Here is a 70,931-nt window from a genome sequence, read left to right on the forward strand (position 1 = left end):
CTGACCTGCTTGCCCTGTGCTCAGATGGGGGATATCTGGTCTGCCTGGTGATAAGTAATCACTGGGACAAGTGAGCATGGCACAGTGGTGGACATGGTGATGTGTGTACCTTCCAACCTCATCTAAAAGCACTGCAGTTCAGGGAGAGCCTTCCCTGCCAGTCAGTAGCACTGCCTGGTAGCACTGGGATGGAAAGAACCAAACGCTTCTCCCCAAAGCCTGCAAGCAGCAAAGCACTGCTACTCATTGCCCTGAAACCCAACAGGGAACAGAGGGAGGGCACAGCAGCACCAAAGGTTTCTAGAGAAGCAAAAAAAAAATAAATAAATAAATAAAAAAAAATATATATATATATGTATGTATGTATATATTTGAGTAAAAATATGAAAAACATCCTTTTTAAGAGCTGCACTGTATACATCTCCATAATGCAACAATGTTTGGTGAGAGCATTGCAAAAGCAGAAGAGGTTCAGTTTGTACCCTGCAAACGGCTCCTAAATGCAACAGGTGGTTCTTTCTGGGTGCTTCTAAAGGGCAGCAGGAAGGCTCTGCAGAGCTATTGCTTGGCTATAGCTGTGCCTGACAGCAGCAGGCAGGCACTGAGGGCATCGCTATGGGGGATGCTGGGGTGACAAAGCCCCCAGATGTTGGCTGGGGGCTGCCTGCACCTCCCGAGCACACACGGCCGGGGACAGAGTGCCCTCTGCTGCGCATCTGCTGCCAGCGTGGGGCTCAGCTCGGTGCTCTAAGAAACGCAGCCCTTCCGTGGGGAGAAAGGAAAGCCTCTCTGTGTCCCAAAGTAATGCCTCTTGTTTTACGTGGGTCACTCCCAAAGTAATGACTCCTGCTTAATTCCGTGGAAGTTGCTCATACAGAGAGTGTTATGAAGCTTCTTTACAGACAGAGTGGATCCTTGGCTACAAAGCACTGTCTTCCAACGCAGACACTGCCATTAGCTCTGCATTTTCACCAGCAATGAGCAAGACCTTGCATGGCCTGTACGTACAGATCTGCACCAGCAGATGTGGCCACTGTTCCATGGCTGCTGTGTCGTTGCTAGGAAGACGATGCCCACATTGCCCACATCCAGACTATGCAGTAGGAGTGGTTGGACAGTCCAACCAGGACAGGCAAGACTCTTCACATGAGCTGTTATGACCTTAATCATTTTGGTGCAGGATTAGCAGCTGCAGAAGAGGCTGGACAGTATTTAGAGGAGGAAAGACAGCCAGCCATCTCACTTGCCCTCAGCCTATTTTTCAGACCCTCTTTCTCCAGGCATTCCTCAGTCACACAGCCAGCAGCTCTGCTTAATGCACTGCTCCACTTTTACTTTCCCTGACCATAAAGCCAATGCTACCCAATGCCATCCCTGTGCCAGGGGTGCTCCAATTGGCAATGCCATTATCTCAGCCCATGGTGCTCCTTTCTGGCTGGCATCTGCCACAGCCACAAACTCAACACCGGAGATGTGATGGACTGCACAACTCAATTCTTATTTTATTTTCCCTCTTAAAGTCAGGCCGGACAGACACCCAGACCAGAAACATCTGTTTCTCAATGTCAGACACGCCAATAAGGAGCATCTGCGATGTTTTGGTTTCACACACACGTTTTTTTGCCTTTCCCTTGAGGACGGAGTTCAGTGTGGCTGTGACCCTCTGCCAGGCACAGGGCAGTCTGTTTGCAGGGCCGTGGAGAAGTGCCTGCATTGCAGGAGGCACAATCCACCCCATGCAGCTCCTGCAGGACAAGGGCTGGGTGCTGCATCCCACTGCCATCCATTGCGCCCCAGCTGGGATGCACCACACATAGCAGTAAACTAACGTTCATTGCCACGGTGGGGAGCCAGCATCCTTCACAAGGGCTGCCTGCCTGCCTGCCCTGCAACTCCTTTTTCTTTTCTTTGTTTCTTGAAAGAGAGGACGAGGAATATATGACAGCTTTATCTGGGCAGCGGGGCTGGCTCACCTTCTTTTCCCAAAGAACGTTGTTAATGAGACAAGCTGTGGCCCCGAGAATGCAGAAAACATGCATTTTTCTTGTAAACACAGCAGCACAGTGGTTAGCTGGAATTCAGAGAGCAAGCCTCAGGTTCAGAGGTCATGCTATAAGCAGATACTTTTGTACAGTTTACATTTCAAACCTACAAACACACAGTAACAAGTCAGATTTTCCTGTGTCTACTGAAGCAAACCACAGCTGAGGTCCTTGCAGACCCCAGACCTGGGTTTGGGATCTCTGGTGTTGCCTCACCCAGCCCATACTCTGCATTTTCCTCCTTGTAAAGCCATTCTGAATCGCACAATCATAGAATCCTTATTTAAGGTTGGAAAAGACCATTGAAGATCATTCATTCCAACTGCCTGTCCGTCACCCATCATCTGGGCATGGGATGGAGCCACGGTGGCTTTGTGCAGGGCAGGTCGCTGGGGGGAAGGTGCAAAGGGAGCTCTGGTGAGACTGGAAGGGTGGGGAGTGCTTTGGGGTACCCCCAGCTGTGAGGCTCAGTGTTGATAATGGACATGAGGAAGCACAGATTTGCTGTTAGGCAGCTGAAGCAAGATGTAAGAGAGGCTCAGCCACAGGAATACAGGAACACTGCACCAGATAGAGATGCTATCCTTAGGGCAAGCTTTGTCCAATATATAAATAATGTGGAATAAGGAAAATGTCACATGGATTGGGACTTTTGGAGAAGGAAAAGGGCTTTTCTCTGAGGATGCTGCAGGGATATTAGAGGGAGGAGGCAGTGCCGTGCACATCGCGGAGCTGCTGACCTCCTACTCAGGCAAAACGCTGCTCCTCTCTGAGGTCAGAAGTTGTATTTGCTTTTTCAGCAATGCCTCAGAGCTGCAGCCTCTGTTATCCAAAAGCAGCAAGCCTGTGCTTATGGGGGAGGAGAGGAGCAAGGGCAGCTGCAGGCAGAGCTGGAGCACAAAACTTAGAGGTTTTGTGACAACAGATGATACAGATCAAAGGATCAAACACTACTGACACTGGGACAGACAGGACATTAAGGACAGCCTTGGCATCAGGGGCAGCCATGGCATTAGGGACAGACTCTCAGCAGGAGCTGCTGTCACTTGGATGCCTGCTGCTCTGGGCACAGACCCTGGGCTGCGATACTGAGCCCCAGGTTGGGCCTTGAGCACCCTATAAATAGGGCAGACCCTGAGACTGGGAAAGTTGCTAGAGCTTCCTGGTAGAAAGGAGGAGAAGATCTCAACTCAACCTGCAGGACAAGCTCAGCTTAGCTCTAGACTCCTGAGCAGTTTCAGGCTTGCCTGGCTGTTTTTCCCCATGTTCCTTTACATGGAAGCTGAATGGAATTAGTTGTGGGTAAGATACACAATAGCCAGTTTGGCAATGATATTTGAATTCAGTTAGCTGTGAGCTTTGTTGACAAGACAGGAGACACATCAAGCAGCTGAAAGACGAAAGGCATTTCTGAATATGTCCACAGCCAGAGAGCAGAGACGAGAAGCAGATGTTGGAGGCAACTGTGTCAAGAAAATACTGAGTGGGCCAGAAAAGAGATCGTAATGAAATAACAGCACTTCTGCTGATGGCAATTGGGTTTCAGGGCTGGGGATACCACCATCATGGGGCTGCCTGTAGCCATGCACAGGGCACAGAGCAGGTAATGCTCTGGGGATGGCTCTATGTGAGTTTTATTGTGTGCAAACCTCACCATCCACTCTGCACTCATCCACGGGGATGGGAGAGAGGAGATGCACAACCCCACCCCACAATGCCCTGCAGGCTCTGCGTGACAGCATCACCCCAGGGCAGGACTGAAAGCTGTGGGTGGAAGGAAATGAAAATGAATATACTCAGTTCGGTTGAGCACAGCTTCATCTGCTTTCCAGCTTTGTTCACACAGAAGGATGTCTTCTTTGGGGCAAATAAGAGCTCAGGGTGAGACAAACAACACAGCAGTCATTTGGATGTCTTTGGAGAGTGGGGGAAAGTGTCACAGACAGAGAGCTTCATTGGGTTGTTCTGCTATGAAATTCCAGAAACATACCACCAAATGGCGCAGACAACTCTTTGGAAGGGTAGATAATAGCAGGACAAAGGGAAATGGCTTCAAGTTGAAGCAGGGAAGATTTGACAGTGGTGAGGTGCTGGAACAGCTGCCCAGAGAGGCTGCAGGTGCCCCGTCCATCCCTGGAGGTGTTGAAGGCCAGGTTGGATTGGGAACCAGGCAGCCTGGGCTGGTATTCAGTGTAGAGGATGGCAGCCCTGAATGCAGCAGTGGGGTTTGGAGCTTCATGATCCTTGAGGTCCCTTCCAACTCAAGCTATTCCGTGATTCTATGAGTCTATGATATGGCAAGGTGGGGGCCTGTTCAGATGCTCAATCCAAACCACCAAGCTGCCAACCAATCCTGCTGTGGGCTCCACTCTGCCATGAGTGGCAGTTCCTTACAGAGCCCCTAAATGACACCTCTGCAGCACTGCAGCCAGAGTTCTGGCAGTCAAATGCACCATGAAACTCTTTGTCCCACTCAAGGCAATATAAAACTCAAGCCAAGGTCCCAAGTTACACAACTGCTTGCCACAGGGGGGTCCTCCCTGACACAAATGTAGAAGAAGCCACATTTCATTGTCTGCAATAATTCTCCAAGGAGAGAAACGCCAGCAATGAAAATACTTTGGCATCTGACCAACTATTCCAAATATTCAACAGTGACCTTGAGAATTAGAGGAGGATCCATTTAAAGTTTAAGGGGGAAAAAAAAGCAAAGCAAAGAAAAGCAACGCACCAAAACACAAAGGACAAAAAGACGTTTCCTGGCAGAATGTGGTGCTGCGCGTGTTTACCGTGAAATGCTTTATCTCAGATCAGCTCTGCACACAATGAGAACGGGTGTAAAATGTAAAAGAAGGGGAAACAAGTTTGACTCTTTGCCTTAAAATCATTTTGTGACACTGCACATGTGTGACGATTAATTAAATTCACCAATTACTTCATTCCAAAGCACTGAGCTGCTGCTCGGAGCAAGAAGAGCACCCAGGTCCTGAGCTGCTGCTGGGGTGGACTTTGAATTCATGGGATGCAAAGCTTGCGTGCATAGATGTGCTGCTGCAGCACTGCAGCTCCCCTCCCTGGAACCTCCAGGTGTTGTGCTGTGTCTCAAGTACAGGTTTTGTGGTCCAACAGACAGGAAGAGGTGCTTTCTGGTAGAGAGACCCTATTTGTCCCTACAGCCCCAGCGGGTGCCCTGGGATGCTGAGACACCCCATGCCTCCATTTTCCCATACATTGGGGTCTGCCCATTGCCTCATGTTTCCCACACAGCAGCTGCAAGGAAGTGGCACACAAATGTGCTTTGGGTCAAACTGCAGAGAAATGAGGTTTCTGCAAGAGCTCAGAGCAGGGGGAGATGACAGACACCAGCCCATGGCACGCATGGTCAGAGATAACAGGGCCCTGTGTGCTTTAACCTCTGTTAGAGCTTATCTGCTTTTTTATGGCCTATGAACTGATTACTCATGTCCTAGAAGCATGGACATTAGAAATACAGCCACAAGCATCCTGGCTTTGCCAGCACAGGGCTGCTCAGCTCAGCCTATGCGTGCAGCCCTGGCCATGGCTTTTCCCATTCAACAGACCTTCCCTGGTTCCCAAGAGGGGCTCCTTCCCCAGTTATCAGAGGCATTTAGGAAATGCCAAAACACTTCCAGATTCCCTTTCCCAAGCCACAAAGATAGACCAAGTAGCTCAAATTGTGGTACATCTTCCACTACCTGTCCTCATACACCAGGGCATTTCTGCTCCATTTGCAGGAGCTCCAGCAGGATCAGTATTATCCTCACTGCTACTGCAGCACAGCATCACCCTTCTTTTATGGACTGCATAAACTTGCTTTTATTTCTCCCCCTCCCCCAAACTGTAAGGAAAATTACCCCAGGCATGAAGCAGAGAGTGGCTCATCCACAACCTCTATAACCAGCCAAGCTGTAAATCTCAATGCTCATTTCTCTGCAATACTTGTGCTTTTTTTTTAACTCGTTGGGTGTGGTACATGGATCACATTGTCAGTAACGTGCCTTCAAAACAAACTCTTGGGCTCCCTTGGGAACTGCTTCCCAGCTGGAGCAAAAGGGGCACCAAGACCCAACAAGTTATTAAATGGTTAGTAAGTATATTCTGAGTTTTTAGTTGATTTTTCCCTTTAACTCCAGTTTTGGCATCTGGCATCACTCCATCCAGACAAGGGCAAGAATGAGGGGGACAGAAGAATGGGATGGAGACAAGACCTGCCCAGGCAGCCCACAGCTGCCCAGGGAAGTGAGGACTGAAACCACAAAGCAAAGGCAAAGCAAACACCTACCTCGAAAATGTAATGATTAAATTTAAAAGGCATTCGTGTTCAGAATAAACTAAGTCATCCCCTTTGGTTCTGGGGAGCACAGGGGGCTGCCATAGAGGTGCCATAGGGGCTGCACAGCATCCCAGTGTGATGGCAGAGCTGCTCTGTAAGAAGTGCCAAACGCATTTACTCAGTGCCCAGAAGATAAAGCACATGTTGAGGATTGCACAAACACTAGGGAAGTCACACGAGGTTATGTTAATCTCTTACATGTGCCTATTATTAGCTGAAAAAGCTGAAAGGAAGGGAGAGACTGAACAAGGCCAGGTTTCATTTTGTGCTTTTCAACAAAACGAGCAAAGATATTCTTTAAATTCCAACATCAGCACGTGATCAGTGCCAACCTGCTGATGGGGGAATGGGAGAAGGATGTTGTTCCCTCTCCAGGCTTGGGTTCTCCTTCCCTTCCCTGCACCAGCAGTGGACCTGCTCCCATCTGCAGTGAGACTGCACGGCTGGGCTGTGTGTCCCAGGGCTGCGGATGGGGCGAGGGCAGCCCTCAGGAAGCCTGCAGGAAGACCTCGAGTGCTGCACCCAGAGCTGCCCATTGTCCCATCGAACCTTCAGGGCTCCGGTGTGGCTCCAGCCGCACTCATACAGAGCAACCCTGCAGTGCCATCACTGAGATGAGGACCAAGGGCATATCCCTGCCATTGAGCACATCCCTCCCAGTGCCAGCACAGGGATGTTTGTGGTGTCCTGACATCACACCAACACTGAGCACAACACTGCTCCCCCAGCACCCAGCACCCAGCTCTGCACCAGCCGTGGCCAGGGCTGTGCTCACACAGAGTTATCCCGGCAACTTAGCCCTTACAAAAAATCCATCACCCAGAAAGCAAACAGCATTTGGCATGAACTGCAGCTGCGTGGTCGGCTGTGGGAAGCATTTTCCAGGTCTGCCCAAACATTTGTGTTTCTGCTCTCTTGCACGTTTCCATCTGCCTTCCAGTCACCCTGTGAAAATATGAATTCCTCTTCTAAGCAGATAATTAACTAACCCCGAGCAGCTGCAAGGAATCAAGCATGGAACAGACACCCAACCCAGCAGTGCTTACAGCCAGATGAATAACATTACTGCTTCCTACCAAAGCCTTTCCTCAACATTAAGCTAAAAAAAATACCAGGCAAACGAAATGAATCACGTAGTGTCCCTTTGCTTTTTTCCTATATGGTTTTACTGTGCAGTGTAACTTGACAGAGCAAAGCCAGGTGATGGCCGAGGCCTTTGAGGGAGCCCAATTTGATGCCAAGGATCTGTTCAATGGGGTTTGGACTTCACCTCATGTTCCATCAGGACTTTATTCTGTGTTGCTGCTGTGTGCACCATCCTGTGTGTGCCCTACAGCCAGGGCCCAAAAATGAGCAGAGAGGTCCAGGTGAGCTCCTTTGCTCTAGCTGCATCTCTCCTCTTCTGACATGCTGAGGCAGTGGACAGGCAGCCAGGCAGCAGGCAGTGCACAGATTAATTATTAGCAGTATGGAAACCTACATGTCAGAGATGAGTCTGAGCCACCCACAGGCACTGCTGTGCCTAGTGCTGTGCTGAAGCTCCAGCCTGTGCCTCACACCTTGCTGTTGCCCCTCTTTGCAGCTCCAGCTGCAGGTCCATATGAGATAGAGGCAGCCTGGGGATGCTTGCACTGTTCTACAGTCATCTGAGGGTAATAAAACAGAACTGAGTGTCCTCCGAGCTTACAATATCACAAACCATGTTCAGGCTATGTCTCTAATTCTTATTATTTCTACCTGCCCGCTCTTGGCTCCAGCTCCAGGTGCCTTTCCAGAAGCCCAGTTTGCTCAGCTTTAGGAAAAGTCTCTCTCAGCTTTCCACTAGGTTCACAGAGAGGCAGAAGCTCAGCCTGACAGCCAGCAGCTTAATTGGCTCCCCTGGAAAATGGAAAACGTTGACATCATAGTCCTGACCTAATAGAGTGCCTGCCCAGTAGTTAGAACCTCCCTAAGAAACTGCTCAGACACAGAAGCAGTACTGCTGCCTTCCTGGCAGAGCTGACCATTCCAGTGCTGAGCTATGGGTGCTGGGGTGCTGGAGAACCCAATGGGATGAGAAGTGCCCTGCAGCTCTCATGCCAGATTGCTGCTTTGCACAAAACCCCCCTTATGAATGACACCTCCCTGCTGTCCGTGGCAGAGAGGCTGCCCCTATGGCACACTGCAGCTGTGGGTTATTTCCCCCCAATGACCCGCAGAGCTGCTGAGGGCCGACATGCTGATGGGAGGCTGTAGGGCTGTGCCAAACTGTCTGCTTTTTCTGATATGGAGAGCCAGCAAAAAAATTTTTAAAAAAAAGCTGTTGAGAAGGGCTGAGTGTACCTGAAAATCCAGCCCAGCGAGTTCTCCTCTTCCCCCCTGTGTGCTCCCTAATGGAACAAGTTTGAATCTGGAGGTATCAAATTCACAGCAGCTTCCACATTCAATGGGAACCGAGGAAGCAGAGCCTGAACAAGATCTCATTGATGACACAGTCCCAGTGCCTGTGTGAACGGCACGTCTGCATCCACAAGCAGCACATTCATGGTGGCACTGGCCACCAGGTCCCCATGCCCCACTGCAATGCTTTGCGGATGTGCTGTGGGCTCCTTTCATCCCTGGAGTCGGGGCTATTTTGGTGCCTGGGAGCTGACACGGGGCTCACTGTGCACACGTGTTTGCTGAGGCACCTCAGTGCTGTGGCTCACAGAGAGCTCAGAATAGATGCAACTCAGAAAATCCTCCTGGGTACATTAGCAACAAGAAATCCCAAACAAATCAGAGTGATGCTGAGTGCCCCGTGGACCTAACAAAACCCTCAGGACGTGGCAGGCGGAGCCAGATTCCTGCCTGTCCCTGGCTGAACAAAGCTCACACGCAGGTCGCAGCCCAGGGAGCTGTGCTGAGCAGATTTCACTGTCTCTGTGTCCCTTTGATGATGGATTTTTTGTATTATTTGTGCTGGTGTGGGGCAGCACTGCTGTTGGAGAGCCGGATGGTGATCCCTGCAGCAATCCCCGCTGCACTCGCACGGTTTCCTCCTGCTCCTTCCCTGCAAGCTGTTCCCTGAGGCAGGAGGGAGCAGACACTTTCCTTCCTTCCTGACCTCACACCTCCCTGCAGAGGGGGGATGCAGACTGAGCACAGAGCTGCCTGCAGCCAGGAGAGCAGCATCCCACTGCCTGCACCACTCAGAGAGCTGTGCTTTGCTCTCTGGATGCATTTCTGCTGAGCTCCAGCCCTGGCAGGCTCTGTGCCATGCTCTGAGCCTGCTGCTGTTCCACCTGTGGCTCTGGAAGCAAAGGATGGCTGTGTGCAGGCCCTGCCGGGAGCACAGGTGGAGGTCTCTTTTGTTCCGTGCTATAAAGGCACATTATGATTGATAGCTTCCAGATCCCATATTAATATTTTCTCACCAACCATACCCAGGAATCTGCCTGGCATGGAGGAATCCTTTGAAAGCAGGCAATGAGAAAAGCCCCTGAGGTAGATAAACTCTTTGTAAAGACTTAAGAAAGTTATTCAAGCCTTGCAACTTGCTGCTTATCTTTCTATGTGCTACACTCAGCAGCACCTTATGGGGAAAGTCCTGTTCTTCCTGATGCAAAAATGGTGCAGACAACCAAAATAGTGCATTTCCTCACTCCCTGTGCAGTCTGAATTGACTCTACAGTGGTCTAAACCTGCCTGTGTTTAAACCACAAGATAAGAGGTAAATCCTAAGTGCCATAGAGTGCAAAATGAAATTTCTTTGCAAAAGCAGCTTGTGCAAACCAACAAAATAGTCCCAAAACTGTGCCTGTGCCCGTGCTGCCATGGCAGCTCTATGAAACAAGCAGTTTTAAAGGGAAACTTTTCTTCATTGCTTACTGAGGAGCTCCTGTCGTACCTGATACTCTTTCTGCAGGGACCTGATGATGGAAATTGCAATAGCAATGGCTCTTTGTGCTTTGCAGGGCTCCCAGGTCCCCTTCCAGTGATGGCTCAGCGCTGCCATGTGGGTGTGCTCAGCAAAAACATCCACAAATGTTGGAGACGTGCAGCTGGCTAATCTATACGTAGGAAAACAAATAACCCCGAGCTCCGATTGTTCAAGTTCACAGCAGAGATTACTTACCTTGGCAGATACATATTCAAGACATACGGCTTGTAATTCCTCAGCTAGTGCTAAGCAGAACCATGTGTTCAGCTAAAATAAGGGGAAAGTTTAACTCTGATACTGCAAAGACAGAGTAACTGTCATACATGTGCTCGTGGCACAGCTAAACTGAGGAGGGTCGCCAAGAGGAGAGCAAAGCTTTTGCAGTGGTGAGAAGCTGCAGCGCTTCCCATGGCTCCATGTTCTCCAGTGTCCCCCAAATGCAGCCAGTGCCATTTGGGCTCCTTTGCCCTTCCCTCTACAGGAGGTGAGCTGCAGGGGCTGCATACCTCCGTCCTGCACACTCTGCAGCACACAGCCAATGCACTGAGAGCCCTGCTGCCCCTGAGGGCTCAAAGGATGAGGAAATCAGAACCTTAAAGCTCTCACTCAACCCCCGTGCAACCCAACCCAATCCCAGTGCTTACCCCATGCACTGGGTAAGTTTTCTCCTCTCATCAGAAGGAGAATCCTTCTCTCCCTCTCCAAACAAATGACCATTACTGGAAATAGTTGTAGAGCTGCTGCAGCCACTGCTCACCACTCAGAAAGGCCTCTCTTCTGGCTCATTTCCCATGCATGGTACTTTTTTGATGCTGCAGAAAGCTTGGATTGAATGGCCATTTGCCAGCACTGTCCTCATTGTAAGACAGCATAGTCAAACAAACAAACAAACAAAAAAAAATTAAAATCACATTAGAAAGAAAGAGAAAAGCAGCCTGCTTAACTCTGGGCTGGGCTCACTCAGCTGGGGCTGCTGCAAAGCGCTCCTAGGCTCAGAGGTGCATCCATCAGCATGACGAATTAGCAGGAGCTGAGTTTAAGTGCGAAGGACCAATGTGATGGACTCAAAAGAAAGAAAAGAAGCAATGGTTTTCCATCCCTCACATTGCAAACAGATGTCCCAGCAGTGCTGGAGCAGGGCACCCTAGCCAAAAAGGTGAGGTCATGCTTCTCAAGGGATGGCTGGAAATCAGGCATTGATCTGAGGTGAGGCAGCAAGGGCAGCTTGCACCAACAGGCTGCAATGAGAATGGAAGCGATGAGCAACTTGTAGGCAGCTCAGAAGGATCTGGAAGATGGGAGGAGGTGGTTTGGGAAGGGTAGAGAAAACAAATGGAGAGGGGAAATGTTTACAGAAGAGGTTTAGCAAGGACTCAACAGAAAGGGAGAGACTCTGGCAATGATTTCTGCTCAGAACAATGTTGGTGGGATCAAAGCGGCGCTCCAGGAGGCTCTGCTCCTTTTCAAACGGCTCTGGAAGAGCTGCATTCAGTGAAAGTGATGGTGGTGAGCCCTCCAAATGGGGAACTTGGAGTGTAACCTCTGCTATTCAAAGACGTGTCAGCACCAGGATAAATATAGCACCCCCTGGTCACCGTGTGAGAAGTCACTGTGAATTCCCATGAGAATGCTTTGTCACAAGGCTACCAGAGCCCTGATGTGGCACACAGCAATTCACAGCAGCACTCAGCACTGGGGGATGCTCAGTCCCACTCTGCTCACCCTCCCAGGATGGGGCCTCTCCAAAGTGTGCCATGCATGGCTGTCAGTGTGCTGCATGAGATGGGATGACAGCCTCAAGGTCAGCTTTCCTCTGGGCATGCTTGTTGCTGCTTCCTGTCGTGAATCACAGCACAGTGCAGGCACAGAGCTGGGAGATGCTGTCTGCATTGTGAATAGATCCTGCAGAAGGGCTCCTGGTCCTGACTTGCCCCAGTGCTCCATGCAGCCCAGCTCGCTGATTCCAACTGAAAGCAATTCTCCTGCAAGCAGGGAGATCACATCACCAACCTCCTGCAAAGGGAGCAACCCTTGGCAGTGCAGCACAGAGTCAGGCCCTGCAGTGGAGTTTGGAAGCTGGGCAGTTTGGAATCATGAGGTCAATAAACGCCATTTACAAGGAGTACTAAAAGAGCTCAATCCAAGCAAGCTAGTGGGCTGTGAGTGCAACATTTGCTACCTGGATTCCATGAAAATTACCATGTCTTTCTTTTTGCTGAACACAACACCTGCAGCCCTGACCAAAGCAGTGTACCAGGAGCTGACTGAACACGGAGAGCACCCACAGAGGTGGGTGAAGGAGCAGAGAAGGCTCATCCTGAATGGCCATCAATGGTGTCAGCGAGTCAACAGAGAACAAGTTAAAGAAAAAAGTCATTGCTCTGTTGATGCTGCTTTCCTCTGGAAAAACAATGCTTTTTTCAAGTGTTTCTTTCCCTCTGATAACAAAAGGAAATGTTACACATGGATTTCCATCCTTATCAAGGTGCTCCTTGGCAGGGTGGCCATTCCCTGCTATGGCCAGCTGCTTCTCACACTCCTCCTCCCATCAGCAGCACACACACTGTAGGATAAGCAGCATTTTTTCAGTCTGTTCTCCTAATTTATCTATTTTTTTATCTTGGTGCTCTTTCTTCAAACCAACAGCACCACAGGAACACCCATATCCTCCAAAGGACTGCTGTTCCTCAATCACTGATGAGCTGCAAATTATCATAGAAAGTCATCACCCATGGCACGATGTTAAAGTGCCTCATGGCAGCCATCTTTCCAAGGGCTGAACATCCATCACCACTGAATGTGCACCCCATGCAGCGCTGTGCCCTCCAACCCTGCTCATGGCACAGTGACACCTGTGCTCCCCATCCCATGACACATTGGTAGCAGCAGAGCAGTGCCCAGGTGTCACACACAGCAAACCCACACCTCAAGCACCCCAAGGAAGCCCACCAAAACCATCTGCTATTATCTGCTGGCAGCACCTGGCTTTGTTCTGAACCACAGCACTGGTTATGAAGTTTGGCATGTAGACCACACTGAGATGTGTGCCCCCAGCTCCCCATATCTGCAGGAAATGGCAGTTCAGAGCTCTGTCCTTTGGATTGGTCTGTACTGCTGAGCCCCCCGAGTTGCACGCTGTGTCCTGTACCAGTGACAGGCTGTTAGGACACAGTGATGTGCCCCTGGGAACCAGGTGTGTGCACTGCCTCCTTACTGTGAAGCAGGCGCTGGGCAGTGGGAGCAATGCTTGGCTCATTCACTGCCTTTCTCCATGAAAAGTTGCCTGGATTCCCCTCCTGGTGACACGCAGCTCATCCTTCATTCATTCCATTTCATCACTATTAGTGTGCGTGTGAACATCGGGTTGTGAGCTAAAGCCACTGGGACTTGGTCATAATTTCAGGCTAAATTTCCACTGGCTGCCAGTGCTGGAGGAGGGACCTCTCCTTGCGTCAGGGAAACCCCCAGATTCTCTTGCACTGAATTACCATGAGATACTTCTAGATTAAGAAGAAAGGAAGTTGTCTGGTGCTTATTGGGTCAAACCTAACCTTACTTTTACATTGTTTCAGCACGGATGCACAGAGCAGTTCGCGGAATTACAAGATGTAAAGATGGGCAAAAACTGAGAGATATAAGAGTGGTAGAAAGCCTGGAAAGAGCAATGGCTGCATTTCGGGGGCAGTTGGTGTTCAGAGGTTCCCTGGTCTCCCTGCTGTTGCTGCAGGCAGCGCAGCATGGAGGGCTTCTGCATTCTGGGAGCTGATGTAGGACTAGGCAATAGGAGATCTGCCTAATTCAACACACCCATCTTCAGCTGGAAATGCAGTTATTTCCAAAGCGAATCCCAGGCTTTGCTTCATTTTCACATTGGTATATAGGCAAGCCAGACCTTGATATCTATATCAGGATCTCTCAGTTTTCCTGCTCCTCTGCACACAACCCTACTTGCATCAGGAACACATAGCTGCTGTTCGGAGTCTCTGGTAAAAGAAACCCCGAGAACACCTTCTGCTGGTTAGAAAAAGGCTGCCAGAAAACAGTGCCCTACTGCAGGGCATTAAAGACATCATTTTCTCCCCTCAGAAACCACTTTTCAATCAGATAAACAAACACAGCGGCACCAAAATAGCTTCCATGAGTCACAAAAATTATCAAAACTATCAAACAAGGGCATTACCACTACAGCTTGTGGCATATCCCCTGTGATACCCATTGTGCAGTGCCTTTCAGAGCACAAACAATTAAAACCCGAACGGCCAGCCTTGAAGGCTGCTTTGTTAAGAGCTTAATTGCAATCAGATTGACGCCATGCCAAAGGGCTACCAACAATGGGCTGGTGGAGAGCAGGAGGTAAGTGCTGGTGCAACACGGATAATGCTGCTTTGGTTTGCATGACACTGTTGGACTGTGTGTGCAGCAGCAAAGCAGCCGGCTTGCTGCAATTAACTCTGTTAATACACTTTGCTGGCAGTGCTTGGGGCTGAAGCACATTGCAGCAGCACTTCTCACTCAGCATCCCCTGTGCTGAGATACCCCAAAGGGTCCTCCGCTGTGAGGGCTATGAGGGGTGTGACCAGCTACACCAGTTGCAAGGTATCACCAATGAAAAGTGGAAATATTTTATTTCCCATCTGTTCCAGCATATTTCCAGCCATCCCTCTGATAGAAGCCATGCTGCTGTGTGCTGTGATGTTGCACGCAGCTCTCCAGACCTCCATGGCTTGTACCCACAGAGCTCTGCTTCTGCTCTCTGTGGATGATGCAGCTGTGCAGGTGGCATTTCCCAGATCCTGGGTCAGGTGGATCCTGATGGGGCTGCGAGCAGTGGGACACCCAGTTCTCCTCTTTGCAGCACAGCCCAAACTGTACCAGCACCAAAGTCCCTTTGCACGCAGAGTGGGATCCCAAACATGTGATGGGAGGTCGCTGTGACACGGGATTACGAGGGAAGCAGCCGCCCTCTAGAGGGAGCAGGACCAGTCTTGATAGAGACTCCTTAAAGAAATGCAGAGAGCAGGCTTGCTCTCGGTGTCGAGGACGGCCTTTGCAGCACAGCATCCCGCAGACTCCCCGTTTGGAACAACCCCTCCAAAGCCCTGCATCAGAAAGCACCGTGTAAGGACATTACCAGAAATAGCAGCGCTCTGCTCCCTGCATATTGCAAACCGTGTCGCAGTGCTGAAGGATTTATGCCCATATGCACCTGATGGTATCGCCCAGCTTCCATCCTGCAGCCCAGTGCATCCCTCGGGAGCCACGGTGCAGCCTCACAGCCCGCATTGTTACAGCACGCTTCCTGACATTCAGCTTCTTCCTTCTATTCATGGCTGCAGAATGGTGAGCTCCTGCCTGGCTGCGCCTTTAATTGTTTGAGGTCGTCCCAGCTCCATCCAAACTGGGGTTTTATTACCTGCTCCTCGTGTCCTTGGGGCACAGAGGATAAGATTTTGGCATTGCTGGTGCCCCTTGTCCAGACAGCAGCGTATCCATTTGTTGGAGCAGGATCCACAGCACACAGAGCTGACAGCCAGTTCCTCTGAACTGTGCAAAGAGAATAATCCAGACTCCACAGAGCAGCAGGACAGAGCCTGTGCCCGAGCTCACCCTGCAGGAGGGGCTGCCTGTGTGTTTCTCACCCACCTGGAGCAGCTCTCATGTGCCAAACCTCTGCCAGATGCGGTTTCTGAAGGGAGAGTTCATACACAAAGGTTGGTCGTGCACAACTGGAAATTGCTTTGTGTAATGGGGAAAAAATGAGTAATGAGCAAAATGAGTCTGCAAAATGAACATGTTGACAAGAAAAATGAAAGGCTCTGAAGCTACCAAGGCACACTTGGAAGAGCCCCATTGAGCTACTGGGAAACACAGAGAACAAAGAGGAGGATACTACCCGAATGAGCAGCACTGTCCTGGATTAGTGGGGATGCCAATGAGAAGAAAAGCAACAGGTTGTGGGGAAGATGTCTGGTTTGGGGGGAGATGGTGCTGCCAGAGATCTCGGTGTGACCCAGCCAAAGTTATGGATTTTGGTTTACTTTCCTTCTTTGTGGATTCCATTTTACTTTTTTACCCAGTGAAACACATTTCAGCAGCTCATGTTCTAATGCCTTCACTTCAAGTTAATTGCACTTAATAAAGGCAGGCCCTCAGGACTCATGAATGAAAACAGCTGCACTTTGATGGCTCTGAGAATGGGAGAAATAAATCACAGGTTAATCAGTTAATCTGACACCCCATTGGATAGGAGCAAACCTGAGGCTTGGGGGCTGAGAAGGCTGCCAGCTCTGGGCAGTGGGATCTCTGGGTGCTCCAGCACTGCTCTGCCACCAGCAGCACCTGCTCCTGGAGGACTCTGATTTGAGCACTTGGAAAAGAATCATCCTGTTGCTTGTTAGCAGAGCCTTGCTGGATGGAATAAGAGCTGAGCTCCAAGCAGCAGCACACAGCTCTCAGCACAAAGCCCTCAAACTGCAGGGACTTGCTTTTTTTCCCCCTCATCTGCCTGCAGCATTGAAAATGGTTTTCCATGTCCTTCCAAAAGCATATTTAAAAGCAAATACACAAACAGGATGAGGCTTTGCGCTTCCATTTGATTTTTATGGCCTTCTCATGAAGCCCTTCAGAAAGGATTTCAAATGGAAACACTGACAAACCATTAAGCATTAGTGAACTCTGCAGAATCAGTGAGCTCCTGATGGCTCTGTTAGATGTGCTCAGGAACTTTCCTTCCAAACCTTCTCCAGCAGAGGCTGGTGGTTTCTGCAAAGTGACTCCCCCCTCTCCTTCCTCTCCCCCAGTGCAAATATCAGTGTTAATAATTTTTTCCCTTCCTTTCCTGGGGACCATCTGAATGAAATTCTCTGTTTGAATGGGGTTGAACCTTTTTTCTTTTTTCAGTCATCCAGACGTTTCCTTTGGGGTCGCCCCAGCACTAAGCTCATTCTGTAAGAGCTGCTGTCCTAAAGCTGCTGCTTCAGAAGGATGAGATGGTAGGAAGCTGTAAGCCTCATGGGCTGAGCAAATGGTACATCATAGGGACGTGCTGTTTGTGGGCAATGTGTTTTGACTCATCAGAGCCTGAAAGCTGAAAGGGAAGATCCTTTGGCAGCACAGGGTTGCCCATTTCCCCAAGCAGGATACCCCTGTGTGCTGAAGTATCTCATGGAGATTCATTCTGAGCACTGCAGGTAACAGCAGGTTGGCCACAGATTCCCCTCTGGAGCATGAGGGCTCCCAGTGCCACACACTATTGCTACATACTGTTGTCTACCAACAGACCAACACCACACAGCATTCAGCATCCAAGTGACATCTGAGATGGAGACAGCAGAGAAAGGAAACATCTTGCCAACAAGCAGAGGAGGAAGGGGAAAAGCAAATCTTTCCTTCTTTTTTATTCTTGTGGCCTTTAAATCACAGAATCACAGAATGGCCTGGGTTGGAAGGGACCTCGAGGATCACCAAGCTCCAACTCCCTGCCATAGGCAGGGCCAGCAGCCTCCAGAACTGAAATTCATCTTTGCTTTCTGCTCTCTGGCTCCTTCTGAGAGCACAGAAGTGCCCTGCAGCAGAAATCTTGGCACACTAAAGCATTGATTGACTGCAAACAGTCAGTGCCTCCAACGGCATAAGAGATAAGCATCAATCAGCCAGAAATGCAACATGCTACTCACCTGGGCTAACTTATTCCCAAAATCCAGATATTCCTGCCTGGCTCATACCAATAGAAATGTATGCCAATCCCAAAGCCAGGGTCCACTGACACAACAGAGCCAGAAGCATGAGAGAAAGCATGAGAGAAAGCAAAATATCAGCTGGGTTTCTGTGCACAGGCAGAAAGCCTGAGCACTGCAAACACGGGGTAAATCTTCAGCTTCAAGATGCAACACCAGCTCAGCAGCAAGTTTCCAACAAGATAACAGTCCTGTCTGCCTTGTTGTCTGAACTAACTGGGGATTATTGGTGTGCTGCCAATGCTGCAAGGAGAGCTCACCCTGTCCCCAGCCTGATCCCAACGCCATGGGACCGGGGTGGGGACAGCAGTGGAGCGGCATGGAGAAGGGAGATGAAGAGCCACGCAGTCTGCTCATTGTTTTTCCACGTTAAAGAAAACACTTCCCTGTAACTGTAACCAAGAAGAGAGGCAGCCACCTCAGTCCTTCATGTTTGGCAAATAGACCTATGCTGAGAGAGGGCACTTTGTTGGGAGTGTTTGGGTTCATTTAAAATAATATATACAGATTACATGGACAGAGCAGAGTGTGGTCTGTTTGCTCTGGTGTGGCAGAAAGGGGGAAGGAAGGCGTGCATCGCTCTGTGATGGGGGCAGGAATGCATGGCTCTGGGGACATCAGTTTTCTCTTCACATTCCAGAGGGGAATTTTTATTATCATTACTTCTAATGATCTCTTGAGGCTGAAGAGAAGCACTCTGGGTCAGCCTAGAGGTACAACTGCCCAGCTCCTCAGTTGGGCTGCAGCTGGCAGAAAAAGGTGCTCCTATTTCATGAAAGAAACTTCTAACCCACAAAAGCAGACAAAAGGGGGGTGACTGGAGCACCTGCTGGCTAGAGATGCTGTTAAATTCAATGGCAACCTTGGGTGGGGAACGGGTTGGAATCACAGCACTGAGAAATACCAACCCCAACCTTCTGTTAAGTGAGAGGTAACATTATAAGGAGGAGCGCCCGAAAGCCATTGAAGTTCACAACAGCTGAAGACTTTTGTTAGGCATGTTTAATTAAACCAGTATCCCTAAAGAGAAAGCAGACACCCCAGACAGGTACAGCTGCTAGCTTCAATTCCACCAGCACCCACGTTGGCACAATGGCCACGTTTTGGCCAAATACTGCATGAAGCACAAAGGTTTTGTTTTATGGTTTATCCTGTGTTTATCCATGGGTACTCTGGCACTCTTTCAGCTTTGGAAGAACTACAGCAAACCTAATGGCTCTGCCCAGGACTGGTCCTTCAATCCACAAAGGGTTTCAATGTGCTCATTCTGCATCAAGGCGCAGCACACCCAGCCTCAAACCATCCAAACCACATTTCTTCCCCTAAACAGAGGGATTTCAAATGCAGACATGTTGTTTAATCAGTCCCCACTGAGAGCACTCACACTCGCATAAGAACGGGTGCCAGGGGCTGCAAAACTGTTGCATTATACCCGAGTAATCAGGCTTGCCCTGAAAGCAGGAAAATGCCCACAAGCCATAAAAGGCCGAAGCTGACTGCTGCTCACAAGTTGCCATTAGTTTTAGGAAGGATGGGGGAAAGTTGGCAGTACTTGAATCAGAAGGGGAAGGCACAGCCCATGCTGCTCCTCCAAGGGGCACCTCACTGCCAGCCCAGCACACAGGCTGCTCACACCGATGGGCTCTGCACCCCAACCCCCCCAACCCCTACATCCACCCCTATGTTCACAGCAATGCATAGCGGTGGCTGACGCCTTTCACCATCCCTTTGCAATATACCCAGATTGCCTCTCTTCTCATCCCCCTCCCCACCCCCCCCCCCAAAAAAAAAGAAAAAAAAAGGAAAAATAAAGGAAAAAATGCCCCTTTGACCACGAGGGGTAGGAAACATCTGCACCTTCAGCGTTTTCAGCTGAAATCCATGCTCGCCTTTTACAGTCGCTGCAGCTCCGCGACCCCTCTGAGGATGAGGTTTGCAGGCTGGAGGGAGGCTGTTACATGAGATACTCAGGAAGTTGTTTGAGTCGCCTGGATAAAAGCCCATGGCAGCTGGGCGTGCAGCAGAAGCGAGACAGAGCCCACTGCATCAGCCACCAGCCCGAGGAATAACATTAGTTCCAGCCTCACAATGAGCTGTTTACTGGCCTTGGCTGCCTGTGGGAACGGCCAAGAAGAGCGGAGGAAAAGGACAGACAAACACAATGCGAGCGGGACGCGCTAGATGGGAGGCTGGGCTTTAAACTCGCCCTCAGGATTTCAACCCTATGGAACTGGAGAGGGCTGAAAAAGAAATAAAAGGGCACTGGCTGCTCTGCAGCACAAACGGGCCGAGACAAATCAGCCATCTGCTGCACTGCTGCTGCCTGGAGACCCCCGGTCCTGGCTGGAGGGCTGATACTGAAGGTAAGAGATAAAGCACAGCCTTAGGGATTGGCTCTGCTGAAAGGCAGCTCTGGGGAGAGCAGCAGGACAAGAAAGCGGTGCTTTCATGTAGAAAGCAGTGCTTGTAGCCGTGTCCCTGTGTTTTTGAGAGCCTACAGGTTTTCCATCCAGAACCTGGGGCTCTGAGAGCAGTCTGCTGGGGAACCACAGTCCGGGGGGCTCTGGGTAACCTCTTTGAGAAGTTTTCCCCGACAAAAAGCAAGCAGCAAACCAACAACAAATCTTCCTAAACCCTTCACAATGATTTTTTCCTCTCCGGCTGGCGCTGCCTTGCAGCTTCCCGCTGCTTTCTCCACTCCCACCCCCTCCTCACTGGAAGCAGCAAGGAGGTAAAGCCGCACTCCGAGGCGCGTCCCCCCGGCGCGGGGCCCTGCGGGCTGTGCCGCCCCCCCCCCAGCTGCTCCGCCGGGCGATGCTCCGCGAGGGGCAGCCCGAGAGGGGCGCGGGGCGGGGCGGGCCGGGCTCTGCCTGCCATACCGGGGCTCTGCCCAATGGAAAGCTTTTCCTATAGAGACCCCCGAGAGCTCCCGCTGCCCGCAGACCCCGCGCAGACATCGGGCCCGTTCTTCCCAAGACGCGATGGCCGCAGCCTCGAGCAGTTCTGTTTCCTCTCCGAACAAAGGGAGGCCGAGAGCTGCCGGGGGCTTCGGATTTTAATGGTGAACAGCGAAGTTTTAGCAGCGAGAGCGCGCAGCCCTCCCGCGTGGGAATAGCTGGGCGCTGGCTGCAACACACAGAAAGGATCCATGGGGAACTGCAGCAAGGAACGGGTCCGAACCCGGTAAGTGCTGAGCACAAAGCCGTCCCATCCCCATCGCGTGTCAGCACCGAGAAATGATTGGGGCCTTTTCTGAACTCTGCCAGCTCAGACAAAGCCGGGCACGAACCTCGCAGGCGGCGCTGAGCGGTGCGTTTCCATGCGGAATAGCCATGTTTTGTCGGACAGATCTTCCTCTGAGAGCCGTGCTGTGATTTAAGTGGAAGAAATGGATGTTTCTGTCCCTTTCTGACTTATTGGGAAGGAGCGGAGGAGCTCCGAGTCCCAACTGCTGCTGAGGAAGCTGTCCTCATTCACAACGTAATTGCCATCGTGTCACTGTGGTTGACACATTGAGGGCTTTTCCTTCCCCCGGTGTTTGGTGCAGATTTGTGAATCTGCCTTTCCGAGGGTTCTGTTTTAACACTAGAAGTCAGGGTTGAAAGGACACTTGAATATGAGCTGAAGAAAGGGCTGTATAGAAACGTGGCTTTCAGCTTGCAGTGATACACATGCCGTGAGATCTGGTTCCTACAAGCTACATTAAAAAGTAAAAAATTAGTTGCATTTCTTACACTGCAAAAGTGCAGCATTTTATTTCTCACTTCGGCTTCCATTTATGGCTCAAACTGACTCCTTTTAAACTCAGTGGCAAAATGCCACAGGCAAAAGAAATCAGGCAGAGCTCTAAGCAGATAAAAATTACCTCTGCCAGAAGTAAAATGAATGCTCAATAGCATGCTTATAACGACCCTAAAGATACGGCCGTCTTGAAGGAATAGGACTTGCAGTATAAAGAAAAGTTTGCAAGGATTGTTTGGGTGTTTGTTTTAAGTGAGAGCCTTTAATCTTTCTTTGAGAGGGGACAATTGTGTGTGGCAGCACTGCTCCCCTGTATGAGCAGAATGGTAAAACCCACGCGATGGGAAGTGCAAAGTTCACATGTCAGTGATAAGGATATTCCCCCCCTTTTTCATCTTCTTTCCCTTACTGAAAGCCAAAATAAAACAGACAGGAAGCTAACCTTGCAATTTCAGGGGAGTTCAAAGCCTATTCAATTGGAAAGACAGTCCTGAAAACATGGGAGGGAGGAAGGGTGGGGGAAGCTGAGCCGCATTTTATTTTAATCCTTTGAGACTGAAAATGAGACTCCTGCCTGGCTGGGGTTAGGGCAGCTGATAGAAATCAGTCATTAGATTCTGGAGAGAGGAAGTTGCTCTCTGCAGCTTGAAGCTTTCTTTAAGTTGTAGAATTGCTCTCACCAGCTCCCTGAAAGGAGGATGTGCTGAGGTGGGGGTCGGCCTCTGCTCCCAGTACCAGCTATAGGATGCAAGGGAACGGCCTCAGATTGTACTGGGGAGGTTCAGGTTGGATGTTAGGAAGAACTGCTTCTCAGAAAGAGTGGTGATGCACAGGCACAGACTGCCCAGGGAGTGGTGGAGCCACTGGCCCTGGAAGCATTTATGGAAAGGGAAGATGTAGTACTTAGGGATGTGGTTTGGTGGGCAATATTGGTGATAAGGGCACAGTTGGAACAGATGATCTTAGAAGTCTTATCCAACCTTATTAACTGTATTGAGCTGCGCTTGGACACAGACAAACTGAACCAATGCCTGAATGCTGTTATCCACTCGCTTGCATGAGACAGAAAATGGAAAGCACTGTGCCTTCCATTAACTGCATTTGGGCCCTGCAGCCTGCACCGGGCAGGGGAGTGCACTCTCAGCTATAGGTTGACTGCCCTCCTTCTGCCTGTGACCTCACATGAGAGCAGGAATTAAGGCAGTTTCAGCCAAAGCTTCATCCACCTCCCAGGGAAAGGAAGCAGCAAAGGAGGGTACAGTCATGGACCATCTTGAGTTGGAAGGGACCCATAAGGAGTCCAACTCCATGGCTTTGGGTAGAAAAGGAGTAAGATTTCCTGAGTCAACAAACTAAGTTCTCAATGATCATATTCAGTATACGCTGATATTTCTAATGCATCTGTGCAACTAACTTTGGCCCAAGCTGTATCATTGGACCTCCATTCACTGCTGAGTGCTGCTGGTTAGTTGTATATGGATAACTAGTCCCAGTCTCGTGGCCCAGGGTCAATGAGTAAGACACCAGTGAGCCACCCCATCCGTGGGGCTGGGGGAGTGAGGACAGTTCCTGGGGCTCACATTCAACCCCCAGGAGGTTTTTCCAGGTCAAATGCATGCACAGACTCTGCTCCTTCCCACGTTGCGCCTCCTTCACAAATAAGGACCTGATTTAGTCTCAGGGAAGGGGAGCCCACTGCCTTGCACAAAAGGCAAATTCTCTCCTTGAAAAGAGGATCTCTGTATTCCCAAGAACAGACAGTGGCTCTGCAAGGTTTTTTCTAATGCCCCATCTTCTGAGCTCGGTCCCACAAGAGGTGGTAAAGATGCACACAGCCTCACAGCCAAATTAGCCTGAGTTGACCCTCACTGCAAGGAAAGTTTCAGAGTCTTTTGTAACAGTTTAGCTTAGTTTCGTAGAAAATGAAGTCTCTTGATCTTAGCAAGTGAAACTGAGGGGCACTATGTTGAGCAACATAGCAATGCAGCAGATTGCTTTCTCTGTGCATCACGTTCTTCCATATCAACTTATGCACCAATTAGACTAACGTCAGGATCTTCTTTTTAGCTAATATCACGTTTATTTTCACACGCTTGTGCAGCGTGTTGCTCCAGCACCCTGCACTATGGCACAGCTGTATGCAGTGCTGCCTCACTCTGCACATTGAGGGGTACTGAGAGGATGGCTCAGTGTGGGGCTGCATAGAAGGGCAGGTCACATTGATGGAACAGATGAGTCTGCAGCCGCCCACAACCACCCCTGTCAGAACAGAGCCTCAGACCATCCTTCACACCCCAAATAATGCAATTAGAGAGAACAAAGCCCTGTTGTATTTACCCCCTCCAGCACATGAATGCAGGGCACAGACCCTTGCACTGGAGCAATGCACAGGTTGCCTCCTGCCCTACTGATTTCCATGGATGTGGACCTACAAGGAAACCAGCTGTTCTTGCACTGAGGCTGAGCTTGCAAAAGCTGACACAGGCATCTGTGCTGCGGCGCTGGCGGCTGGAGGAGCCACGTAGATGCTAATGCATGCAAAGGAAAAAAAAGAGCCTATGGTTTTTGGATAATCAGAGGTGAAAGTTTAACACTGCATTGAGCAAAGGGACTGCAGAGGAAGCAGTGCAGAGCAAGACAGTGGGCATGGCATGGGGTGAATGGAGGGCTTTATACTGCTGGGCCAGGGAGGGCAGCGGGGAGCCAGCAGCCACCACGGAAGCACTGCAAATGGTGCCCAAAGGCAAAGAAAGGAAGCTGTGGGGCTGGGTGCTTACTGGAAGGCGTTCTGGAAGCGTAAGTAAATAAACTGAGTGCCCTTGTTGGATTCCCAAGCAGTTCAGGGAAACAGGACTCTTCTTTCCTTAACCACGCTTTGTAAATAAGCAGGGCTACATCAAAGGCACAGCCACCTCCAGCACTACTTTCTGCTCCTGAGTGAAAACAACCTGTGAATCTCCAAGCATTGGGCCAGAGGACAATGCAGCTTCTCATCAAGATTTTCCTTGTATCTAAGACTCATGACTACGCTCTCCATTGCACCTAGCAATGCTGTTAAAGCATGAGCCTCTTGCTAAGGGGAGATCAGGAGTCCAAAGAGCAGCATTCCTACAGCCCTCCATCATCAGCCTGAGGTTTCCTTGCAAGCAAAACTGTTCCTCTTACAGGAGTAAAATAATGCAGACTTTGCTGAGAAGTGTGGGGTGAATCCCACCATTTCTGGGCTGTGGGCCCGGCCTCTGGAAGACCACGGCACTACAAGGGTTAAACGGATGATGTAAATGAAGACAGACATTCTCAGTGAAAACAAAAAGAAAGTCATGCCCCGAGGATCAGCGTTCTGATGCGGGGTAAGGCAGTTCGCCATGCTCTGCAGAAGGAAACATTTTAATTAGCTCAACACAAAACAGATACAGCACAGAAAAGTGACCACGAGCAGGAAATGCTTTGTAGGTCTCAGAGGACAGTGAGGAGACAACAGCGGTGCTGAGCAATTAAAAGGAGAGAAAAAAAGAGGGAAAAAGGAGAGTGCCATGAGGATGAGGGCTGATAGGCTCAAGTTTCCACTTCCCAGCTCCATCTCTGGGAGGTGTGAAACTGGGGTCCTCCTGAGGAATGGGGAGGGCTGGGGGTGCCTGCTGGTTGCAGGAGGGGTCCAAAGCACTGCCAGCTGCTCCCAGGGGTGGAGGAGCAGTGTGAAACACCGTGCTGGCACTGCAGGGCTCTGCCTGCCTTCTGCTGAAGAGGAGTGGGAAAGCAAATGGAGAAAGTCAATGGACTGAAAGGATCCCGATGTGGGAGGTGTCACTGAGCCATCAGCAGGTGCTGGGAAATGGGGGTAATGCTGTCATTGAGACCCTGGCACGGTGAGTGTGGAGCCACAAATAAGAGCCTTGCTGCCATCATCTGTGCTAATCATCAGACATTGTCCCCTTTTCACCCAGCACAACAGAGGTATTTGCTCTGATGGATTAAACTGGGGAAGAATGGCCCTTTGAAACTACAGAAGCCTATGCCGACCTATATCTATCTAATTCTTTCCTACTGTTCCCAGATACATCCCTTCAGATTAGTCAACAAAAGAAATGGAAGCATTTGTGCCTTCCTCGCTTCACACTCAGCTCAGAAACCAGACCCGAACGTGGTGTCCCATCACAAAGCAGATGGTGCTGCAGCGAGGGCTGCCAGTGGCACCTGTCACATCACAGCATGCAATGAGCTCACCCCGATGGGCACAGGGGGATGGAGCCTCACAAAGACAGCAACCAGATTCCCCCCAAACTCCTTCCTGTTAATGCTCACAAAGTTCTCCTTGCAAGCAAAACAAACCAGCAGCAGCACGGAGAATGAGATGAGTGTGAAAGGAGAAGGAACAGCCTCAATGGAACTATAAATAGGGTTTTACAAAGTGCTTGTTTACCTGAAGTTATTTTCTGTATAAAACAACAAACAAACCTGAAAGAACAAAAGCAACGGTTGCTCAGAATCCTGCTGATGCTTTGAAGACTTCTTGGGGTGCACTAAGGAGGAAACAAAAAATCCCAAAGAGGAGAAATGTGTGCCACAGGAAGTAATGCACAGAAGGCCTCCTTTGTTTTTTGCATTCAAAAGACAGGGACTCTACAGCAGAAGGCAGATGTGAGCAAACCCTGAGCCCCACTCCAGTAAGTAAGAGAGAGTAAGGAGGTTATGTGAGGGACAGCTGCTATGGGTTTGCTATATCATCCCCTCTACAAGAGGAAATGTTAATAACAACCACACACGAGCCAGGCTGTGCACTATTACAGCTCAACACATCCCTCCCCTCACCCACAGAGCCCATTGTAGGCACAGGAGTTAAAGCTTTGAGCTGCCTGAAGAGCCTTCATACTCAACTCAGCATTTAACACCGTTCTCCCAGCAAAGCAGCAGCAGTGATCGTGATGCACATGAAGAGCATCCTGTTGCTTTAATCCGTGGTGAAAAGGAAGCAGAGTGCCTTACATCCAGAAAAACCAAACCTGTGGACTGATGCTGCAGAATTTAAAGCACGTGGCTCAGTTTGAAAGCAGCTTGTCAGCTTGTTTAAACCCCGCAGAGTTAGGTAGGTAAACAACACACGCTTATATTTCCAAGACCATAACCTGGCTGGACAATTGCTGGCAGGCAGTTCTCACACAGCAGAAAAGCTGTATTTGTCCCTGTGGTCGTCTGATGCGGAGCAAGGAAAAATAACCAGCTGATGGAGCTCCTTTTCTCCTGTGCTCCAAGCATCTGGGTCAGGCTGCTGGCAGGGACCACATATGCCAGCAGTGAAGGTAAGGATTTCAAAGCTGCCTTTTAAACCTGCTGCGCCCAGCTGTGCTTTGAGGAGCAGCCAAAATCCCACAGTGCGTGCGCAGAATGCAAAGCAGAGCTTCCACGCAACCCCAGCACAGCTCTGTGCAGGCACCCAGCGAGCCTCAAACCTCACCCAGACACAGAGCCCAGCACACCTGGGCTCTGCACACAGCAGGAAAAAGGGTCCTATGGAGGTTATGCTTCAGTATAAACCAGACTTTCTTCTGATGGAGATAACACATGGCCTCTTTCTTTACTGGGCAAGTTACTTAATGCATTAGGCTGAGGTTGGAGCTAATGTTTGCTCTTGAATACAGCTAAGTTCTAGTCAAGGGGCATTTCAACCCCTAGGTGAGACTCCACTTATTTAGATTACTGTGCATTCTAAGAAGAAAAAAAGTGCACCTTTGAAATATTACTACTGCCCTTTTCATAATGATGTTTGTTGTGAAATAGCTTAAGAAAACAAGTTCATTTAGCTATAACTTAAGATGAAAAATGCTGAGATGAGTGCAGGAGCCCATAGGGCCTCAGAAGATGCTGCTCCCCCTCACAGCCCACTCCTGCTGTCAGTCCCCACACGTGCACAAAGGAAAGCCTCTCTATTGGCTTTCATCTCATTTCTCATTGTCACACAGCTGCGATCAGATAAAGGCATGTCTATCCCTGATTTGAGTATCTGCTAAGGCAGGATATTGTTATAGCTGCAAATGCATAACACAAAATGAACACAACAGGAAGGAAGATCTGCTGAGTTAGAAGCATTGTACTAATGCCATCCACGGAAACAACAGAGTTCAGGGAGCAAAAGGTATGCACAGCAAACCCAGCAGGACAACAGCACAGAGCAGAAGGCAAGAAACCTCCCCATCAGGACACATGCAATAGTGCCAAGTTATCTTCTGGGACATCAAAAAGACTGAAGCCACTCAAAGCCATCTGATGAGTGAAATCATGGGATCCTCCCTTCCCAGCTTCACACCCCACTTGTCTCTAGGGTGGGATGTTGCTCATAGCGCAAAGTGAGCCCCGTGCTGCCAGGGTGTGAGCACAGCCAGTCCATGCTGCACCCCTGCACACTGGCAGTTCAGCAGCTAGCTCACTGATAGCACGCAAGAACTATTGCTAGTGTGAGTTTTTCCCAGTAGGAAAAACATATGGAAAACATTTGATTTTGATCTGTTTGCATCTTCAATGGTCTGCATTCCACGCTTTCTCCCCGCATTTGTTTGTTTGCACGTTGCCAACCTTTAACACCAGCCTGCTCAGTTACGTGTTTGCTGTTGTAACCACATTATCAATCACTTTCTGGAACAGGCTCTACGATTCACAATGGTTTCATCTCCAAGTAACTCCATAGCTGCAGTTACTGAGACGTTTCCTAGATTACAAATTACTAAAGAGTGACAAACTGTTTTGGATTCGGTTTGCTGTGTTTAACAAGACAAAGGTCCCCACCCTGGTAACCCAGCTTCACATTGCCAAGGAGTGCCCCCAGCCCAGCCCACAAGCCCTTCTCATTGTTGGTTAATGAGATTCCCCCATTGCTTCTGCTCTCAGGCCTCAAACACTTGGCATAAACATAGGAGGGTAACATCAAGGTGGTTCAGAAAGCTCTTATTTCTAACAAATGACATCTTCAACTCCACACTTTCCCAAAGCTGACAGAATTGGGATGGAGTCTTACAAGAACAAGGCTCATGAGATTTGCCAGATATCAAGTTCAGAAGGTGATAAGAAAGAGAAATCAAATGAAGTCAGAGCAGCTTAGAGATGGGTCTTTTTGTAAAGCATTTAAAAAATTCCTTTAGTAAATAATGTCATTTCTGCAGATAAATATAATAGAAATCCCAATGTTTTGCACAGTTCAGAGTAAGCACCAACATATTCAGGTCCTTGTGATATTCTTAGGTGAGCAGTTGCCCAGGTGCCGAATCAAAGAATAGCCTCAGTATTGCAGCCCATATTGTCTTTCCAAATACACTGGGCCAAATCCATCTTAGATTTTAAAGAAAAGCCTTTCCAGGTGGAACGCTGGAAGAAGAGTGACAGCCAATTCCAACAGGAGGACAGGGGAGCAAAGCAGGGAGCAAAGGAAAACCGAGTGCCGTAACTGCTGTGTCCAACTTTGATAAGTCCCAGTAATAGCGGAATTCATAACAATGTATAAAGACTGGCTGTAAACTAATTACTGGCCCTGTTTGAACGTTTGGAAAGGAAAGAGCAAATTCTTGCACAGACACGCAGGGTGATAACAGATGGCAAAACTGATGGCTTTTATTTCTCTCCCGTTTAGGATGAAAGGATGCACAACGAGGACGTGGTAACAAGGGTTCAAGCGACCTTCCTGGAAGACGTTTATCAGGAAGAAAAGAGATGACTGCCTTATTTTATGGATGGCACTGAAGTAGACTTTGACCTTCTTCAGAAGCACGCCACAGACTTGGCATGGGAAACCACAGCAACAACCATACCTGTTTGACAGATGATTCCTTTAAGTACAACTTGTATGGAGCCGTGTACAGCGTGGTCTTCATCCTCGGTTTGATCACTAACTGTGCTTCCCTCTTTGTTTTCTGCTGCCGGATGAAGATGCGGAGTGAAACAGCCATCTTCATGACAAACCTGGCGGTTTCAGATCTGCTATTTGTGTTCACTTTGCCTTTTAAAATTTTTTACAACTTTAACAGACATTGGCCTTTCGGAGATAGCCTTTGCAAGATTTCTGGGACGGCATTTCTCACCAATATCTATGGGAGCATGCTGTTCCTCACTTGCATCAGTGTAGACCGTTTCCTTGCAATAGTCTACCCGTTCCGGTCTCGTACCATTAGGACCAGAAGAAATTCAGCCATAGTCTGTGCTGGCGTTTGGATACTGGTCCTCAGCGGTGGAATCTCAGCCTCATTGTTCTCCACAACCAACGTTTCCAACACCAGCACCACCTGCTTTGAAGGCTTTTCCAAACGTATCTGGAAAACCTATTTGTCTAAGATCACTATATTTATTGAGGTGGTGGGGTTCATCATTCCTTTGCTACTCAACCTCACCTGTTCTTCCTTAGTTCTCAGGACTCTTCGCAAACCTGCCACGTTGTCTCAGATCGGGACAAACAAAGAAAAAGTATTGAAGATGATCATTGTGCACGTGGCCATTTTTGTTGTGTGCTTCGTGCCTTATAACTCCATACTCTTCTTGTACGCTCTCGTGCGGTCCCAGGCGATAGCAAACTGTTCCTTGGAGAGGTTTGCACGGACAATGTACCCAATCACATTGTGCATTGCAACCATGAACTGCTGCTTTGACCCATTCATCTATTACTTCACATCAGAATCCTTCCAGAAATCTTTCAACATAAAGACACAGATAAAAATGGACTCCCTTTTCAAGACTGAGACCCCTCTAACAAAGACCGCTCTACCAGCACAGCAGGATGAAATAAGTGACCAGGCCATTCCAAACGGGGGAGATCCAACATCTGAATCACATTTCTAGTGCCATGTTGACACGTGCCTTATCCCCCATTACCTTTTTGATTAACACCAGGTGTGAAACAGTTCTTTGAGAGCACGTGGGTTCTCACACACTGCTAATGAATAAAAGTCACTGGGGAATAACTGCACAGGTAGGTAAGTTCCTATGGTGGGATGGTCCCACCAGATGGGATGTAAAAATTCCGATGGCACTCTTTGGAAAGACACCATACACGCCAGCAAAGGAGGGAACAGAACAGATTCCTTAATCAGGATATGCAGAAAGTGCCAACATTTGGCGTTTCTTCTCCCCAGTGGTTGAAGTGGGACCAGTTGGGAAGTATAAAGTTTGATTTTTCTTAGAGATATCTGCCAGTATTTCATGCCTTCTGGAAACGCATCATCGTATGTTAACTCAGTAACTTCACACAATATGTATGTTTGTTTAAAAAGGTATAATAAAAGCTTTGGGCTTTTCCTTATTTCACTGCAAGAGTATATATGTCCCCGCTTTACTAGATACAGGCACATTAAGTTTACTGTATGGAGAGGTTTGGAGCTTACTGTATGGAAATGTTCAGAGCATACATAATACTTTTGAAAGTAGGTAGATGGGTTGCTTGATGATATAAAAAAAAAAAAAAGCCTAAAAAGTAATTAATGATGCAGTTTCAAAGTAAGTTTCATTTTGTAAGACTAAACTGTCTCTTAATTTATTTTTAACTCTCCCTGGAGATGTCACTTAGGAGCACATTACTGCTCTGTTGCACCTGGGCTTTTGTGTTCCAGGAGATTATGGGACTATTTCTGGTAAGCCAGCTGAAGGAAAGGGCCTGGAACCCCACAGGCCTCACCAGCCCAAGCCTCTCTAAAGGAACAGTGTGAGGCTGAAGAACCCGGGAGTGCTGCCCTTACAAAAGAGCATTTGGATACAGACAGTTGGTGTCAGAGCACCCAATTCACAGAAGACATCCAATTAACAGAAGGGCTTGTTGGTGATTGCCTGCTGGATTTTTGCTACACACTCAACTAATTAAACTAAATGGTCTCAAAGTAACTCCAGAAGAAGTTAAATGAGTTAGCTGCACTCTGTTCCTCACTACCACAATGCTTCCTTGTTTTGCAATTAATTTATTACATATCCTGCATTTCCTTTTATAGATATAGATTATATAAATATATGTGGAAAATTAACTACCTGGATTTGTTGCTGCGTTTTATGAGATGATTCATTTCTCCAGCTGTTGTTTCAAGCTATCCTGACCTAAATATGTCACTTCACAATTAAGCATAAGGTATGTAAAACCAGCTAAACATTAAGAACTATGAAGTTGTTACCTCTTAGTTCTGTAAAACCTACACTTTCCACAGTATGGTATCAAGTGCTACAGTGGGGGGGGAAAAAGGGAAAATAGCAAAGGAGCAGATGTTTCCTACGTAGCCATTTATATTACTTCACTCTGATCAAAGCTGATGAGATACTGAGCCAAGCAGCACTGTGACTGCTTACATGTAATCCGTTTTCTGACACATTAAAACAAAAATGCTATGCTTTGACAGAAATATTGATTTAGCAGTGCATTGACTTCCAATGAAAAATACCCTGCTGCTCACCAAGGCCAAGATGGGCCCTAAAGGGCACTGCTCCAGACTGTCACTTACCTGCTGCCCCTTTCAGAAGGGTGAGAGCCCAATGTCTGACTTTAACATCAGTTTTATTCTCATTTTCCTCCTCCCAGAGAGTGTTCCTCTCTGAGCCCACAAACATGCCCCTGTAATTAAGGGCATCTTGTGCCAAGAGAGCTGCCACGCTTCTTTCTCTCCACCCCTTCCCATGCAGTCTGTACCGTACATTTAAAATGCTTTAAGAGTTGTATTTCCTTTGGCCAAAGAACCTGTTTAAGCACTTGCCATGAAATGTAGCTATTTCAGAGGAGCTGCTACCATAATTTGAGTCCAAAATGCCAAGTGAGACAAGAGGCTCCAATGGAGGCACTGTTGTCCATGCGCAGCTCACAGTGCTGTTGGGGGAAGGAAGGGGTTGAGATGGGTGACAGCTGGGACACATCCCAGATGGGACCCAGCACACTGCCCTGCCATTAACCAGTTGGAAATGGAGCTCGGTGAGAGGAGTGCTCTGTTCATAGACACAGAAGAGAAAGAAAACAAGCAGAAAGAAACACTAAAAAGCTGAGGGTACAGTACTGAAGGTGCATTTCACTCTGTTGATGGGTAAAACTCACAGCACATAAATGTTCGTCTCCAGTGCATTAAAAAGAAAACCAACCTTCTTTCCTTCAGTTTTACATAGATTGAAGCTCGGCTCCATGCTAACTCGCTCTCAATATGCACTCTTTATTTGTTAGCTTGCAAGGAAGGTGCAGAAAGCTGGGATTCCCACACTGCTCAGGGGTTGGGGGCTTTGTGGACAGGACCTGCTCTCACCCATCACTCCAGGCTGAACAGGGGCAGAATGGGACCGACAGCAAACATCACTTGTAGGAATCCTGGAGCAGCTTCTGCTCTGCTGCCTTCCTCCAGCAAAATCCAGGGGAAAAAACATCCAGCCCAGAAACCGCTGTCTCGCCTTCTTAAGGAAACATTAAAAGAGAGGGGGAAAGAACTGTGTGTGACTGGACAACCTCCAGGCTGTGCATACATAGCTTAACTGTAACCCGAGCATAATAGGTGTCTTTTTCTAAGCGAAACCAGTGCCAATGCTTACAAATCCCTGTTTGCAGTTTTATGGGGCGAGAGCTGCGGTCAATATTCTCACATAAAACGTAACACTGTCATCATGTGCCAAAACGCTAACTGAAAAGATTCATTATTTTGTAATTTAATACCTTATAAATTATATGGAGATCAGATGCTGACTGACACTCACATCTGGTAGGACAGCTCTTGACCAGTTTGTTTTCTAGATCAGGTATACCAAGCAAAAGCTCTGTGTTTGGTGTATAAATGACCAATTACGCATTCAGAGGGAAAAATCACTTCTCAGAGACTGGTAAAGCCAGGCTGGAAGGAATGATGGTGGTAAATGAAAAGTGGATTCAGAGCTTTTCTGGCTAACGTGCAGTGTTCTTTCTCCTGCCTAACAAAAGGCCGTTGTCAGCAAGCAGCACGTACCACAAGTGTGAGTTCCAAAGCAAAAGTCAAATTAATGAGAAATTAGTGCCTTATCTAGCTGGAGCCGGGAGACAGGATGCAGCAGCCCTCTCAGATGCTGAACATACAGCTTTAGCCAAGGGTCTAAGCCAAAGAGCTGCCTGCCAGCTCAGTTTTCCTGTCCCCCTGCCTTCCTCATGCAATTTGTTTGCTGCAAGCTCACCAGATTGCTCTGCTCTGTTGGTGAGCTGAAGCTCTGAAAGCAATTTCTGCCCAAATTCATCTCTGCATACGTACACCTGTGCACCACAATGTGCTGGTTTGAGTTTTCATGGAGGGTGTCATGGCATAAGGAAGAAGGGCTTTGTATGACAGCCACCACCATTAGGTCTCTTCTCATAGCAGGACTTCTAGTAACACAGCAGGCTCTGCATCAGATAAAAGGTACTCAGAGTTTGTGTGGCAGCATAAATCCTTTCAGCTTTGTTGTGTGAATTACTCAGGCTCAAATCTATGAAATGCAAAGGCAAGAACACAGCACAAGTCACATAAAGGATGTGCACTGGCTGCTTGTGCAAGTGAGAAGGGTGAGAAGTCCCTGATCCTCAGCAAGCAAAGCTGTTCCTCCTCGGTGCCCACAACAGCCCTGCTGTATGGGTTCTGTCTCTGGATCCTTCTAAGAACACCCCCCAGGGCATTTTTGAAGCTGTCCCCATGATGCTGCAGGGGGCACACTGGGTCTCACTGCTCTGCACACACCACACACACCTTCCCTCTGACCAACAGCAAGTAAGGGAGTGAGGGACCTTTCACCCTGATGGGACTGCACAACACCTTCAGCAATCTGCTTGAAGGCTGCTGTCCCTACACAACCCCCAGTGCTGCTCCGTGTCTCTCAGCAGGAGGATTTGCTATAAAACAGGCAGGAAATGACAGTCTTGGAAACACTGTCTCAGAACAGGGAACAGCAACAAACACCACTGCTGTGAAAGAGCACTTACATAGAGCTCTGCTTGGAGAGAAAAACAGGAGGAGCACGGTGCTGGTGGGGAGTGTTTCCACAACACGCCATGGAGATGCTCAAACCATCAGCGCTGCAGACTGCAAAGCCCAAGCAAACAGGGTGAGCCATGGGAAGCTGCACAGAGGCAGCTGTCCTGCTGACATAGTGCTGTCCCCCTGCCCCAGCACAAGGTGACCCCAGGGCTTCCCTGCTGCCCAAAGGGCAGGCTGCAAACTGTCCTTGGGGTGTGATTTAAGGGCAGCGAACACAACAGCCCTTGTTGCTGTAAGCAGATTAAGCTGCTCGGCATTAAGGGGCACAGCTATTCTGTGCAAGATTACAAGTCCCAACCCTATTTCTCCCCATCTAATGCTGATGTTGGCTTTGAGTGCTGACCTCAGGGTTCACCTGTGAGCCCTATCTGGGTGCACATGGTACACTGGGTCTCGTGACAGCTCCAAATACCACAAGGTGTTGCACTGCAGAGGTGTCACATTAACAAAGTCAGCCTTGTGGAAGATTCAATGATGCACACAAACCAGAGCCTCACAAGTGAGAAAGATCTGTGCAGGACATTTACTTCTCACAACAGCAATCAAACTATTGCCTCCAGATACCAACCCCTACTGCTGGAATCTTTGTGTTTGCTCTGCAAACATCCATGTGTGTCAGTAAGGGCTGCTCCTACCTCTCGCTGTGCTTTTGCTGGGGTGACATGCAGTGAGCTTGCACCAATAGAAGCAAAGCTGCCATGCAGAGCCAACATAGCCCAAAGCAGATTCTTGTTCTGGGCAGGCTGCTGCACCCTGAGGGGTCAGCAGAAAGGTGAGACAGGCAGCAAGCAACGTATTTTAACCTTATCATTTAATGCAGTGATTTTGCTCTCATCTCACAGCAAGGAAAAGCACTGCACAACTCCTGCCCAGCTCATGCTCTGTTTTCACTTTGCTGTCTCAACCTGTTTGGGTTTGCACTTCAGCTCTTGTACCATCAAAGCACCTTCTGCTGATAGAGCAGCGTGACTTTGGGAAAGAAATAAGCAGTGCTGTCAAAAGCATCCTTTAAAGTTATCAGCTGGCACAGAGCTGAGGAGGGACAGTTACCACCTTATCCTTGTCAGACACAGCAGGTCAGCTCAAATACAGTTACAAGGCCAAAGAAAAAAAGGGATCTGGATAAGCAGCATCAGGAAGTGACTACAATTGCCTGAGTTCAGGAGGAGTCCCTGTATGCGTCAGACTGCCACCGCCATGAGCCAGAATTGGGTGCAGAAATTACAAGACTGGGCATTTTGTCTATGTAAAGCTACTGAACCACACGTGGATTTATCCAGCATCAGAGCCTCAAATTTGGTGTGATCCAACCCTTTAGTGACAGGCTGCTACACTGAAACTCACCATGAGCAAATTTCCTTAAGGGTAAAAATCAACAAAACAGCAAACTCATTTGGTTAGCCAAACACAGCTCCATAGGAGACACTTCAGTACCCAGTTCACCAGCACTTCAACCAAGATAACCCTGTGATAAGCAGGAGTGCTGAGCTGCAAGCTGACTACATCAGTTCCTTATTGTACCTTTGGCTAAGGCCGTCCATCTTCCCACTGATGAGGTGTGCACAGCATGATGTCACATCAAAGGAAGAAACCTGCTGCTCATTCTAAGGGGATGCTCAGGTGTAATTCAACTAACAGCAACAGTCTGCAGGGCAATGCATCCCTGCACAGCTCCCCTGCTGTTCAGCAAGGCATAGACTACCCCATACTGCTTCCAAGCACAAAGACATGCCCAGAAGTTTGCTCATCCCTGGGGGATTTGGCCTGAGAGCTGCTCTCCATATATGCCAGCTGGGATCCGATTTCACACAAGGTTTTCAAGGGCTACAAGGCAGAAAGGCGAGAAGCAAGCACAGTAAGAAATTCAAGGTCGTTAATGTATAAGCACTTCTGTATCTCATAATCAATTCAGTGGTTTCTAGGAGCTACTTGCACTACAGAGGAGGGTTAGGATTTGGGAGGAGCAGAGAAAGGTTGTGCTCTGAAATCAAGACTCCTTATCCATCCTGAGCTTCCTCAGGTTTTACATCCACTTGCCAAGTGTGGGGCAGCCAGCCCCCACCTGAGCTCAGAGCAGCACTGTGCTCCAACCCCCATAAATCCCAGCTCTCCTCAGGGGCTGCTGGCCCAGGCTCAGCACTGAGCTAACACAGCCCCTTGTTTCCTCCTGGCCTTGGCTCACACCTGGGCAGCCCTGAGAGCCAAAAGCACAGCCCAGGTCTGCCCACAAAGCACCAAATCTCCGCACATCAGGTGCTTTGCAAACAGTTCTGCAGTCCGATGGGGTTTTTGGTCTTCTTTGATTGCAAATGGGGGTTTTTAAGCAGAACAAGCTGGAAAGGAGCTTTCCAAACAAGTTGTGTGTATCATGCATCTTCGGCTGCAGGAGGGAAGAAAATCATTGCCTGTTGCCAAAGCCACTGCAGTGAGTCACAGCCCTGCAGGACCAGAGCCATCCGACAACAATAGGGATCCGGCAGTTCGCATCTGTGAGTTAAACAAGCTCACGAGCCCTAAAAATAAACCTGCTAAGCTGCTGAAGTCGTATTTTCCTACCAAATTTCCTGCTGAGCTGTTCCAACCATCATTCGACCGCATACTGCCTCATTGATAGACCTTCGTGGTTTATTGCAGGCAAGGAGATTTAATTAGCAAGTGAGGAAGCAAGGAATTCCTGTTGGTGTTTTTGTGAGGGGGGAGCTGGAGGGAAGAACAAATGAGACAAATTATGAACGATGTGTTTTCCTGGCATCAGAGCCACCTCAGGATAAATGTGATCCTATGAAACACACCTCCTTCCTCTGTGGGTCTCCTTTCCTTCCCTTCATACAGCGAGGTTTAAATAAAGAAACATCTGCAGAGACTCTGCAGCTGATGAGCCCTATTCAGGTGAAGATAAACACACATGTAGGGTGCATGGAGAGATGTAAGATAGCATGGGCTCTGTGAGCAGGGGGTCCCAGGCTGCAGAATGGAGCTGGCAGGGGTTTCACAGAGCCAAATGCCTGTTCCCAATCGGGAGAACACACTGCGGCACAGACAAAGGCCAGGGAGTGCTGTGGGAAAGTACACGCTGAATATCATAGCACAGAAAGGAATATACAGACATCTCAGAAAAAAGGAAATGCTACGAGACAATCTAGGCAGCAGACGTATGGGATGAGCTGCTGATAATGCAAAGATGTTTGTGGTGTGAGCAGTTCACAGCCAGAGCCGGAATTACCCTTTGGTTCCAGAATGACTTCTTAATGCGTGGGAGCTCTCAGAAGCAGACCCTGTCTGTGTCTTCCTGTCTGTGCTTAGGGAGAATCCAGGGCAAGAGAGTCCCAGCCCCAACCAAGGGTTTGTTTGGGAAATGAGATGTCAGGGTCCCACTACCAGAAGGTGCTCTCTGGATGCCTTCCAGACCAGGAGAACTCAACCTTTGCTAATGCCAATAGAAGACCCAGTCTCTGTGCAACCACCTTAATTCACGCTGTGCTACTTTGCTCTGCCACCATTCAAAGCAATCTCTATCTGTTAATTGCAAGCAGCACCACAGCCATGTCTGTGCTTCAACCAGGAAATCCGCATCACAGCACTCTGCGAGCAGCAGCCACTGCTGTCAGTGCTGCTCCTTCCCCTGCTCTTCTGCTGGATGCCCCACCTGGGGGAGAAGGATAACACAGATTTAAAGCAGCTCCTCATAAAAACCACTCTGTCCCACTGCTTCAAGAGGGAAATTTCATCTGCTGAAGCTGAGCAGACAGTTGCAGCTGGAGAGGGGTGAGACCAATGCCTTGCACAGGATATATTTTTACTGGCTTGGTCTCTCTTGGCTGCTACAGCAAGAAACCTGAGGGCTTTAGGCAAGGATCAGGCATCAAGTTTACTTCCTTTTCATGCAGAGTTTAAAGCAGAAGAGCATATTTCACTGTGCTCTCTCATGAAAACATACCAAGCATATATATATATATATATGCAATAGCTATGCATGACTGTGGTGGATAAAGACCAGAGACAGGGCCTGGTATCTGTCTATCACTGACATTACACTGTATGGCTTCAAAACCAGAGTTCCAGAGATACATTAGAGGACACACTTGCAGGAAGAATGTAACCAGCTAATTGCTAACGTGCTTGGCTGAGGGCTGCGAGAGGACTCCAGGCCCAGAGTAGAGCTGATGAAAGCTGTACCTCTTGGCTGTGTAACACCAAGCCAGAGCCATGGGATTATCAGATTGAGGCAGGTTGTGCAGCTCAAGGTCACAGCTTGCCCTGCACAGAGCAGCACAGTTGGGTTGTGAGCTCACACCATGCCAAGAGCACTCCTGCCCCAGCTATTTCACAGCACTAAGAAAAACAATGCCTTGGAATCATCAGATCCCCACGGTTGGAAGAGAACTCCAAGATCATCCAAGTCCAACCATCCACCTGTCAACAATATTTCCCAATAAACCATGTTCCTCCTTAGTACCACTTCTAAATGTGTCTTGGTCCCTCCAGGGACAGTGACTCTGCCATCTCCCTGGGCAGCTCATTCCAGCACCTGACCACTCTTTTTGGAGAAGAAATTCAAACCCTCCATCTCCCCAGCCAATACTGAAGTGGTGAATCCACTGCCGCAGCATTTCACACAATAGCTCCAGACCTCAGGTGGCCACAGATTGCCAGGTTGCCACTTCTCAGGGACAAGTGCTCTGGTAGTCTGTTGGTGTCTGACTGGTGCTACTCTCTTCACAATGGGAACATGAAAAGCAAGCAAGGAAGGAAGCTCCATCTACAGAGAGGACATTTCAGCCAAGGGAACACGGGATAAATCAAAATGCAAAGGGATGTAGATAATCTAGGGATTGAATTACTGAGTTAACCAGCAAGCTCTGGTCTCATTTTGGAGACCATCCTAGAAAAGGCCATTTATTCCCAGCACCATAGCAACAGAGCACTGGTTCATGTTGAAGTTTTGTGCCTTGAGCAGGAAATCAGGGAAGGAATCTTGATTATAAGAGAACACTGCTGAAGATGTGTCTTTGGATAAAAAGACTTTTCTGCAGGGGTGGTATAGGGTGGAGAAGCCAAGCCAGCTCCCTTTTGTTTCTCAACTCATAGTCAAGCCCTAATCCCATACATACAGCCTGGCAAAGTTGGATTTCCATAGCAACTATTTCTCAGGACAGCAGAGAAAGCTGGCAAAGGGGAAAGGTCGTGATTTAAATACCTTCTTGCTACTACAGGAAATCGGATGCCAAGCACATATAATCAACTGGATGTCTAAGATGGACCAATTTACAAAAAAAAACCCTCCTTCAGTGTAAAACCCATCCCTTTAGGATATGCACCTTCTTGGCCTCACACAGCATCCTACACACTTTATCTTGCTTCCGAATAATCACAGCCCCACTGCTTGCTTCAGCTCAGATCAAGCTGTGCCACAGACAGGACTGAAGCTGACTCAAAACACAAACTTCACAGCCCCGTGTTCCAAAGCCAAAGGGAGAAAATCACCTTTACAGAGCTCTGCTGAGCTGTCCTGGAGACATTACAGACTTGAAAGAAGGGAGTCCTAGTTCAGAAGCCATGCTGAGATGCCTGTTCTGTGCACACTCTATTTATATATCGAAATAGGGTGCTTTAGGGTGCATAGGGTGTTTTTCAAGCAACCATGGGAATAACAGCTTTTCCTTTAAGAAGCAACCAAAGCCCCTTAGATACCACTTTGAGCACTCAAACGACAACAACAACAAAAAAAAACAAAAAAAAAACCAAAACCACCAACAACAACAAAAAAAAAACACAACAATAAGGGATTAAGGCTCAAGTCTGCACACCTGCAATTCAGACACATGAAGCAGCAAACCACCTTCCCTCAGCACAGGGCCTCATGTACATTCACAGCCACAGCTGAATGCTGACAGCATCATGTTATTCCCCCTCCGAAGGCCAACACCTCCATCTAGCAGCAGGAAGGAGGCAGCCAGATACTGCCTTGCTGTGAGTGCCCAGGTGTGCTGGGTTCATGCTTTGGGTGCCCAGTTGTCCCACTATGGCAATTAAACATCACTAAAACACCAACAAATTTGACTTCAGTACCAGATCTCTAAGGCACCAGTGGTACAATTACTCCAAAATATTAAGAATTTAGACAGTGTCGCTACTTGTCTTTGGAACACTGGTGCTCATTTCAAGTGTGAGCTGAGGTCAGGATAGGTGTTCTCCAGTACCCTTCTCCCATTCTCTCAGGCATCACTGCATTGGCTCGTTAGACAATGTGACAAACAATAACACAGACTATTCCAGCTTAAAAAACAATAGAACATCTTTTCTTTCCAGTCTTTGTGAACATTAGAAGCATATGTGACTGAAAATGGCATCTCCCCAGGCAGCAGCTGTCTCCTTACCTCCACTCCAAAGGCACAATGCTCAGCTCTATGGCATGTGGCCACTGACTGATACAACTCCTTGCACACATAGCAGAACTGATGAGATGGGGCCAGGTAGGAGGGTCATCACAACACTTCTCTGTTGGAGGATCCCGGAAAGGAACAAGTCAGTTAGCAGCCAGCATCTGGGTACATGTTTCAGAGATATCAGCTGCTCTGGGTCCTGCTTACAGTCTTATCCCATCTTTGGAGATTAATTCAGTCCTGGAAATTCAACCAGATTCTTCCTGGCAACTCATGCTCCAAGAAATGTGTCTCCTCAAGTTACCTCTTGCTACCTAACTTGATTTTACCCAGTTAAATGCATTACCCTGCATTAAGGAATCAGAACTAAGCCTGACATCAGCTAGCACAGCCTGGACAGATGTCTTGAACAATCCCACCTAATTAAAATGTTGAAGAGAGAGAGCTTGAGGTCTTTCTATGTCCCCAGAGAAACAGAGATTAGAAGAAGTAACAGAAGGAGCGAACAGGAAAAAGATATGAAAGTACAAGTAAGAAGGCAAATAAGAAGTGGTAGAGCAGAAGTAAACCTGTCAGAGCTCAAGGGAAGAGGAGCACTACCTGGAGAGAAAAGATAATGGGGCAGAAGAGGGAAGTGATGTAGGACAGACAGGGAAGAAGTCTGGAACATAAGGCATGAAATCAAGAAGAAAGGTTAAACCATGCTGAGTCACTTGTTTGTATCCCTCAGCCATTACATTCTGGAGCTTTCCTACAGGGCAGATACTCCTGAGTCCCGTTTCCCTTGTGATACCCCACATTCACTGATGTAATGTGGCCCAAGAGGGCAGACCATTGCCACTCCATCACTGCTTGCATATACACAATAATTCCTAATGAGCCACCTCCCAGCAGGAGTTCACTGGGTTGTTATTCTTCTGAAAGCTTATTATGACATTAATTCCAATTAATTTCAATTATTCTCTCCCATCAAGGAGACCTGAAACTTTCCCCACTCACTGAAGTCAGCCAAGGCCATGTGGGAGCATCAACTGTACATGAATTCCCAGAAGACACACACTCCCCATCTCCTCTCCTGCTCATCCCATTGCAAGGGCACTATGGCAATACGTTCTGCAGGAAACACCTGGGAATTACTTCTAGTTCTGCATTTACTGCCATTTGGAATAGGGCTTCTCCAGTTAACCTCTTCAGGGCTGAAAGAACTTTGCTGAGACTTGGGTCTTAGATCTTTGGGTCTTCAGCTGCCTCCCTCAAATGAAGAACAGAGCATAAGCAATTTCCTGTTCTTTTGTTCCTGCTAACATCTCTCAGAATCTTTATTTTGCAAGGTAATCATTGTAAAACTCTGACCCCTCAGTGTGGTTAAAAGATGCTCCTGAGTTTATTGGGACCTATTTACAAGGAGAGAAATCCCCAGGGACAAACGATTGCATCCACATGGCCAGTTCTTCTTTGCTACTTCGAGAAGCAGGGCTATACTCTGCCTTTGTATCACACAGGAGAAGCTGCCCAAGGTAACGGACAAGCTCATAGCAACAGATAGGCAACAACACCAGAAGCCCAGCTGCGAAGGCTGGACCCCAAACTGCTAATTGACACCGGAATTCTGATCCTGCTCAGAGCAGCAGCAGAGGGCAGCCGTGGGACACGGAAGGAAGATGCAATCAGAAGCGAAAAATGAGCGGGGCTGAGAGTTTCCTTCCACAAATTCATCTCCTGACAGAAAGCTGAGGGTGTCTCTAGAGGAAAAACACTGCTGGCACCCATGTGACCCTGCGAGCAGAGAAAACAAGGAAAAACAACCACTAAGGGGCCTCCAGAAAAAGCTCATCTGAAATCCAGGCCAACATGAGGTACTTCAGATCTTAATGATGCCCACAGCCAGGATTTATTTCCCTACAGCTGTCCCTGAAGGTGCTCTCCTTCAGAGCTGCTTTTGTCCCTTGGCATGTCCCTCTGACAAACTGTTTGCTGCTCCAAAGCCCCAAATGGCTTTTCCCACTGCATCACCTTGAGCTAGGGAAGAGCTAGGCATGAATTGCATTTTCATAGAAGAAAGGAAGATGAGATTTTAAGCACGGGAAGAAATAGCTGGAAATTGCAAACCACCATAAAGAAGAAGGATTAGAAGTTTTCACTCTGTTTTTAAACTTGAATACTGTGAGTGTTGCTTAAGGCACATACTGCCATCGTGTGTGCAGGAAGGAAAATGAGAGAAATCTCCAACCTGATCAGCCCATGGCTGGGAAGTCACTGCTCTCCATATCCTCAGGCAGACCTAGGGGAAATGCTCCAGCTGCACCAGCCCTCCAGCTATCCCCCTTCAGTTCAGAGTAATTATTTGGCTATAATACCCCTAGTTGTTATGGTGGTGTAATGCTATAAAGGGATGATAACAGCAGAGCGGCAAAGTCTTTAGCTAAAGCAAATGAGAATGAGCCCAAACACAGCAGCCAGAGATGCAGAAAACAAGGAAAAGAGCTGCTTACCTTTGGAAGGGCTCAGGTAGGCAGGGATCTCCAACAAGAGATGCCCTCACCTCCACTGCCAACCCTTAAATGAGAGCTAGGAAGGGGTAGATCCTGGCTCTATCCCTTCTGTCACTCAGATACATGGCATGCACCTGAGCTCCTCTGGGTTGGCCCTGCCTTCCCATCAGGTGCTCCATCACTGCTTCAGGTCCTGAAGCAGTATTTCCACTGCAGGTGACAGAAACTAAATTACACACCTATAGATGCTGGGAATTAGAGTGAGGCTCTTGAAAAAGGTACAGAAAGTATTTGTTGGTGACTTTCCTTATCAGTCCCCTGAACCAGAGCATTGTCATCCCAAAAGAAAATTTGGCCATTCTAGGAGAGTGTTTCAGTGCTTATTGCAACAAGAAGGAGAGAGTGATTATTACTCAAGAAGGCTGAACTACTCATGTCTTCATAGCTGAAGAGAGTTGATCAGGAACATTAAGAGAAGGGGCAATCTGAAAGACCCCTGCATTCACATGAAAGCTGATGTGGAACTGAGCTCCCAAGCACACAGAGAAGTGGTTAAAACTGAGAGAAGAACTATCTGTTAAAATGTAAAGCCAAAGCAAATGATTTATTCTTTGAGGTTTGCAAGAACAAAGTTCTTTCTGCCCCTCCAACTTTCACACCTCTTAGAAAGTCATTACATCATTCCAAATTGAAAGTACCAGTGGTTTGCTTGGACCCCCTAACATCACTGTCATAGAATAGGCTTTTCTCTTGTCTAACTAAGCACAGTCCTGAGCAATTAAGAGTAGATGGTATTGGTTGTTAAAGACATGATTGGCACCTGGAAAAGAGCATCTTTAATTCTACATCAAGAGCAAAAGGATTGGAAGGAGAAAGAATGAAAGAAGCACTGACTGGACAAAGTGGTTTCAGGTGGAACAGAGCCTGGAGGCCTGAAGTTGGAGGCTGTTGTGAAGGAGGAAGACTTTTCTAGAGAACAGTGAAAGATTTCAGAGACAAAAGGAAAATGTAAATGAGAGATAAAGGAAATGAAACAGAAAATGAACAAAATGAGAGGCAGCACTGCAGAAACAGGACCATAAACAAGTGGGCTATGTAAAGATAAAGGTGTTCTGCCTGTGTAAGGGGAGGTCTACAGCACCAAAAGGGGCAAGGAGACAGAAGGACTGGTTAGAAGGACAGAAATGAGACAAGATGGAAGGATTTAGGAGTGGGAAAAGGAAGATATGGAGAAGGCAGCAAAGAACAAGATGAGGAAGGTTGAAAGGAGCACATATTTGTTGCCAGGAGAGCTGCACAGAGGGCAGCATCAGTGCACAGGGCTGTTACACTGCGTGAGGGGGCTGACAAAAACAAGAAGTGCCCATGGATTCAGTTAACAGACTGCTTCCCTCAGAAACCGTCACTGAGGCACAGGGGCTGCTGGTGGGGCTGAGCCCTCACCACAGCCAGCCCAGGCTGCAGACACCCACTACTTCCCCTCTGCCACCATGGGGCTGCCAAGATGGCCACAGGGACCCTTCTGTCCCCCAACAGAGCTCTGTGAGCAGCAGCTGAGGGCAAACAGCCTCAGGGTAGCACTGGGGTGCACACAGAGCAAGCATCCATCCCAGAGCAAGGTCCATCCCTTGCTGCTGGGAGCCCCACTACCACCACCTCCTCCATCCCCACCACACACCCCCAGCCCACCTTGGCTACCATTTTCTGGGTGGCATCACCTCGGAGGCCCCACGCTGAGCCTGCAGCTGGGAGAGCTTATCACTATCTTTAATTAACAACTGCAGCTGCACAGAGCAAGAAATATGGGGAAAACTGGCAGTTTTGGTGTAGTTCCCCACACGTCTTATGTTTTCTGCTCAAGCAGTTCAAGACAGAGACAGACTTCAATAGTACACATTGAATGCTGTATGTACAAATTCTCTCATTTCACTGAATTTCAGTACTAGACACTATAGTCTGGGGCAAATAATCGCCTACAGAAGATGCTATAGTATCTAAAATGGAACTGAAGTTCATTGTTACAAATAGGCACGTAATTAGGTTAAAAGGGAAATAAATCTTGACAAAGTCAAGTTCCTTCCTGTTCTGAATACACGTGTGCAGTAAGGGAAAGTTCACTTAGCCTGGGCATGAAGCTGAAAAATAATCTTAAAATAGCAAGCAGGCCCCAGAAGGTAATAAGTCATAATTATAACTAACCCACTAAATACAAGTTTATGAACCTGAAATGAACTCCACAGCCACGTCTGCTATAGAGCAAGAAGTGGGATGGATGTTAGCAGGGAAAGAAGCTTATTACCATCAGTTTCATAGATGTAAGGAAAAACAGCAGCTGCATAGCTGTAAGGTCATGGGGTTGAAGGAGAACAGAGCTCAGTTCCTACTCTGATCCTCAACCCAGGTACACCAGGCTATGCTCAAGATGCTTTTAGCAACTCACTTAGGTGGAAATTAGGGCCTTAAATCCCAAACCAAGGTCCTACAGTCTTTTGTATTTCTGCTGCCTGAATTCTGTAGGTGGTTCTGATCTCAACCTTTCAGTGGCTCCAAACAAAGCACATGACACAACTTACATAATCATAGACACTAGTTAGTCATTTAGGGCTTCCCTTTAGTCCCCAGAGGAAAACAGACAAAATGGCAAAGTTTATCTTTGAGAAAAGGCAACTAAAACAATCACGCTCTATGCATGCCCACTTCTCAGTAACTGAAGGTGCCCAGAACTTCACTGCATGTCTGAAAGTCATGGAAATTTTCCTAAAGTATGGTGGTCTTAATTAAGCACAGAGCGCTCCTTTGGACCCCAACAAGCTCTGCAAGGGCTCTCACCAGGGCAAGGTACCTGCACTGCACAACTGATGTCCATCCTAGTGGTGTGACCAGAGATGAGCATAACTGCACCAAGGGCAAGAAGAAGCTAAAAAGCCTTGGCCTGAGCTTGCCATGGGCAACTGTGGGGAGCCCAGGTGAGGCTGCTCAGGGCTATTAAGGGATGGCATAATAATTAGCATTGTGATTTTGTAATTGGATGCAGCTGCTGCCAAATGTCACAGCCATGAGGCTTTGCCTGTGGAGCCCTGCAGCTTCCCAAACTTCTATACAAGATGTTGAGTCACTGTTACACCAAACTTCCTTTTGGCAGGTCCCAAAAACCCCTCTTCCCTTTTCAGTAAAACAACATTCTGTTAGCACAGTAGGTGCCTCTTCATTCTCCTCACCACCACCACCACAACTGTTGACCACAGCGAAAGAATGTCATCTTGTAGACATGAGGCTGACCCTCAGCAGGTGTCCCTGCCTTCCTCTGAGCACAGAGACATGACACACCTGGTGACAGTTTTTGATGACAATCTTCACCTCCCAGCAGTCCAGCTCTGCAGCCTGCTGCATGCTGTTGTACACTATGCAGGGCTGAGGTAGTGAGGAGGCCCTGCAAAAGCAGGGGGAGGCTGAGAGGAGCATGGATTTCCACTGCAGGAGCCACCAACCACAGCTTTGGCAGCAGCAAATGCCAAGACCTGAGCAGCTCCTGACAGAATTGTGGGGCTGGTGTGAGGTGGTCCCCACTTCTTCCTGACCACCTCAATCTGGGCCAGGGCTGGAACCTGAGCAGCTCCTCAGATCCTCTAGCAGTGCTTGGCACAGGGCTTTTATCCACTTCATCTGTAGTCCTTCTGACTCTTTTCTAGGACTACTTAGAAAAAAAGCCCTAGCTGGAGCAAAGGAAGGACGGCACAGTGCAGGAGCCAGCCCCAGTGACTTAGGTTTGGGATAGCAAGCACAGGAATGAGGAGGGTTCCCTGTGCTGCAATGCAATGTGTGCATCCCAATGGCACGCCAGCTGACTATAGAGACTGAATAGATAGAGAACCAGCCGCTGTTTCAGAAGTGATTTGACTGCCATGGTATGCTGGACACATTCTGGTTTTATGAAGAGCAGAAGGCCCTAAAATCTGTAAAGACCTTTTTTGCAGGGCTGTGGGATGACGTGCTGGTTTGGCACTGTTGCATCCATCAGCAAAGCTGCAGAGCAGTGAGCCTATACATGTGGGGTTTGCTCACTCAGACAGGCAGCTGCAGAGGCAGAGCTACATAAACACTGATGGGAAAGGCTGCGTGGGTAAGGAGACCAAGAGCGTGAGAGATCAGAAGCCTTTAGTCTCAGTACTTTGTGTTTTTTGCACCCTTTGAGCAAAACAGAGCTAATAGCACCGTCCTGTCTAACGCTGAGCACATTAAAGGTTGCTGGGTGCTCAAAAAATTCATCAGGGATGTTACATAAATACACAAATTAGTCTGTACTTCATCTCATACCTCAGGAGGGTCCCAACCTGCTGTCAGGGGAAGTTAGTTAACAGTCACAGCTGCGTGAAACAGCGTGAGCTGTAAAGCTGCCCACAGTACATTGAGGCAGCACAACACAGATCTGCACCATTACAGCCACAATGCTGGAGCTGAGCTCTGAGTGCAGTGTGTGCTGCAACAGCTGCATGTACTGTGCTTCATGGGATCATCCAGGGCCGGTGTGGGTCCCAGCTGGGGCAGCCACACCTCAGTCTAATAAAGGCAGTGGAGAGTGCAGGACAAGTTTATATGAGAGGACAGAATGCTCCCAAGCATGTTGCTCCAAAGTAAAACTGCTGAGAACAAATGTGAAAGCCTAGTGAATTTGGACCAGGTAAACCAGGTTCATGCAGCTGCTTGGTTGGTGTTCTGGTGTTAGCAATCTTTTGCCTTAATTTAGTCTTCTAGTGAGAAACAGGCTGAGAGAAAAGTGTATTATTCTTAAAGTTCAGTTTGGTGACCTGCATGAGGAAATCTCTCAATTACCTTCACTAGTGATCAGCTTTCCATCAGCAGCCTCATGGCCAAGCACTCAAAGTGAGGTTGAAATAAGGACCCAGGCTTCTTAGAAAGTGGTTCTGATTGAATAAAGGTACTAAAACTGCAGCCACATACAGCCACTGTTGCTATGGATGTGCCAAAGAGCAGCAGACACTTTGTGTCCCCACCACGGGTCCGTGGAGCTGTGCCACAGGCCCTGAGCTGGCCCTGCTTGGGGCAGCTCCTGCCTCCATCCAGCTGGTAAGAGCCCCTTCACACCTAATGGGGTACTTAGATGGCCCAGTCCCCATGCTCCCAGCACACATCCTGACAGGATTGTGCTCCACTCAGAATGCAGCTGTGGAGATGTTTAGGCTAAACAGATGGGAGCCATGAGCCTGGCAGCTGTGGTGGTGCCCATTTTCTGCAATGCCAACAGAGCTGGCATTCAAGGTGGGCTCCCACCCATGCCTCGGGGGAGACTGCCCTTAACACCACGCCTGTCAGTTATTCACTGTAAAAAGGAAGGGTGCCTTCTCCACCCTTCCTTTCTCAGCTCTTCCACTTGCACAGCCAAGAGTTCAAGATACGCTGAGTCAAACCAAGGAGGGAAAGGTTGCCTCGTGAGCTCAGCTTTTCCACTGAGCTCCTTGCTTTGTTCTCCTGAGGAGCCTCCATCCCTGGGGCCAGTGCAGAATCCCATCAGCTGCAATGAATGTAGCGTGCTTCAGTGTCCCAGCAGCAGGCGTAGCAGTGCCTGCTGTGCAACAACAGCCTGATGTGCTGGCTGTAGCCCCAGCTCAATGGGCGGAAAGCAGCCACGTACGCCTTGGGTCAGTTTCAGAAGAAAGTTATATATAGCTGTGCCTGCAGAAGCAGTGATGAGATGAAGGGCAGCCGAGACTTAAACATGTAATTTTCAAAATGCAGCTGTAACAGAAGAGGCTGTTGGCTACGGGAGGAGATGAGTTCAGGTCTTTATGTGAAAGGGCTCCCATTTAAACAGCACAGCAGTGGAATTTGAATGCCCTCCCTCTGTCTTGTGGCATAGAGGGCAGAAAAACAATGAGTTCTCTCAGCTGCAGAGCTCCTCTGGCTTCAATCTACATTTCAGGAAGAAAAAGTAATACATTTTCTGCCATCGCCCATTCACTCCTCAGGAGAATAATTACTTTTGCCAGTTTTAACAAGAAACCATATTGCCAGCAAATAGCAAATATTTCCTGCTTGCAGGTTTGGCTGGACTGTGTGTGAAGTCAGTCCTGACTCTCTCTCCCTGCTCTGCGGCTCAAAGCAGACTTCATCATCCGGTAGCTGTGCCCAACACCTTCTCAATGCCAGACTACTCATGCTTACCATCCCTCCATCCTCCTGCAAGCTGCTCTGTGCACTGCTCAGGATTTGCTCATCCTTTTCAGCACACAGCACTTCCTACCTGACAGAGCTGTCTGAACACACATAAGTCACCCATGGCTGCTGTCAGTGGTGAAGCTCTCCTCAGCCCCAGTCATATCCCTCTCATTCTCTCTCTGGAATTTGGCTGCTGCTCTGACACATATTGCATTACAGCCACGCGTTCCAGGGAGGGCATCTCTTTCCTTCCTCTGAAGCATCTGCTGAGGCTGCTGACAGAAGGCAGGACACTGCTCTGATGAAGCACGATGCCTTCTGCTCCGTGGCAATCTAATAAATATGCACTAATAGAGCTAACTTGAAATCCCTGATACAGACTGTACAGCACTTCTTCCAGTCAGAAAGGGAGAAACAAGAATCCCTCTGACATCTCTGCACTCTGACACCTTTGTTCTGCTGAGCAAAGTTCTCACATCACTGTGCATGCCTTGACCACAAACCAGGGTTGTTGTATTTGAAAACAGAAAACAGCCTCATCGTTCTCAAAGGACAGTTGCTCTGTGAGTACACAAGCAGCAGCTCCCTGAGGCAATCTGTATTATCATCTATGGTGACGAAACATGTTTCATCTCTGTGCAAAGATGTTGAGAAGTAGGGATGGGGATGATGTCAGCATGAGAGAGGAACCTGAGAACTGCCCGCAGGTCTGGGAAATGTCCACATTCTACTCACAAAGAGCAAACAGAAAAAAGCATCCCAAAGGGCTTCAGTGCAGCTCAGCGAGACAAGCAGACAAGCAAACCAAAACCCACAGCCAGACACAGTCTGAGAGTCTGGCCTGAAAGGAGAAATTGCAACAGCTGCATGCAAAGCACTCTGCTGGTTCACAGCAGGAACCCACAGAACGCTGCTGTTTGCTCTGCATTACTGCCCCAGGGGCAGGAGGGCTGCTGCTGTGCTGCTTGGGATTATGGGGCTCTATGTAGCGCCCTGTGACCAAAAAGCATCTCCCCCTGAGTCAGGAGGGAGAAGAAACAAGAAAGCATGACCTCAGCCTGGCTTTCTAAATGCTTTCTTTTCTTTTACTAATTCTTGGGATGCCCTACACATGGAGCCCACCCTACAGGTTGTAGATGAAAAGGCTTTATCCCAATCTCCAGGCTGGATGTGGCACTGGGCAGCCTGCTCTGGTAGTTGGTAACCCTGCCTGTGGCAGGAGAGGGGTGAAAATAAATGATCATTGTGGTCCTTTTCAACCCAGGCCATTCTATAATTCTGTGATCTCAAAGGTTTTTGCCAATTCTGCCAAATCTCCCAAATATTCTTAAAGGTCTTCGAAACCTGAGATTTATCAGGCAGGTAGGAGCATGTGGTTCCCTTGGTTCCTCAGGGGGTGTAGAATGGTGTGATCTGGCTCCTTAGTGTTAGTTTAACGTGTGCAGTGTGTGTGGGAAGTGATCTGCAAGAGGTGCTTGTCATTAATGCCCTTTCTGTTTGCACATACAGCTCTCATGCACTTTGAGCAGAGCCAATTTCTATGCAAGGATTAAGCAGCATGCCAGCCCTAGGAACTGTTTGCAGTGTTTGCACTGCATGCTGACAGCTGGAGCTCTGCCCTCAGCCCCAGTAGGAAGGCAGGACTTGAGGCAGTGGGTCAGACACAGTGCACTTTCCCTCTGCACATGGCACTGTAATGCAGAGGGGAAAATAAACTTAGAGTGACTCAAAGGAAACAAATGTTTCCTTCTCCCTGCTCATTAGTCCTATATGTAATCATTTATGCATAGAAGCAGGGACTTGGACTCCAATCCTTTAGGGCAACCAATAACCCAGCTTCAGCAGTACAGTATACTGGTGGTTTTACATGATCCACGCTATGGGGAGAAAATAAACAAAAAAGGGGGGGGAGGGGAGAGACTTAAAAGGTAGAAATCAGTGATAAAAAGAAATTAAAACAGACGTAGCTGAGTCGTGTCATCCCAGAATTTGAAGCTCTTTGTTAGCTTGAAACATGGCACAACTGCAGAAAGCTGCGGATGTAATTAAGATACTGTGCTGTATTTCCTCTTCAATTGTCACAGAAAAACTGCTTCTGATGAGTGAAAGAGAAAATTAAGCGAGAAATTGTGTGTGGGGCAGGAGGGGGGAGAAGGAGACGAGCTAAATACAGAGATACTGGAGAAACCATCAAAAGGAGGAGTTGTGACTGAAACAAATCAACGGGGCCAATGCAGTGCCATTGCCAAGGAAATCTTGACTCTTCTGTCCATATGAAACTGCCCATAACCGTGCAGGCTTACTCATTGCTTCCAGCACACAGATGGAGCTAATAGTCCCCGTGAGATGTGAGCAAAGGACAGCACTCACCAGGCAGCAAAGCTGCCCCAGCCCCAACATGCATTCCCTTGGCTCCTACTCTGCTGCCTCCCACCAGTTTCAGAAGCCCAAATCCACCTCCTTGCAGGATACCACAGCTCCTTTCCAAGCCCCTCCCCAGATCTCCTCTGCCTGTTTGCCTGGAGCTTGCTGTTCTGCAGGACTTCTCATGGAGCCCTCCATGCCCATTGGAAGGAGCAGCTTTGGCACTGGTAACCAGCAATACTCCACTTTGGTGGAGTCCAAGCAGTTCAGCAGCAAGGCAGCTTGTTACGTGCTGCAAGAATGACAGCTTCCTTAGGTTCTTTATAAGCAAAAGAGGAGTGCTAGGAGCTCTCCACCAGCCAGCATCTCCCCCAAGCAGAGTTGGAGCCTGACTTCTGTTGTCGATGGCTTTGTGGTAGTTGCTGATGTCATCAGACTTGTTTTTGCTGTCTGAAGAGGTTTACATCCTGATAGTTGGGCATGTGCTGGGTGTAAGGCACTTTCTTTGTCTTACGCATCCCCTGTCCAGCCTTTAACTGCATGAGTCTACCAGAATGCTGGCAGCTCTGCACAATGCAGACCTCCCTTGGGAAATAGCCCAACAGTAATGCAATGTGGTCTCACAGAGTGTTTCCATCACAGTCCTACTGTTCACTCTTTGTGTAGCTGTATCCCCCCCTGCATCCCCATCAACCCATTTCCTGCCTGGGCCTTGGGTAGAGCTTTCCAGCCTGGATTCCTCTTGGCCCTGTGGGTCATCAGCAGCATCAGTGGCTCCTTAAGCCTCAGCCCATTGGCTACACACCAGAATCAGAATCACAGAATTGTAGGGGTTGGAAGGGACCTCTAGAGATCATCGAGTCCAACCCCACTGCCAAAGCAGGCTCCCTACACCATGTCACACAGGTAGGCATCCAGGCAGGTCTTAAATATCTCCAGAGAAGGAGACTCCACCACCTCCCTGTGCAGCCTGTTCCAGTGCTCCGTCACCCTCACTGTAAAGAAGTTCTTCCGCACATTTGTGCGGAACTTCCTATGCTGTACTTTCATCCCATTACCCCTAGTCCTATCCCCACGCACTACTGAAAAGAGACCAGCCTCACCACTATGGCTCCCACACCTCAGGTATTTATAAACCTGGATCAAGTCCCCTCTCCGCCTTCTTTTCTCAAGGCTAAACAGACCCAGTTCCCTAAGTCTCTCCTCATAGGGGAGATGCTCCAGGCCCTTCACCATCTTAGTGGCCCTCCGCTGGACTCTTTCCAAGAGATCCCTGTCTTTTTTGTACTGGGGAGCCCAGAACTGGACACAATACTCCAGATGAGGCCTCACCAGGGCAGAGTAGAGGGGGAGGATCACCTCCTTCGACCTGCTGGACACGCTCTTTTTAATACACCCCAGTATGCCATTGGCTTTTTTGGCTACAAGGGCACACTGCTGGCTCATGGTTAATCTGTTGTCCACCAGGAATGTGACTCTGAAGGACAATCAATGAAGTGATGAAGGATTGAATCCTCTTTCAGCTGCAGGTGTCTTTGGTTTAGGGCAGGATGTAGGAACAGATCTTGCAGGGGATTAGCATTAGTGTCATACCTCTTCCAGTACTTCAATACGTTGGTTTAGTTGACTTGCTTTGACTTTTGCTGTCCCATGGTTTGATTTGCTTACAGACCTCATTTGTGGATGTTAGCAGTCTGACCTCAGTCTTGTCAACTGATTCCTGTTTTTCAGTCTATTCAAGTTCTCTGCTGAAACCTTTGCTGTGTCTGCCCAGCTGAAGCAAAAGGGGAAGCACAATGAAGGACAGGAGAGGAGGGGCTCATGGCTGCTGGGAGGGTATTTTCCAGCCTAGGGAATCCCCCACGGAATTAACGCACTGTTTTTGTGTTCCAGTTCACATAGGAATGCTTGCTTTTCACTTCACAGTCTGCAGCATCACAAACAGCATTCAGGACATCAGCACACCAGTGGCTGCTGAAGCATCACTGTTTTCCTTCCAGCTTTCTCAGTGCCCACTCCTCTGCCTTTCTGTGCATGCCAAAAGCTTGTTGTGTGCTCCACTGCCTGTATGCAGCATCACATAATGGATGGGAACTCCTCTGGCCTGTTTTGCAGAGAGGAAGCAATGCAAAGATGCAAATACTTGAACTCAGAACCATGGATCTTCCCATACTGGTTTCATGAACTTTCTACAGCAGAGCCAGGCTCTTCACAGCTACCAAACCTTCTGCCTCAAGAGCTGTGGGCAGGGGGATACCCAGTGGTCCAGCACATGTTGAAAGCCTCATTTTCTGAAAGCCAGCTACTGTACTCATGTAGGTTCTCAATGGCAACAACCTGGGGGCATACAGCTGCACCCAACAGCTTTCATTAGCACTCTTCTTCTAATTGGCTTGCCAATAGCAGGTGGTTAGTCACCAGCATGTATGAGCTGCCATGGCTGGCAGGTAATTGCTTCAGTGCCGATTTGGTTCCTTTGATACAATGATCTGGTACTGGGAGGTGGGAAAATTGTCCTTGGACTGGATGACCTTGTAGGTCTTTTCCAACCTTGGTGATTCTATGATTCCATTCCTTGCAGAAGTGTGTGAAGAGCTGAACCCTCATGCAGATCCCTCAAAATCCTCTCATTCATGTGACATTTACACCGAGTTGGGCCCTACAGGAACGTTGCTGGCAGTGAGCACAGTGCTCCCAAAGGCACTCTGGAAAGGTAAGGGAACACATGCAGGAGTGCTGGAGCTGCTATGGAGCACAGGTTACAGCTACACAGACACTTTTAGAAGCAGAACTTTTGCAATCCTCTTGGACAAAGCAGAGAAAGCAATTAAAATCATCGTGCTGTGACAAACAAGCAAGCATTCCCTCTTGGTCCCTTCCTCCTTTTCTTTCATCCACTCCAAAAAGCCAGAGGTACCGTGTTGGGGAACTGGGAAAGACAGAAAAGAATTTTCAGCTCAGGCAATGGATAAACCTATTTTTAGTGGCATGGAAAATGTTCCTCAGAGGCTGTGGAGAGCTATAGTGTAAGACACATTTCCTCCTTCCTAGTTTCTGCTGAAAGAAGAAAACTCCAGAAGCAAAGAGCAAAAACAACCACTCCAGTGGATGGATGACTGCCTGTGGCTGCATTGGAAGGAGAATCTTCTTGGGGGGAAAATCCCAGTGTCACTCAGTGCTGAGGGTCCAGGGGCTCAGCGCCTAAAGCCTGGGGTGAGCTGCCAAGGCTTTGCAGCTCTGAAACACTCTTAAGATTTCCCTTCTGTTTTTTGGGGTCAGAAAGAAGGATTTTTGTTACCATACAAACACGTCATATTGAGCTTATATAAAATTATCAACTGTGTGATTTAACGATGCTCTGTAGTTTGGGCTCTGTAATAGCAAAAGAGCCAATGACGAGTGGTGCTCTTTCAATTGCCATGAAAACATCTATAGTAATAGTAATAGTAATAGTCTCGTGCGGGTTGGAAGGGACCTTAGAGATCATCGAGTCCAACCCCCGGGATTCGAGCCTCTGTGTAGCAGGGTGGCACTTCTACCACATGCACCACAGGGGGATTAGAACACCCGGGCCCCGGTGTTTCAATGCAGCATTCCTACCACCTGCGTTACCGGGGCACACATCTATGACTATTTCAATTGCAATCCTCCAAGGCAGAAATGATTCCCATCATGAGAAGGGAGGAAGGGACGGGGAGGGGGAGGGGGGCTGGAAGCAGCACATTTTGAAATGCTTGTCAGCGTTCCTCTTTCTGTTATCTGATGGAGGGGGGTTAGAATAAATAATGCATTCATGTCCTTCTACATCCACATCTGCTTTTCGCTTCCTGGTTGCACTCCTATAAATAAATTATTATGACATGTAAGGGTGATGCATGCATAAATATAATAATGTGATACATAATGTGTTACCTTCTACATGCTGCATATATCATATGTAATATGTAGATACTAAAAGCCTTATATATAATTTTTATATAACGAATCAAATAATGAATATTATTATTATAGTAATAACAGCAATTAAGCCCCACAGCTTCCCAACCCCAGGCAGCGTTGGTGGCTGCACAGAGTCCAGGGATCCTCTCACTGCTGAGGCAGGGGACAGCAAGGCGAGCGGTGCTGTAGAGCTCCCTGCACTGCATGTGTCCTGCCCTGGGTTCCTGGTCCCACATGTATTGTGCTCGCTCTCCTTTCCTGCAGGTCATCCTGGTAGCAGATGTTTCTGGTGAGCCAAAACGGAAGCAGGAGTGATTTCCAGCATGGTATGCAAACTATATGTTACCTATAATTAGGGTAAATCTATGGGGAAAGCACCTCTTTAACCAGCATAACTGTCTACAAAATCCCGCAGGTAAATTTGGCTTTATCAGCAAAAAACCCGCTTCCTTGCTCCCTGAATGATAACATACATAGGAAACTGACGCACAGCACAGGCAAGCAAGATCTCTATCCTCCAGGTTCACACCACTGCCCTGTCATAGTGCTGAGCTCCCTTAAGAGTGGTAGAAGAGAATCAGAGTGGTCACTCGAGTGGGTTTTGGCTGTATTATTTCAGCCTTATCTTACAAAAGCCCAGACAACAAACATCCATTTGTTTCAGACAGCTGAGTGCCATCCCTGCTTTGCAGCTGGGTCAGATTCAGCGTGAAGAACTTCAGCAGAGCAGTTCTGTAGGTGCCATGGCTGGTGCTGTTAGAACTGCCGTGTTGTTGCCGTGCTTTACATACAGCCACTAAACATAGAATTGTTTGTGTGCTAACTGCTGAGCTGTCTCAAGCCTGTTGTGCAAGTAGAGCTGTTCACACTTACACAGTGCACTTCAACTTTTCCTTCTGTTAGAGCTCACTTTTCGAGCTGGGGAATGTGTTTCATGTACCAGCACATGCAAGTGTGGCTCTGGTCAACTCCATCTCTCCTTTGCCTAAAGGACATGGCTTTGGCTCCCATTGGTCAAGTCTATGAGCTGAGCGAGGCTGAAAGGGCTGCAGATGGAGGTTCATGCAGATATCCCACTTGCTGGGGGGACAAGGTTTGTTCCTTAAATGTTGCCTAGGTCCATCATTTCTCCTGAGATCCTTTCCCCAGACAGGCTCTGCCTTGCTGAGCTGCAGCACTGAGTGGTGCCTGCGTGGAACAGACGACTGTGACTGGATGAATTCCAGCTGCTACGAACAGCTTATAAACCAGCTAAACAGGATGCACTGATAAACGCTGCAGTATTGGCCAACAGCTCAATATTGCTTTTCATCAAGCCCCCGTAAATGATTTTAAAATAAACATCTGACAATCTCCTGACTTCTAGCAAGCTCCTTTGACAATTCATGGAAGCAGGGCAGCCCATAAAGCACAGCAGGGCATTTTAAGGCATGTTCATTGTGTGCCATAATCGCCTGAATTAGAGCCATTAGTTTTCCATCCTTTCATGCCCACTGTCCCCCATCAGGGCAAGGGCACAACAGTGTTCCCCTACACACTCTTAAAACTCAACGGATTGGAGAATGAAGGGCTGAACCCCATTTAACCTCCATAATAAAGGTGAGGTGAGATTTCAGCCCACTGCTGGAAACATTTTAAGCAGCGCAGACACTCAACACTGCCGGCAGCAGCTTCAGTAGGTCTGGTCTAAGCAGACTACTTATTACGAGCAAGAGAAACATCAAGCAAGGCTCAAGTGAGCAATATAAAAGGCTATTGGGAAGCTGGGCTCCACTGGGGACAGGAGTGGGTGAGATGGAGCGGTCATGGGCTGTGTCTGAATCCCCTGGTTGGGAGATGGGGGCAGAGATGATTGCAGGAACCTTGGGGTCATGTGCATGGTCAGCTTGGTGCTGTGCTTGGAGGGGAGGCATGGTGGCAGGGCTGCACTGCTCATGATGTCCTGCAGCATCACAAGGATCCAAAACCCCAAAGATGAGGGCACATGAACCCCATTTTGGGACAACACTGCATACACCCACCCAGGATTCGGCTCAGTTGGGGCTGGGAACCCAGCAGTTGAGTCCCGCAAAGCAGAGCTGCACACCACAGGGACATATCAAAACAGCACCTTTCAGCATGCCGTGAGGTCACGCAGGTTGCCACGCTGGTGTAAACAAGGCTGGTGTGGTGCTGCGAACCGGCGCACTTCCTCCTGCCCGCAGTGCTGCGCCGGCTGGGTCGCCGTCCGACAAGGTAAGGCTGCATTTATGCTCCCTATTTGTGATCTAGAACAAGCATTAATGAGCTTTTAGGGTCTCCTGTAGAGGGGTTGCCCTCCCTGGCTTTTTCCCTGGGCTCAGCTCATGCAGGGAAAGAGTCTGGGAGGCTCTGGCTCTCAGCACAGTAGCCCTCCGGGTGCTCCAGTCCTCTGCGCGGGTGCATGCAGGAGGCTCAACAGCAGCTGCATGAAACTGCTGCCACCAGAGCAGGCAAAAGTTCAGCGTGGGCAGCTCCTGGTACTCCTGCTGCTCCCCAGGATCACTGCTGGACCCAGAATTCATTCCTTTGCCTGATTTCTCTGAGAATATCTTTCACTTTAAAACAGTACTTGGCAAGGGGAACCGCTCAAGATCTGTTTGGGTTTCTTTTTATTTCTTTCTTTTTTTCTATCAGCAATTTATATTGCTGCTAAAGGAATAATAATCTCATGCTGCCCTTGCAGCATCCATGCTGCTCTTTGCCTGAATCACAACGGTGAGACATCACTGTTGGAAGCAGGCAATGCAATGAGACGTGCAAGAGGGCTGCTTGGATGTGGCTTTGTCCTCAGCAGTGCTGAGGTTCAGAGCTGAAATTACAAAGTTACAACTGCAGACAGTGGCTGAAATTTAGCTTACTTCATTCACTGCTGCTTTTAAGCCTGGCTTTGTCAGAGGAGCAGCAGAATAGCATTCACCTTTGTTCAGGAAGAGCTCAGCTGCACAGCCCAGGGGCAATTTGGCATTGACGGATGAGTTCCACATTGAGTGGACCCTGAATCTGAAATTTCTTAAAGCAAATCAAAAGGGAAAAGCAAATCAAAGTACTGAGGGTGAGTCGGTGTCAGACTGGGTGTGCTGTGTCAGACAGGTCAGCAGCACTTGGGCAGTGGGTGGTGCAGAAGGAGAGGGCTGCTCCAGGCACGATTCCAGCTCAGCCCTGGTGTGGGCAGGAGGATCACTGCTGTGCCCACACCTCCAGCACTGGGAATGGCACTGCAGCACTGTGCCTGCCTTGGGGCTGTGGTGCCCAAACCAGCTGTGGGAGTAGGAATGAGAGCAGAATGCAAACTGAAATCTACACAGCCCATCCAGCAGCCCAGATTCACTCCTCTTTTCTTCGTGGAAGAAGAGAAACAGAAGAAATAAAAGTACCTGTAACTGTATGACTTTCCACTTCTGAGTGCAGAGATTTCAGACTGAAGTGTGAGTGCAAAAGTATGAGGTACTCACAGCCCTGAAAGAGGACCGAGGCATTCATACTGTAATCAGGTCAACCTGCTGCAGGCAGGCAGCCAGCAGGGCACCGTGCTGCAGTGAGATGAACCTCTTTTTCCTGGAAGTGCCATGTTGTGTTTCCAAATTATCTCGCTACAAGTAATTATGTGCATGCTTTATTATTTCCCTGCTGCAACAGCCTTAGAAATACAGACTCCAAGTGAAGCACGCAAAGCAGTACTTAGATAGCAATGTACTGATACCATTTTCTTTTTAATGACTCTCTTATTTTTAAGCTGCATACTGGGAGCTGTTGCCCCACAATGTGGTGTGGGGGAAGCAACAAAAAGCACTTTCTGATGTGACACGCGGAGACAAGCGCTGATAAAATCAGCTCAAGGACTTCAGCCCTTGCTGATACTTCAGGTAGCAAATGCTGTCTGAACAGCTTTGCAGACAGGAAGTCCAATTGCAGACTGCGGGGGCTTCTGCATGTGTATGTCTGTGTTTGTCCTCAGGGAGTTGAGGGGGATGGACACAGAGTTACCCCCAATCTGAGCAAATGGGAGGAAGGGGGCAATGAAGCTGCTTTTTCCTAGAGTGCCATGTTGTGTTTCCAAATTGTCCTGCTACAAGGAATTATACGCATGCTTCAGTCTTTCCTTGTTGCAGCAGCCTCAGAAACACAGACTCTGAAGACCAGATCCCATGGGAATTGCCATAGATACTCTGCTCTTACTTGATGTGCCTCCTGGCAAAGCCTAAGGGCAGGTTTCCACATCAAGGAAGAGGGCTGCATTTGAGTTAGGGAGCGGGAAAATTCCTTTCCTTTCCCAAGAGCCTTGAGATCAGGTTAATCACTCACATCCACTTCTAAATTGCCTCCTATACAATTTAGTTAAAGGGATGGATTCATGTCCTTGTTAATGACTCTGCAGTGAAGTCATCATCCTCAGTACCCATCATGTGCCAATGAGCAACAATCACCCATACGCACATTGATGGCATTCATGCTATTGCACCCAACTGGGTCATCCCACTCAGTCCATGTTCTTGGATATGCCCAGCCCTGAGGCCAGTTGAGGCAGAGGAGAGGCTGTCCCCCAACCAATGGCCCCAGTGATGCCCCATGCATCCCCTGTCCACCAGTCACAACCTTACATTTGCTCAGGTGATGGGGCTGGTGCACCTTCTGCCCCTCCATAGAGCAGGTTCTGCAGCCTGCAGGCTCTGAAAGCTGAAGTTCTCTATCTCCTCTAGCTCCATGTAAACATCAGGGATAGGAGGACCAATCCCCAGAGCATTTTTCTCCCTAATATCAGCAGCACAGGAGTTGTTCTTTTTGAGATCACCCTAGCAGTTAGCAACACAAAGTCACGAGAACGTGGCCATGCCATTGCCTCTGCCCCACTGCTGGGACAGCCCCAGCCCCTCCATCTGTCCCTATGGGGCTTAAAAAACTGCCTTCAACTGGGCAAAGAAGTTAAGTTCTGATTAACTCTGACACCTTGTGGACAATTAGCAGATGAGAACAAAGCTGGGGGGGAAATCTCTCCATGTTGGGGACTCTGCCATGGTCTCAGGATGCTGCAGCCCACTGAGCCCACACATCTGGGCACAACTTGCTGCCATTGGAGCATGGAGGGTGAGACGTGAGACCAAGCGTGTGCATCATCCTCATGTTACAGCAGATACACATCCCAGACACATTTACCCTAAATATCTCTGTTCGTTGGCCACTTTGAGTCAGCAGCCCAAGTCCAATTACTCTGAAAGCTGTTGTTGCAGCCTAGTCCTGAGCTGTCACATGAAATGTAAATAAGTCTAACTGCATCTTGGAACCCCGACATGCAAACTGACTTCTGTGACTCATCTGACCCCAGCCCCACTGAAGATCACAGGTCTGTTGGCCTGCATTTGAATAGCAGCATGTTCTCAAAACGGAACGTTTTGCAAATGCACCCAGTCTCGTGGTGTCAGCAGCCATCTGGCACTGTGCTTTGTCAGAGCACAGGGCAGTCAGCCTGACCTTGACAGACAGACAGCTAATTACTCTGACAGTGATGCTTACTGGCTCCTTGGCAAAGTGGGAGCTCAGCTGGAGGGTGATGATGGAGCTGGACATGTCCAGCTAGGACTGCAGATGGACCCAGCCTGGGACACCTCGGTGTTATTGTGCTGTCCCAGTGAAAAAGGGTTTGGCAGTGTCCCCCCAGCTACAGTATTTCTTTACTCTTTGGTGTAGCTGAAAAATGTAGCCCAGTTGTTAAAGCCAAGCACGTGGCAGGAGATAACGCTGCATTCTGCAAAATGAAACAGAAGTTAAAATGAGAAGCAAAGCTGTCAGCAGCTCCTGTTAATAAAGCCTCTAGGCGCTGACACTTAGTGGCCCAGGGCTGGGGCCACCTGCAGCCCCATTTAACAAAGGAAACCAACACTACTTGTGCACTTTATCATCTGAGAGCTCTAATCTCTTTTTGTATACAGCAGAAAGAAAAGAAACCATAGTAACAGGGGACGAGTTACTAATATGTACCTACAGACAGTTCTTTTTCTGGCAGATGCGCCATGCAAGTTTCTCTGTCAGGAAATGAGTCAGAAGCAGTGGAGCAGTGTCTGCAGTGCCATACGAAACAGGAAGCCAATATTCAATGTTAACCGTTGCATTAGACATGGAAGGGAATCACTGTACTAAGAATGAGAACCCCATGGGGAATTACCCCATAAAAACCAAACTCCTGTAACTCAACCACAGGTACAACCCAGTTGTTGGCATCCATATTTTGATCACTGGGGTGAGTGGTTGCTTGCTTGCAAAAGTCAGGCTGTGGCACACTGTAATAGTCAGAAAAATCAAGGCAATGGAATGGTGTTACAGGACACTTAATGTCAAGGAAAACAGTACAATAGAAAGGTGTAACATGGAAAAAGTGCTCACCCATCTCTGAAAAATCTATGCTCACAGGGAAAACTCCAGACAAAAGGGACCTCCAGACCAGAGGTCCTTCCCCCCTAGCAGTCAGCCCTTAAATGAGGTCTGAGAGGTGCAGCCAGACTCCACCCCTTCTGGTTTGCACAGCTCAGTTGCCTTCACCTGTGCTCCAAGGGCTGCCTGCGTCCTTTCCCCAGGTGATCAATCAGTGGTTCAGGTCAGGACTCAACAGTTACGATACACACACCTTCCTCCTATATATTCCTTGCTGGAAACCATGTCACAGATGGGTTAGAGCTGCAAGAAGGATGGGAAGCTCCTCCTGCTCCTTCATGAGCAGTGTGGCACAGTTTCTCCCATGCTTATGGAAACTGGAAAGCACAGCAAGGGGACTGACACTGTGGCAGCAGTCCTATCTCCTCTGCAGGAATAGTTGGAGGGGGCAGCTTTGAGAAGGTAGCAGCATGTTCTACACAGGAGACTACTAAGCCTCAGTGTTGTCAGATAGGAAATGTGAATACTGACAACTCTTGCAGTGCCTTTGCCTTTACAACCATCACTTCTTTTGCTGTCCACAGGAATGACCCGCACTCCCCCTCCTGTGCCAAATGTTCCCAGCAGCCCCATCATGATGCACAGCAACTGGACCTGCTCTGATCCCAACATAACATACAAATCCACGCTGTATGCAGCCACCTACACCATCATCTTCATCCCCGGCTTGCTGGCCAACAGTGCTGCCCTCTGGGTGCTGTGCCGCTTCATCAGCAAGAAGAACAAAGCTGTCATCTTCATGATCAACCTGGCCATGGCCGACCTGGCGCACGTCCTCTCACTGCCACTGCGGATTTACTATTACATCAACCGCACGTGGCCTTTTGGGAGATTCCTCTGCTTGCTGTGCTTCTACCTGAAGTACCTCAACATGTACGCCAGCATCTGCTTCCTCACCTGCATCAGCATCCAGCGGTACTTCTTCCTATACCAGCCCTTCAAGGCCAAGGACTGGAAGCGGCGCTACGACATCGCTATCAGTGCGGCCGTCTGGCTCTTCGTGGGCGCTGCGTGCTCCCCGTTCCCCATCATGCGCAGCTTCCGCCTGCAGAACAACTCCAAAACCTGCTTTGCAGACCTGGAGGTGAGGCAGATCGAGAGCAAAGTGGCCACTGTGGCAATGACGGCCACCGCGGAGCTCTTTGGCTTCATTGGGCCCCTCATTGTTATAGTATTCTGTACCTGGAAAACAAAGGTTTCCCTTCAGGGATTCCAGATACCACTGCAAAACAACAGCGAGGGGCGGAAAGCTTCAAGGATGGTGTGCACCTGTGCCATCGTGTTCTTTGTGTGCTTTGCACCGTATCACATCAATTTCTTCTTCTACATGATGGTAAAAGAAAACGTTATTACAGACTGCCTCCTGCGCAGGATCACTCTGCACACCCAGCCCTTCTGCTTAACTCTGGCAAGTCTGGACTGCTGCTTGGATCCGATCCTCTATTTCTTTATGACCTCAGAGTTTCAGGACCAGATCTCCAGACACAGCAGCATGGCCATCAGGAGTCGACTCATGAGCAAAGAGAGCGCATCATCATTTAAGGAATGAGATAAAGCCAGCATGAGAGAGTTCAAATATTTAATCTGAAATCCAGGATCATTCTACTACCAACTTCATTACAGAAGACCCCTCGATTGTTCAGGGGAGTTTTGTAGCAAATCTTTTGATACACACAAAATAAGACTTTACGATCAACGTGTCGGAGTGACTCAGCAGTCAATGACTGCACCTACTGATGTGATGCCCACTCCTGACCCAGCAGGACTGGAAAATCCCCAAAGCTTTGATGGGAAATGGTGGAAACATCCTAGTAGCTTTTCTTCCCATTTTTCCAACTCCAAGGGCACTTTGTTCAAGCCAAAGATGATTATTCATCCATACGCTGGCATCTGCTGAAATGCTTTCTCTGCACACATGCAGAAATGGCCAGGAGTAACTGTTTTGCTGTCCATGCTCAGGGACACAGATGTGTGAGCTCACTGCTGCCTGCCCCAGCTCTCAGGGCATCACACTTACCACTGCTTCGTTCCTTTCTGCTCTTTTCATCAACTCCTTCTCACCCAGCTCCATGCATGCTCCTTACCTGTGGATGCATCCTGTGCCTTACCCTGCTTACACAGCCAGTGCTGTGATGTTGCTCACATTCTGCACAGTGGGATCTTTCCTCACTCCACATCCCCTTCACACTCCAAGGAACAGCACTGCCAGCAGTGGAGACCCAGCTTCAGCGCTGCTGGGTTGGGAGACCCCAGTGGCACCATGCAGGTCCTCATCCCCATGGCTCCTTCAGCCAAGTGCTGGAACCACACCATCAGGTCCTTCTTTAGGGGTTCAGGGGCAGATCCACTAGAGAAGAAAGGTGTCTTTCCCTTGCAGGTTTCCCTAAGATGTGACAGCTCCTAAGCCAAATTCTGCTAGCGTGTGTAACAGTGGTTTCCCCATGATAACAGAGGACTCTTTCTGAATAAAAGCTCTGATTCAGGCCCTCTGAAACCCATGTCTTTCCAAAACAAATGCATTCAGTGGCACCATCTCACATGTTGCTACAAAGCAGATAAAATACTAGAAACACTTGCTGGGTATATTTTAACCACATGATTCCTCTCATTTATTTTCACTTATTCAGCTTTTTTCTGCATATTACAGTTTTTTACTTGTCTGTTTTACAACAAAGTGGGGGCAATTCAACAGCCAGGTTTGGAAAACCATTACACTGGAGCTCTTCTCAAAGGCAGTGACTAGCTGCTGATTGAACCCGATTAGCTGCCGTAGTTTTCCTCTTGTTGGTGAGAGGATGAGTATTATGAACTTAATCTTACAAGCAGATAAGTGAGGATGCCAAAAGCTGCTCATCCAAATGGGGTAGTGTTCACGTGGTGTTACTGCAGCTTATGTAGCTTGGTAGTGTGAAGTGGGAGCTGTTTGCTGTGTTTACAGTTCTCTATTTATCAGGTGAGAACAAATCAAAGGCACTGTTATGGCAAGTGTGTAGCTCATCCTACACTGTTCTTTCCAAAAACGGATGCTTCAGAAATAAATGTATTTTTGCAAACATAAGCTGAGTTTCCTAGTGGTCCCTTGCATCTGCAGAACAGAATGGGATCAGCTCCTCCTTCACGTGGATCAGAGGTCATTATGAAGTGCATTGGTTGCTTCTGACTTTTCTTGTTCTTTAAGATTTCTCTCCAGTCTATGGAAAGGTGTGGGATGGACCTCCAGAAGCAATAATATTCCTATCCCCATGGGGGCATCCCCAGCACCTCATCTCCTGTTGTCACCCCACCCCCTGCCTCACTCACCTCTGAGCTCCCTCAGATCCCACTTAACCAACTTGTCTGATCATTGCACATCAGAGACCAACAGCCTGCCCTCTGCAAACCAATACAAGAAATCCCAAGGTTTTAGTCCCAGCCAAACACTCAGCAGCAGAACAAGCCCCCAGCAGACCCAGCTGCCCCCCAGGATGGGATCTGGAGCTGCAGATGTGCCAGCCCCACTTCCTGCAATTCACTCCATTTCCCATTGCCATACAATGTCTTTACTATTTTGTCCATAGGAAGCACCACTTCATGTTCTTCCTCCTGGACTGTCTCCTGTGCTTGTGCCATTAGCAAAAGAATTATGTCTCTTGCAGGGCAAGCAAATTGTTCCTCGTGCTGACTGATGTCAAAGCTGAGAGGTTCCTCTCCTGTCTGGAGAAGGGTCCTCCTCTATTGGACAAGAACAGGAGTGGGGTTACAGCCCGTGGGGTTTATTTCCTTCCTGCAGGTCTCCAGTGCTGAGCTGCAGGACTCTGTGAGTACCTCAGCTTCAGTTTCTTCCCCATCATGAGGTGACAGCTCTCTGAAGAGAAAAATCACAGTTCTCTGTAGATGCAGGAGAATCAGGAGCTGCCTCAAGGGTATGTAAGCTCTTCATCCCATTCAATAGACCCTGGGCACACGACTTGTGCATTTCCACTAACAAACACCCAGCTTGTGCTTTAAACAACATCTTAATCTGAATTTGTTGGCAATCACCAACTCCAGTCTTCCTTCCACTGTTCTCATAGAGACCCACATGCCATGGGGACTGGCCCAGCTCCAGCACCACACGCTGCCAGCCCGGTCAGCTCAATCCCTGCATGGGGCCGAGAGCTTTGTGTAAAGGAGAGCAGCTCCTCCGAGTGCTGTTTGTCAGACATCCTTCAGGTGCATCCTGTCAGACATTTCCCAGTGCCAAGCACACACATAGGCATGGGTGATCTGCCCTTGGCCTCCTGCCCACAGGATACCAGTTTGAATGCAGAACCGACCCTCCATGGAAGGCTCAGATAAAGCCTCACACAGCTATTTAGGAGTTCCCAAAGTATCTTCTGCTTTTAAAAATAAAAATGTGCAGAGTGCAGAATGCACGTCCTGCATCTCCTGCTGGAGTGCTGAGCAGAGGGGAAGGGCTCAGCAGGGTATGACCAGCAAGTCCCTGCAGACAGCTCCAGAATTGGGGCTGAAGTGGATGAGAGCAGTCTGGGTGCATGTCCTGGTGTCAGGAGGAGGACATCCTCACAGGATATCCTGGTAAAACATCATGTCGCTTCAGGATCAACCTTTAACCTCTGCAAAGAGATGCTCTGGAACAATCCAATGCCCCTTTATACAAATCTGAGCCCTTTGCAAACAGTTGCACACAGTTATTTCTCCCAGGGATCACCATCAGCTGCTGAAAATGATTCATGGAGAGAAAAGATGAATGATGAGCAGCTCTCGCACCTTCCAAACCATTCTGCAGGGTTGGTTCCAGCCATGGGGCTGAAGTCTTGCACTGTACTTAGCGTTACCTCTTCCACAGTTGTGTTCTTTGCTCATTTTGCAGGGTCACAGGACTGTTGAAAGAAAATAAATATAGAACAGAGTAGGACAGGATGGGATGGGATAGGATGGGGTAGGGTAGGGTAGGGTAGGGTAGGGTAGGGTAGGGTAGGGTAGGGTAGGGTAGGGTAGGATGGGATGGGATGGGATGGGATGGGATGGGATGGGATGGGATGGGATGGGATGGGATGGGATGGGATGGGATGGGATAGAATGGGATGGGATAGTCAAAAAGGACCTACAAAGATCATCAAAGAGCCCTTATTTTCTACTGCACATTAAGTACAAGATGAAAAAGGAATGTGACAGCATCCACCTCAGCTATACCAACCCCAGAGCCAGAAAATGCAGCACTGAGAATGAGGCAGCTCAGAGGAAGTCATGCAATGTGTAGGTGTGCCAGTGCTCAGCAGTAGGGGAAATAAAAGTTATGTATGTGTATATATATATACACATATATAGAGATGGAGGAGGAATTCAAGGATGTGAAAACTGAAGAGGAATTGGGAATGGTGGACATTCTGTTTTTGTAAAAAAAAAAAAAAAAAAAAGTACTGTGTGGGGAAAACTTCAATCTTAAACCAACACATAATTGCAGAAATGAATTCCAAAGCCCTGTAAGCTTTAGCCTGTAGGGTTCAACATCCGAAGTTAACAGAAATTCCAAGAGAATACAAGGAAATCACCACCTTCCAATGACTTTCTACTGACCCAGCGTTTGGTTTTCCTTTTTGCATGGAACAGTTTTTGCAAGCACAGGAAAGCAGGGGAAAGGAGAAGCGGACTGACTGAAGCTCATATTCACACCACACAACTTTGGAGCGAAGAGAAAAGTGCATCCGAGCTCTGTCCTGTGGCATTGGCTGCAGTGACATCAACGCCCTTACAGCTGTTTTCACGTCATTCGCCGAACACATTTTGTGTGCTGGAGGGAAACGAAATCCAGGATTTCCTGTTCTGCAGCCGCTGTGCCGGGCTGCAGATGCCGCCAGGATTCCTTCCAGTGCTCCAAAAACATGTGGGAGTTTGGAGGGGAGCTGCTGGAGCTGGGAGTGCTGCAAGGAGCCGTCGCAAAGCAAAGCCGGGGGCTCACTGCTCCTGCAGCCTAGCATGGATGCCAGCCCTGTGCAGGATGGGAGCTGTGGGGAGGTAAGCCCATTGCTGCTGTGTGTTTTCTTCCAGTAGACAGAAGCTGTGGTGGTTCCGAGCAACGCTACAGCAGCGGGTTGCGATTTTCTGTTTTATGTTTGATTTTATATTCTGGCAGTGACTGTGGTTGTGTATTTCTGTGTCGCTCACTGAGAGGGGGAGCAGAGTGCTGTGCACACGAGCAGGAGGCAGCCTGCAGCAAGCATTGCCTCCTACAGCAAAGAACTTCAGCTGTAGATGTTACTTTTGTTACAGGAGCTGCTAGAACCAACCGGCTCTGTTTACGCATTTCCCATCAGTGCTCGGATTAAACAAACAATACTACTGCCTGAAACATAAGTCCTAAAAAGCCTCTGTTACTTGAAATCAGCAGCTTACTTCATGCCAAACGTGTGGGGATTCTTCTTTTTCTTAACATTTTCTTTACGTAGCTGCTTATCCCTCCAGCATCCCAGCACTGATCAGGACTGGAGGGTGGCAGCTCTGTTGTTCTGTCCCATTCCATCCCATGCTTTCCTGTCCCATTCCATCCCACTCCATCCCACCCGATCCCATCCCATCCCACTGCATCCCATCTGTCTGCCCAACAAACCCATGGAAAGGATGAGGGCGAGTTTGAAAGTGGATCTGGGAGCACTAAAAGCTGTACCGCAGAAATGCAGAGCTGGGTGGGGCAGGCAGTGATTCAGAGCAGCCAGGCAATTTCCAACACCGACAGCCATGTATGTGTCCAGAAAAAGACACTGCTCACATGCTCCCAAAAGCACTGTGATAGCAGCCTTAGTGCCCTGATGAAGCACAGAGTTAGCCAGAGCTCACATCTGATGGCTCTGCCCTCTCTCCCTTCTGCATTTCCATCTGTAAACCCACCAGGACAGGAATGAAGTCCAGCTTGCAGACAGACAAATCTCAGCTTTTCCACGGATAAAAGCCCCCCCAGCTCCTGTCTGCATGTAAATCAGTGTGGGGAGGTCATTACTCATTACACCAATAGCAATAAGAAAAAGAAGCATCAAAAGAATGAAGGAATTGCAGGCAAAGCCCTGCCATAACGCAGCAGCATCGCTGCTCTGTAATGAATGGAAACTTGCGGCTGTCAGGAGGAGCTGTGCTGAATGAGCTCTGGCAGGACCTGGTGCTGTTGGCTGCAGGGAGCTCCTCCTGCTCTCACCTGGTGTAATGGTAAACACTGCCAAACCAAACTGCACATCCAGGTAATGGTCTGGCCAAGAAATGCACACTGCTGGGCAGTAAACAAAGCTAACAAACGGAGAAAGCAGGCAGTAAGGCTCCCCATGGACACAGCTCTTAGGATGTGGGCTGCAGGTAGTAGCACCCTATGAACCTCTATGGAGAGACCATCCTATGTATAAATAGTGTCCTATCTACCTATAGAGAGCCTCCTATGTGTATTTCTATCATCTATCTGTATAGAGAGAGCATCCTGTGTACATGTAGAGCATCCTCTCCACAGTATCCTCCCACACACAGAGGCACGCCAGCCCCCAGCATGACCCACTAACACCCCCGTGCTGGGAGGAGAAACAGGCAAAGGGATGGAAAGAAGCTCTGCTCGCTATGAGACAGATACATTTATCTTCCTGTGTATCTTGCTGCTGGAGGACCACTCATGTTGCCATAACACAATGCCTGCACAGCACACCACAAAGACCCAAATTGAGTTAGCAGGACCAGAAGAGGGGCTGGCATGCGTTTGGCCAGCTATTATCTTATAACTTAGCTCTGAGTCTGGAGCCAGAGCTCTGATGGATCTGTCTGCGCCTCCCTGGCCAGCCACTGCTCTGCTCTGCTGCACTGTTTGTGGGTGCTGTTTATTGCCATGCTGCTGGTTCACACTGAGCCTCAGCTCAGAGCCAGAAAGGCCCACTCATAGACCCTCTTTATTTGTAGCCTCATGGAAATCACTAGTATGTGTAATAGAGCACCAGTCTGATCAGAGTTGGACAGAAAGCTGAGTGCAGTAGAAGTGGATCTGGAAAAAGCCTAGAGAGATGAAGAAGTTCTCGGGTATTAGAAATAGCAATTAATGATATGGAGCCACTGTGATACTGGGCTGGGGGACACAAAGCTCATATGCAGTTTTGCAGATAAAATCTTCAAGGAGCAACATGGAGGGTGCCCAGGGTCATCATGACCTGAAGTGAATTATTCAACGTGAGGAAACATTGTGAGGTTTTAGACAGTACATGGGGATGTGGTTTAGGGGGCACTGAAGTGGGGGTTCAAGGCTTGGACTCAATTATCTTGGTGGTGGTTTCCTACCATAGAATCACAGGGTTATTATACACCACCTGCGTTTGCTCCTTGCAGGAAGCCTCCATCCACCTGAACCTATTGGTGAGCGAGGAGTCTGGGCTGCGATGGAGAGCAATGCATCCTCAGGG

At 48.6% G+C, this 70,931-nt stretch overlaps 3 protein-coding genes and 1 long non-coding RNA gene across 5 annotated transcripts in view; 3 read left to right on the plus strand and 1 right to left on the minus strand.

The window, feature by feature from the left end:
* Window positions 1-14,896: 14,896 nt before the first annotated feature.
* On the minus strand, window positions 14,897-18,228 carry LOC146760929 (uncharacterized). The gene is made up of 2 exons (XR_014945093.1): window positions 15,504-18,228; window positions 14,897-15,396 (listed from the first exon to the last, which is right to left on the minus strand). It is a non-coding gene; the product is annotated as an uncharacterized LOC146760929 (long non-coding RNA).
* A 1,634-nt stretch (window positions 18,229-19,862) lies between these two features.
* On the plus strand, window positions 19,863-31,760 carry LPAR4 (lysophosphatidic acid receptor 4). 2 transcript variants are annotated; one of them, XM_015860229.3, is made up of 2 exons: window positions 19,863-20,396; window positions 29,390-31,760. In XM_015860229.3, the coding sequence occupies exon 2, from the start codon at window positions 29,542-29,544 to the stop codon at window positions 30,586-30,588; it is 1,047 nt and encodes a 348-aa protein (XP_015715715.2). In that variant the 5' UTR covers window positions 19,863-20,396; window positions 29,390-29,541; the 3' UTR covers window positions 30,589-31,760. The 2 variants fall into 2 exon arrangements, with proteins under 2 accessions (XP_015715715.2, XP_085400575.1); XM_085544449.1 differs by lacking the exon at window positions 19,863-20,396 and adding an exon at window positions 20,972-21,216.
* Window positions 31,761-58,191: 26,431 nt separating this feature from the next.
* LOC107312651 (putative P2Y purinoceptor 10) lies at window positions 58,192-65,587 on the plus strand. The gene is made up of 2 exons (XM_015860275.3): window positions 58,192-58,320; window positions 63,054-65,587. Exon 2 carries the CDS (start codon window positions 63,056-63,058, stop codon window positions 64,076-64,078), a length of 1,023 nt encoding a protein of 340 aa, XP_015715761.2. The 5' UTR covers window positions 58,192-58,320; window positions 63,054-63,055; the 3' UTR covers window positions 64,079-65,587.
* Window positions 65,588-68,321: 2,734 nt separating this feature from the next.
* Window positions 68,322-70,931, plus strand: part of LOC107312640 (putative P2Y purinoceptor 10) — a 4,400-nt gene continuing 1,790 nt past the window's right edge. Inside the window, exons 1-2 of the mRNA XM_015860266.3 lie at window positions 68,322-68,526; window positions 70,858-70,931. The exon at window positions 70,858-70,931 is cut by the window's right edge and continues 1,790 nt beyond it. Of these exons, the coding sequence (XP_015715752.1) occupies window positions 70,908-70,931 (24 nt within the window). The 5' untranslated portion in view covers window positions 68,322-68,526; window positions 70,858-70,907. The remainder of the gene's footprint in view (window positions 68,527-70,857) is intronic.

This window comes from Coturnix japonica, chromosome 4 (assembly GCF_054131305.1).
Source record: "Coturnix japonica strain WE chromosome 4, WE-NBRP24, whole genome shotgun sequence".
NCBI lineage: Eukaryota > Metazoa > Chordata > Aves > Galliformes > Phasianidae > Coturnix > Coturnix japonica.

Excerpts from the sequence above, each read along its gene's own strand:
- LPAR4 (XM_015860229.3), top strand. The coding sequence starts at position 29,542 with ATGGGAAACCACAGCAACAACCATACCTGTTTGACAGATGATTCCTTT.
- LOC107312651 (XM_015860275.3), top strand. The coding sequence starts at position 63,056 with ATGACCCGCACTCCCCCTCCTGTGCCAAATGTTCCCAGCAGCCCCATC.